This window comes from Ranitomeya variabilis, chromosome 4, assembly GCF_051348905.1.
Source record: "Ranitomeya variabilis isolate aRanVar5 chromosome 4, aRanVar5.hap1, whole genome shotgun sequence".
Lineage (NCBI taxonomy): Eukaryota > Metazoa > Chordata > Amphibia > Anura > Dendrobatidae > Ranitomeya > Ranitomeya variabilis.
In genome coordinates this window covers 716,901,607-716,973,695 of record NC_135235.1, presented here as the reverse complement: position 1 = coordinate 716,973,695, position 72,089 = coordinate 716,901,607, and the positions used below count along the sequence as shown (strand labels likewise).

The 72,089-nt window shown below is 45.6% G+C and overlaps 2 protein-coding genes across 2 annotated transcripts in view; both read left to right on the top strand.

Moving 5' to 3' along the window:
- LOC143766592 (uncharacterized) overlaps positions 1–502 on the top strand; it is a 22,467-nt gene extending 21,965 nt beyond the window's left edge. The window contains exon 8 of the mRNA XM_077254384.1: positions 45–502. The gene's annotated coding sequence lies outside the window, so the exon portion shown is untranslated. The remainder of the gene's footprint in view (positions 1–44) is intronic.
- Positions 503–14,360: 13,858 nt separating this feature from the next.
- LOC143766591 (uncharacterized) lies at positions 14,361–70,547 on the top strand. The gene is made up of 7 exons (XM_077254383.1): positions 14,361–14,402; positions 55,833–55,982; positions 56,112–56,291; positions 56,374–56,497; positions 56,581–56,678; positions 57,479–57,569; positions 65,415–70,547. Exons 1-7 carry the CDS (start codon positions 14,376–14,378, stop codon positions 66,851–66,853), a joined length of 2,109 nt encoding a protein of 702 aa, XP_077110498.1. The 5' UTR covers positions 14,361–14,375; the 3' UTR covers positions 66,854–70,547.
- The last annotated feature ends 1,542 nt before the right edge of the window (positions 70,548–72,089 follow it).

The following is a 72,089-nucleotide window of genomic DNA, read 5'->3' as shown; positions in this document are numbered from 1 at the left end:
AACCAGGGTAAACATCGGGTTACTAAGCGCGGCCCTGCGCTTAGTTACCCAATGTTTACCCTGGTTACAAGTGAACACATCGCTGGATCGCTGTCACACACAACGATCCAGCGATGTCAGCGGGTGATCAAGCGACGAAAGAAAGTTCCAAACGATCTGCTACGACGTACGATTCTCAGCAGGGTCCCTGATCGCTGCTGCGTGTCAGACACTGCGATATCGTAACGATATCGCTAGAACGTCACGAATCGTACCGTCGTAGCGATGAAAATGGCACTGTGTGACGGTACCCTTACTCTTATTGTTTGATGTGTCCAAAGAGTGAAGATAGTGAACCAAGTTTAAGAATGCACTTGCTTTCAAAAAGCATTTGGAATTCTACTAGTCTTTTCCCTATGTTTTCTATGATCTTTAAATACATTTTCCCTGCATGTTTCAACCAAGAAAGAAAAAAAGAATATATATTTTAACTTTGAAAAAATAAAGATTTCATAACTTTAAACATGTCTTGGAATTGTAGAGTAGAAGCTGGATAAATCTTTTCCATTCCAGTGAGAAGGGTTTTTCCAAGTAGTGGATATCCCCTTTAAACATCAAAAATCTCACACAGAGAGAAACCATTATCATACCTACAGTAGAGTGTGAAAAATAAATTACTAGAAAATCATATTTTGTTGACCATCAAAAATAACTCAGATGGGGCGTGGCTAAGACACTGAAGAGAGCAGACGTGCAGCACTGAGCTCTCCCCGTCGTTTTCACAAACATCGGGTTCCTGCCTAGTAAACGGCAGGTTATTGTCTCAGTTTGGCTGGAGGAGACACCAGGGAGCCGACAGGAAGGATTTGAGTTAGCACTAATGTTGAGCGATACCGTCCGATACTTGAAAGTATCGGTATCGGAAAGTATCGGCCGATACCGGCAAAGTATCGGATCTAATCCGATACCGATACCCGATACCAATACAAGTCAATGGGACTCAAGTATCGGACGGTATCCCTGATGGTTCCCAGGGTCTGAAGGACAGGAAACTCTCCTTCAGGCCCTGGGAACCATATTAATGTGTAAAATAAAGAGTTAAAATAAAAAATATTGCTATACTCACCTCTCCGACGCAGCCTGGACCTCACCGAGGGAACCGGCAGCGTTCTTTGCTTAAAATGCGCGCTTTTCCTTCCTTCCGTGACATCACGGCTTCTGATTGGTCGCGTGCCGCCCATGTGGCCGCGACGCGACCAATCACAGCAAGCCGTGACGTAATTTTCAGGTCCTTCTAGGCATTCAGTATTTTAAAATTACGTTCCGGCTTTGTGATTGGTCACGTCGCGGTCACATGGGCGACGCGACCAATCACAAGCGCCGTGACGTCACGGGAGGCAGGAAACGCGCACATTTTTAAAATTACGTCACGGCTTGTGATTGGTTGCGTGCCGCCCATGTGACCGCGACGCGACCAATCACAGCAAGCCGTGACGTAATTTCAGGTCCTGAATGCCTATTTCTGTATTCAGGACCTGAAATTACGTCACGGTTTGCTGTGATTGGTCGCGTCGCGGTCACATGGGCGGCACGCAACCAATCACAAGCCGTGACGTAATTTTAAAAATGCGCGCGTTTCCTGCCTCCCGTGACGTCACGGCTTGTGACTGGTCGCGTCGCCCATGTGACCGCGACGCGACCAATCACAAAGCCGGAACGTAATTTTAAAATACTGAATGCCTAGAAGGACCTGAAAATTACGTCACGGCTTGCTGTGATTGGTCACGGAAGGAAGGAAAAGCGCGCATCTTAAGCAAAGAACGCTGCCGGTTCCCTCGGTGAGGTCCAGGCTGCGTCGGAGAGGTGAGTATAGCAATATTTTTTATTATAATTCTTTATTTTACACATTAATGTTGTTTCGATACCGATACCCGATACCACAAAAGTATCGGATCTCGGTATCAGAATTCCGATACCCGCAAGTATCGGCCGATACCCGATACTTGCGGTATCGGAATGCTCAACACTAGTTAGCACTTGTCCCGCAAAACGGCACACATGCAGAGCTGAGGCAGCGGCTCGCTGTATGCGCTCGGAGTCGACAGACATCTGCTATGCACGGTCAGTGACTCACCTGCAGGTCGATTCCCGGGTGAGTTGAAGGCATCGAGGGGGCTGAGGAGAGCGCCTGTGGGCTGGGTGCTGAGGCCTTGGTCCCCTGGAGACGCGGGACCGCTGGTGGCAGGAACTGACCTGAGGTGCGGGGGCCATCTTGGGATTTCTCTGGTACGTGGAGAAGACATTGGAGTTGGAGGAGAGACACGACGACGAGGCAGGCAGGAGATCCTGAGACAGCTGTGGAAGATAGCTGGCTAGCTGCAGCAGAAGTACGGGGGTTTACAGACTAAGGTAAACAACTTCCCCTCTTCCCCCTTCCCTCATTGTTTGGAGTGATTTCCTGGGGCAAGCTGGAGACACTTGGCCAGTGTGATAAAACTCTATGCACTTGCAGGCTGCAGGGCGCTGATGCCATCTAGTGCTCTGTTTGAGAATTGCACCCATTGCACATAATTATGCTGCTAAATTGAGTAGGAACATGACTTTGTAACCCTCTTACTATTAATATCCGAACCTCTAACGCTATCCTATCAATTCATACTGAATAACCAGTCATAAGACTTATTGTCATAGTGCATACATAATTTGGGGAAAGCATTATGAGTCCTAATAAATCACAATCTGCAGCTGTCAAGCTGAGGAGCTACGCCAGGGAAAAGAATTTGATGACAATTCAGAAACCTTTAAATAAATTGTCTCAAGGAGAGACATCAATGTCACAAGAACCAGAGGATATGGATTCAGAGCCCACTCTGAAACAGGAATCCGCACAACTGCTAACTGCCATTCAGAGCAGCACAGCTTCCCTGACTGGGAAAATTGAAGAAGTTAAAACTGATTTGGGACTCCTTCGCAATGACATGTCAAATCTGGGAAAGAAAGTTCAACAGGTGGAGGACAGAATCTCGAGTCTAGAGGACCAAATGGTGCTTTGGCCAGAGCGTATCCGAGTGACAGAACATAAAATGGAAATGTGCTTACAAAGAAATTATGACTTTGTGGAAAAATGGATACGTGATCTATTTCTGGGAGCCACCTTCTCTGCTGCATATGGGGTGGAGAGGACACACCGGGTGGTTTCCGGATTTTTCAGCTGATTTGCAGAAACGGAGAGCTTCATTTATATCAACTAAGAGACGCCTAAAAAGTTCCAATGTGATTTATTCACTGGCGTACCCAGCCAGGCTAATGGTGGTAGATGGCGAGAGGGTAATTTTCTTTCGGAATCCAGCGGAAGCAGAGTTAATTTCCGGGAGAGAAAGGCGCCAGAGATAGTAATGAAAATCCATATTAATCTGAAGAGTTTATTGTATTAACACTGAATTTTAAGTTTCAGATGGAGACTTTTAACCTGATCCCAGCAAGTTCCTGTTTAAAAATTATTTGATGATAGTTATATCTGCATCTGTGTGCGGATATTAGAGTGACCAATTGAAATATCTCTCTGATTATTGGAATAGAGTCTATTCTTACATCAACTTGTTGAAATGTTAATAAACTGGTTAACTAAAAGATGTTTTACCTCCCCTGAATATATTAGCCAACAGTGTATAGGGAAGGGGTGGGATTCATGTTCTGATTTGATACCTCCCCATGTTAATACTTTTAGGAAAGGCGGATGGAGATTATTAAGAATCCCAAATGGGATGGCGGCAAGATACCCATTTCTGCTGGTGCTAGCGTCTTGATCCCTGGCCCAAAAACTCGGTTGCCCTCTAGGTTCACCAAAAACTGGGTTGGTCGGACCAACAATTCTGTAGAAACCTTTTAAAAAATTTTTTTAAGAGGTATGCATTGAGTATAATTGTTATTAGTGGTTCAGATAGTTAGAAAATAATATAAGCATTTTCTTATGCCTATACTTACGTTTTGGAAAGTTTATAGGCATCCCCAGTTGTATTTCTATGGCCAATATTGGTCAATGGTTGACTGTAAGCATTGTACCTATACTTCATCGTCCAAGGGCGGTCTGCAAATAAAAATGTAAACACTCTGGAAGGGAATAGTATCCTATATCAAAACTCAATATGGAGTCTTTATGGCATCACTTAAATTCCTTTCATGGAACATTAGGTGGCTGGGAAATGCCAGAAAATGGAATATGGTATTCCCCAGGTACGTAAATCGCAGGCACAGATAATATGCCTTCAGAAAACCCACTTAACACCAGACTCTATATCCAAAATGAATAAACCTTGGATACAATGGCAAAAACACGCCACACACACTTCCTATTCTAGAGGGGTAGTCACTATTGTGCATAAGTAACTGATATGGTTGTTTCAATTGGTAAAAAAAGACCTGGAGGGTTGATTTATTTTTATATACTGTAAGGAGCAAAAGGCCGTGTAATCAATGGGAGGTATGTGTCACAGGGATGGCTGCTCCCTGTGATCTAACCTGGAGTCATTTTCTTTAGTGCACGTGAGCACTAAGATGTTGTTTAGTGCTCCTGGGACTGGGTGGCGGGTAGCTGTGAGAGATAGGTGGGTCTGACTACCTACATACCTCACCTGTGGGTATGGTTACAGCCTACATAATGAAGGCTGTTGTTTGCACATGGTCTGTGTCTTGGGAGATAGAAGGCCTCCTGTGTGTGTGGCTCCAGACCGAGTCTGCCTGCTGGACATTATACCAGCCTGTGTGCCCACAGGCCTGAGGGATCAGAGAGCCTGGCTAAGTGCATTTTGTGTTGTTTTGCCTGCTCTGAAGGCCGTTTACCTTTTGTTGTGCTTAGGGGTTCATGGAGCAAATAAACCCACACGGATTTTCTTTTAAAGAAACGTACCTCCTGTCTTCCTCCTGCTGCATCTGAGTAGCTACAATCCCTACAATTGCTGCTACACTGCGGGCATCGGTCCAGGAGGTAACTGGGAGCATTTCAGCAGGTGCTTGCTGTGGATCGGTGGGTCCACAAACTCCAGGTGGCTTGTTGTGGATCGGCGGGTTCATGAACTCCGGGCAGCTTGCTATGGATTGGCTGGTCCATGAAATCTGCAGAGCAGAACCTGGCAAAGCTGTGCAGACTAAGACAAGGACTTATTCGTGTCAAGTATCCTCAAGAATAACTGTGCTTCATAGACTTTCTGCTTTTCTCCCAAAGAACTGGAGAGAAGGGTCTGCTACATCTTTGTGCTTTCTTTTCCGGTAGACTAACCTCAGCAGAGAAGAATTATGACGTGGGAGACAAGGAATTGCTGGCTATTGCAGCTTTCAAAGAATGGAGGCATCATCTGCAAGGAGCTGCACAACAGATCATAGTGCTAACTGACCATCGCAATTTAGAGTTGCTTAGATCTGCTAAATGTCTTTCTCCTCGTCAGGCTCGTTGGAACTTATTTTTAAATCAATTTAACTTTGTTATCTCGTACCGTCCAGGTTCTTGTAATGGGAAGGCTGATGCTTTATCCCGAATCCATGCTGCGGATTCCGTACCTGGAGCCCCATCCAAGACCATTCTATCTGATGCCAATTTCATCGGCGTTATCCATGATCAGGACTTGTGGAAGGAGTGCAGGGAGGCTTATGACGGTGATGTATTTCTGGCCAACCCACCTGTGGATATTAATCTTGTCTTTATGGGTGGCATGTGGTTCAGAGATCAACATATCTACATCCCTGAAGTCGTCCGTCTGCAGATCCTCAAGTTGGTACATGACTCCCAAGGTGGCTGGTCACAGGGGGGTACAGAAGACACAAGAGTTCCTGAGCCGATTCTTCTGATGGCCATCTTGCCTGAAGGATACCAAGGACTATGTTCTCTCTTGCGAGGTATGTGCTCATTACAAGACTCCTCATGTGGCACCTACGGGTCTTCTACAACCATTACCTGTTCCGTCCCGCCCTTGGGGGTCTATATCAATGGACTTTATTGTGGAGCTGCCGACATCGGGGGGCATGAATACAATCATTGTGGTAGTTGATCGCCTGACTAAAGATGCTCATTTTTTTCCGTGCACCGGCCTCCCCTCAGCTAAAGATACAGTGAACTTGGTTATACAGAATGTCTTTCGGTTGCATTGGGTCCCAGATGAGATTATCTCTGACCGTGGAGTACAGTTCACTTCAAGATTCTGGAGGGGGTTTTGCTCTGCACTCAATATTAATGTCTGTCTCTCTTCCGCTTACCATCCCCAAACAAATGGTCAGACTGAGCGGACCAACCAGACAATATCTAAGATGCTATGTCAGCCATCTCCAGGATGATTGGTTAGAGTTGCTGCCGTTAGCCGAATTTTCGTATAACAATTCTCAGAGCGCCTCCACTAAATTTACACCTTTCTTTGCCAATCTGGGTTATCATCCGTGTATCTTACCTAGGTCTCCAATTAATTCTCTGGTTCCGGCAGTGGAGGAAAGGCTGACTGCGATGAGGCAAAATCTGGAGGTTCTGAAGGAATCCCTGACCACAGCTCAAGAACGTTATAAGAGATTGGCTGATAGATTCCGTAAACCTGAACCCATGTTCAAAGTAGGAGATTCCATGTGGTTAGCAACTAAGAATCTGAAGTTAAACATTCCTTCACAAAAACTTGGACAGAAATTCATTGGCCCTTTCAAGATCAACAGTATTGTGAGCTCTGTGGCCTGCCGGCTGAAGCTGCCTAGGACTATGAAGGTACACCCAGTTTTTCATGTATCTTTACTAAAGCCTGTATCTCCTAATAGCTTCCAGGGATGTGTTGTGCCACCTCTGCAGCCTGTGGTGATTGATGGGCAAGAACAATTTGAGGTGGAGGAAATTATTAATCCCAGGATTCGCAGGAATCGGCTCCAATATCTGATAAGATGGCAGGGGTATCCCCTGAGGAAGACTCTTGGGAGCCTGTGTAAAACATCAATGCCCAACAGAAGATTTCTCGTTTTCATCAGAGATTCCCTGAGAAACCAGGTCCAGGATCGTCCTGAGGCCACTTCTAAGGAGGGAGTAATGTCAGGACTCTGAACATTTTTATTACCTTTTGTGCATTACTGCCCTTTTCCAAGATGGTGTCTTTGGTCTCATGTGCACTTGTCTTCCTGCTATAAAACTCCACCCCAGCCTTCAGTCTGTGCTAGAGTATTCTGCCTTGCATCCAGCTCCTGACCCTGGTGACTCCCTGGCTATATACCTGCTCCTGTGAACCTGTGTGGTGATCCTGCTACTCTGCTCTGAGTTCCTGCTGCATACACCAGTTTCCAGTAATCCTCCTTCAGCTGCTGCTCTTGTTTACTTCCATCTGCGTTTGCTGGACATGTAAGCTGTTGCTGCTCTGCAAAAACCTGAGACTATTAACCAGGCCTCCCTGGTTGAGCTAAGATATTATTTGAACTGCCTTATAAGCATATCTATCTGTGTTTGGACTAAGACAAGGACTTATTCTTGTCAAGTATCCTCAAGAATAACTGTGCTTCATAGACTTTCTGCTTGATTGCATTTTCCTCTGAAGTTTCCTATAGACTGTTTAGCTGCGTTTAATATTTACACCAAGTGTTGTGGACTTGAGTTTCTCTCTGCACCTGTTTGAATCACTGTGTGATAATATAGACTTTGCCACTTATAAAACTGTGTCCTGTAGTTGTCTTGTTCCACGCAAAGAGTCTCCTGAGTTATCCCCTATAATTTTTACTCCAAGGAAGGATGGTTGCCCGAATGGTGGTGGAGTCCCAAAAGGGGTGGTAACCCAAAAAGGGTGGAGTCCCAAAGGGGGTGGAGTCCCAAAAGCAGGTGGTGACACAAAAGGAGGTGGTGGAGTAACAAAAGGGGGTGGTGGCCCAAAAAGGGCAGCGGCATATGCGCCGAGGGACTGTTGGTGGGATCAGTGTTCAATCATGGATTATGTACTGACTTTCCATCTGACAAGATGTCACAGAGCTGTACTGTCGAAGTGAATGTAGAGTGCGTGACTGGATTTCTGGACCCAGGGAGCCCGCTGGCCCTGGTGAGCACCACACTCCCTATCTATCTGGTCCCCGGAAGGAAGATGGATGTCTACTGCATCCATGAGGTCCCTATGGATTATTCCATGTCCAGGGTAGTCATTGAGACACTCACGATTCTTAACAGCCATGACGTCCTTGTAGTCCTGGGCTTGCCGTACCCTATTGGAATCGGTCATGACTTTGAATTGTTATTGGGAGGAAAGGGGAGTGTCTGATTGCTTATAGAGGAGCCGGAATGACCTTAAAGGAGCCCCACCACAGCAGGCAGCTAAAGGGGTTCCTGTTAATGTGATGCATAAAGAGGAGGAGGTAGCACCCCCTAAGGTCTATGTCCCAGAGTTAGGGATGACTGGGGAAAAGTGTGGGTCTGACCAATTTGGGAACTTAGCAGAGGAGACCAAGACTGTGACCGTTAAAAACAGGATAGCTCCAGGAAAGGGGTCTGACACATGTTTAAGTGGGGACTTGTTGTTCCAGGGTTACAGGGTGAGTAGTGGTGACTCCCATTCAGACTGTGACACAAGAGAAAAAAGAATGCGGTAAGGTGGACAAATGGCAGTTCTTCCTTTTGTCGCTGGGGACAAAGCGGTTGCTGAAAGGCAGGAAAGGCTACACCCTGGGAGAAGAGGGATGGAGAAGAGACAGGGTCAGTGGCAAACCAGGTTAGTGTCCTTGATAAGGAGGTTACTTTACCACTGACAACCCACAGCACAGAGGTAGTCGATGACGTGGAGAAAAGAAAACTGACCCAGGGTGGTGGTAGAGATCCAACAGCTAAAATTGAAGTTGGAGAAGAACTCTGAAAAAAAAAACGAGAGCCTGCAGGAGAAGCTGTCTGAATCAACTGCTGACACCCAACAACGAGAGGATCAAATTGACAAAATGACAAAGGAAATGTGCGAGCCGACAGCTTATGCCAGGTGGAAGCGCACCTCCAAAGCTTGGGGAAAGAGCACAATGACATCTGTCAACAACTGGCAAATGAGAGGTTAAAGGTGTCGACTATGGAAGCCGCCAACTCTGTCAGGCTGGATCAGGTGCATCATCTGAAGTCCGAGCTCTTGGCAGCCAAGTCTCAGCTTGGAGAGAAGGAAGCACAGGAGCAAAGCTGCTTCATACCATCCACTCCACTAGGGAGAAGCTGCGCTCTGCTCGGCAGGAGGATGCAGAACACGTGTCTCAGCTGGAAATGACCTGCTGCAACAAAGCGCAGGAGCTGGCCAAAGAGTTTTCTCATGGGAAGCAAAAAGTGGCAGATTTACAGGCTGAACTAAAGCATCTGGAAGAACAGAAATCTGAGAAAATCCCAGCCTTGGAGTCAAAAATAAGTTCCATCTGGGAACTGTCCTCAGACTTGGAGGAGAATGCATGCATCAGAGAGGCCCATGAGAAGCATGAGTAGGAGCTTCTCTGAAGAGAAGACAAGCATTGCTGCCTGGCAGGGGAGGGGATTAAGTTCTCCAAGAGCTCAAGATCGAGAAGGAGGCTAATGCCCAGCTCCAGAAATACATGGATGACCAAAATAAATGAGCTCTTCGCTCTACAGAACAAACTGTCATGCTCGCTCGATCTGATGGCAAAGAAGGAGAGTAAGCTGGAGAGTCTGACCAAAGAAGTAGTCTACAGGGAGGAAGAAATCCAGAATGGGAAGTGCCAAGCAGACGGCCTCACATGAGAGGTCGACGTCTTGAAAAACAGCTCTGACTCATAGGATGAGAAGATAAAACACTGTGTCAAGAAGACGAGCACTTTTCCAGTGTGTGGTAGAGGTACCCGAGGATGTGCGAGAAACTTGTGCCAGTGAGGCTGTGCATGAGGCATTTAGAAAGGCGTTGGAAGCGTGTAGTGTGAACTGGGTGCCAGACTCTTAAGCAGTTAGTTATATTGTCGAACAGGGAAGTCACAGTGAATCGGGTGGCTAACCTGAGTGACATGCACCTACACTGTCTTCGCACAAAACAGATGATCCTGTTGAGGAATAAGGAAGCCGCTTGATGTCTGGAGCATGCAAGGAAAGCTCAAAGTCGGACGGAGTTTGTGGAAGACATCGTTCAAGTGTCTAGGAATCTGATGAGGAAAGTCATTGGGAGACTTGGAAATTGTGAATAAGTCCGGTGTGGCGAGTGTGAGGTTCCCGGCTGATGCCGAAGCCCAGGTAGTTGGTGAAGATGAGATGGTTCCATTCTTTGTGGTCGGAGCAAGGGAGAGCCTTAAAAATATTCAAATACTCCTGGAATATTGCGTGGCGTACCTAAGAGAGGTAGAGGTAAATACTTGAGAGGGTGCAGATCAATAGACAGCTGCAGGAAATGCTAAGTAGATGGCGGCCACTTTCAACCCGAGGTCTGGAGAGACTAACGGTTCAGTAAAGGATAGAAGAGTTATAAGTTGTGACTCCTCTGTTAGCTCAGTGCTGAGTGGCCTTGGCAGGAGACCCTGTAGTGGATGTGGTGACAGAGAGTCAGACCAGACAGAAGGTATGGGGTTAAGGGAATCGCAACATCATACTGACCGCCGGGCATGGGGGTGGTCTGACAAAGGGGAATGTATACCTGTTAATATAATATCCTCTGTTACAAAAGAAGTATTTTCTATTAATCAACATCTAAATTGTGCTACAGATTTTGTAATTTATATGATTGAGTGTAAATGTAAAAAACAGTATGTGGGGAGGACTATACAACCACTACACTTCAGATTAAACTCCCACAGACATAATATACATAACATAAGGGGTTTCTTTTACATGGACTTTCCAGGCATTTTTCTATTATACATAATAAAAATTATAATGACTTAAAAATTAGTCCAACAGATCATATCCCAAAGGATGCTCCTAATAGAGTTCAAAAATTAATTAGAAAGGAAATCTACTGGATCTAAAGGCTCCATACTTTAAAACCCCATGGATTAAATGAGGTTACAGAGGTCTTTTTTATTATATACATTTTTTATATATATATATATATATATATATATATATATATATATATATATATATATATATATATATATATTGCTAATATTTTAATTTTTTAATATTTAAAACTAATGTTTTTAATTTCATATTCCTCATCCTGATATAGTATTTCCTGTGAGAATATGAATACAATATATTAGCAACCTATAATTTATTATCGTATAAATAATTTCAAACAATTAATTTATCTGAATATCTTGTATGTTTTTAATGATTTATCTGGTCTCCGTATATTATTATAGTAACTCTAAATTGCAGTGTAAATTTTGCTATGTATTTGTTATACTTCAATTTAATTGCCTAGTACGGATGGCATTGATGTGAAATGTTGTAATACCGGAGAATCCTGTTTGCGATGACTTTGCGGTCCATGGTTGGTGTTTGATCGTGTCTGCTTTAGGTTTCCTCTTTGTTTCCTAGTGGATTGTGTTTCTCCGCTGTGCTATTCCGGGCTATCCCGCCTGATGATTTGCTGTCACTGACAGGTATCTGATCGTGATTGCATCTGGTTTTTCTTTTTTCTGGGTGGTGGAAAATTGCCTTCCCCGCTGTGCTTACGGCGTGAACCTGCTACTGGATTGTTCAATGGAGGTAATTGACCCTGCTATTCGAATACCCCTCTTCCGTTCCCTGTTTTTCTAAATGTAATAACTACTAGTAATATGAAGATTAACCTTATCATTATCATGCGAAATAATACATACTTTTTTGCATATATTTTTTCGTGAAATAAATAGATATATTTACAATTTTTCTACATACATGAAGTAACCATTTTTATGCATACATGAAATCATGATTTTTATACAAATACCTTTAATACATAATTTTTATTTTAAACTAATAAATAAGTCTTTTAATAGATGTTGGCAATATTATTTTTCCTTGTATAATTCTGATTATACATCATTTTATTTCTTCCTCCTTGTCTTTGATTGAGTTTTCCCTGTCTGGAATAGTGGCATGAGAGGTTAATGAACGGATCAAATCCTGGTTTATACTTTTTGAAGCAAGTTTGTATCCCCAATTTGTTTTTTCTTGTTTATTATTTTTATAAAAACAATGTTTTTTTCTTTTTACTTTCCTGAACGAACCTATAAAAGAAAAAGAAAATATATGAGTATAATAATTACTAATATTTTCATTTGTAATCAAGTTCCTAATGATGATCCACAATTGAATACTCAGGACATGGTTTTCTCCCATCCCGGCTCGCTGCACGACTTTACTAACTCCCCTCTCCCACTTTCGGACCACAACCTTCTTTCCTTCTCTGTCAAGAATTGTCTCCTCACCCAGGACACCCCCACTTACCACACTTATCGGAATACACATACCAGTAATATCCAGCAGCTTATTGACAATCTCCACACATCTTTAGCCTCCATCTCCTCCCTCTCCTGTCCAGACTTAGCATTGTCACACTTCAATAATACACTGAAGAATGCCCTAGATGAAGCAGCACCTTGTACACGCAGAAAGACCTGACCCAGACAACGGCAGCCCTGGCACACAATGCAAACATGCTTTCTTCAGCACTGCTCAAGGTGTGCAGAGCAGCAGTGGAGAAAATCTCTCTTAGCAGAAGTCTTTATCCACTATAAGTTCATGCTCAAAACCTAGAACTCTGCCCTTCATCTGGCCAAACAATCCTACTTCACCACCCTCATCACCTCACTATCCAACAACCCAAAACACCTTTTTGAAACCTTAAACTTCCTCCTGAAACCTAAAGTACAGGCCCCCATCCCCAACCTCAGCGGTGAGGATCTGGCCATTTATTTCCTAGAAAAAATCAACCTCATCCATCAGGATATCTCAGCGCAATCTCCTCAGTGCCTGGATCCCCTTCCCTGTCGCACCTCAAGCTCACTAGACATCTTTGAGCCTGTTTCAGAAGAAGTTTCCAAGCTCCTCGCTTCTTCTCGGCCTACAACCTGCAACAGTGACCCCATTCCTTCATATCTCCTGCAGTGTCTCTCACCAGGGGTCACCACTCACCTGACTAAAATATTTAACCTCTCTCTTTCTTCAGGTATCTTTTCCTCCTCATTTAAACATGCCATCATAACCCCTTTACTTAAAAGCTATCCCTGGACCACAACTGCACTGCTAACTACAGACCTGTCTCTAACCTTTCCTTGATCTCTAAACTCCTGGAATGCTTGGTCCACTCCCGTCTAATCCGCTATCTCTCGGATAACTCTCTTCTTGACCCCTTACAATCTGGTTTCTGCTCTTTCCACTTCACTGAAAGTGCCCTCACTAAAGTCTCTAATGATCTAATAACAGTTAAATCCAAAGGTCATTGCTCCCTGCTGATTCTCCTGGACCTCTCTGCCGCATTTGACACTGTGGATCACCAACTCCTCCTCACTATGCTCCGCTCTATAGGCCTCAAGGACACAGACCTCTCCTGGTTCTCCTCCTACCTCTCTGACCGCTCCTTTACTGTATCTTTTGCCTGCTCCTCTTCCTCTCCTCGTCCCCTTACTATCGGGGTTACTGGGACATGACATTGCAGGAGGCGTCCGTCACTCGCTTTCCACCTCATCTTCTAACCTGCTCCCTATAATAACTACAACCTGTGCACCTTCCAATCCCCGGGCTCTGTGGGACAAATACACAGAATATCCTAGAGGAGATATCCATAGAGCGCACAGGAGAGGTCTTCCGGACTTAGCCATAAATGTCACTGCCGACAGATCCACCACAGTCCTCCTGACTCTAGAGGAAAGGAGCCAATGTGTCAGTAGTGACCCTCTAATAGCATCAGGTTACCGGCACCAGCTCCACCAGCCTTTGTGTTATGGGGAGAGATATTCTGGGAGAGAAAAGCCAGGATTTGGGAAAGATGAGGGGATTTGTCCCAGTAAATAAGTCTCTTCTGGTTGATGACCACAGATCGGGGTATTTGGCAATTATGGCTCAGATTCCAGGTGGGAATAGGAGACTCTTTTCCTTGATGCCCCAGGAGGTTCCGGTAAAACATTCTTATTAATTTGCTGCTCTCAGAAATTCCCTCCATCAATAACATTGCTCCGGCCGCTGCATCGTCTGGGGTTGTGGCCGCTCTGTTAGATGGAGGCGCACGGCTCAGTCAGCACTAGGATTACCCCTGAATCTAGCGCTCTTGGAATCTCCCGTCTGTAATATCACTAAGGTCTATGAAAGATCTGGGGGGATCCAATCACTTAATGGGGGGAATTGTTCTACTTTTAGCAACGTTACCCGTTCTTAAAGAAGCAGCACCAGCAGACGAGCTGCATACTTGTCAGCACAGTCCTGCATACACTGAGCGACCTGATCATGTGACCCCTGACTCCTCCCCTCCTGTGACCTCATCACAGGTCCTGTGCGCCCGGAAAAGCAATATATGTGGAGTGCGGCTCTGCAGGTTGAGGTAGGTGGTGGAGATTCCCCATTACTGGGTGTGGGGGACATTAACCCCTTCAGCACTGAGGCTCTTTTGGGGTCACTGTGTGCTGTGAACAGTAGAGTTGGCGTTAGGATTTTGGTTCAGGGGGGCGAAGCTTCTGAGTGGCCCCTAACCAGGTAACCTTGATTACAACTCGGTGACGCCCCCTAATAGTGGAGGAGAACCTCAGCAGATGACCGCGCTGTTACTGAAGATAATTTCTATTTAACGACCAAAATGGATATTACCGCCATATGGTCAGTGGTAGATACCAGCCCTACAGAACATATATGAGATCACAGCACAGTTACAGATAATGTCTTACCACTGACGTCCTTTCTGATGGAATCGTCACTTATCCCATCTTTTCCATCTGGCCCAGACCGACATGACAACTTCTTCCAGCCACGACTCGTCTGCAGATAATACAACAAAGACAAATTTCACTTCTTATATTCCAGCCCCATCACCATCTATCTCCAACCTGCACAACCTCCCCATCCTGCGGATACCTCAATACTGAGCCGCTGCTGCCGTATGTGTCCCTATTACTGCCCCTGATACCCCAATACTGAGCCGCTGCTGCCGTATGTGTCCCTATTACTGCACCTGATACCCCAATACTGAGCCGCTGCTGCCGTTTGTGTCCCTATTACTGCACCTGCTGTGGGGTTCTCTGCGCCCTCTAAATTATAAAGCACCCCTCTATAATATGGTAATGCTGGGTGCAAGTGCCCTAGAAAACAGTGCCCACATTTTGCCCCCTAGAAAGTAATAATGCCCTGTATGCCCCTTTGACAGTCACAGTAACCTGAGTTCCCCTATAACAGTAAGTGCCCACTTTTCTTTTTAAAATGTCCTGAGTCTCCCCCCTGTACAGCTCCCCTCGTCACAGGGTGAAGCTCTCTTATACAGTCTAATGCCCCCTCATTGCATATATACTGACCCCTTAGTATCCCCCCAAACTGTTTGATAGCTCCAATAGTGTAATTGCCACACTATGATGGCAACCTAGATAGCCTCCATATAGTATAATGCACCAGACAATCCTCAGTATAGTCCTCAATATAGTATAATGCATTCCCCATAGGCAGACTATATAGTATAATGCACTCCCCATAGGCCTCCATGTATCATAATGCACTCCCCATAGGCAACCTCTATATTGTATAATGCACTCCCCCATAGGCAGATTCTATAGTATAATGCAGCCCCACATAGGCAGTCTCTATAGTATACCTTAATAAAATGCACCCCCATATGAAGCCTCCATAGTATAATGCAGCCTGTCACCAGTTTTGGCCTATATAAGTTAAGTAAGGGCTGATATACAGCATTCTGTAGTGCTGTATATCTGCCCCAACCCAACCTGTAAGAGAAGAAAAAGACCTTTTATTATACACATCTACAGGGCAGTCTGGTCCAAGGGGTGTCGCAGGCTTTGGTCCGGCACCTGCCCTCTTCTTGTGATTCCACCCTCCCGCTTGATTCACGTGGCTGACGCATCTCTGCGTCATCTACACAGACTCCTTGACACCGTGAACAAGTGTCGGGAAAGGTCAAAGAGCCCTGGCACCTGCGCACTGCAGTAATTTGCTCTGCCCTCAACAGGGCAGAGAAGTACGCCTACACAGGAGCGTGATGCCGATTAGACTGTGTGGACAACACAGTGATGCATCATCCACATGAAGCAAGCAGGAGGACGGCGATCATAAGAAGATGGGAGATTGTGGACCAAGAAGAGCGACACCCCTCTGACCAGACCGACCCGCAGGTGTGTATAATAAATTATTTTTCTTCTCTTACAGGTCTGGTTAGGGGCAGTTATACAGCATTATAGAATGCTGTATATCAGCCCTGAAAGGTGATGGCCGTATCTATTTTCGGCCAAACCTGGTGACAGGTTCCCTTTAATGTAATGCACCCCATTTCCAGACAGCTGGTGCCAGGTCATGACGTAATCGTGACCCCCTGTCGGCGTCGGTGTTGTCAGACACTGAGAGGGGGATGATGGGAGATGGAGCGTAACGCGGTCAGCTGTATTGGCATCTAGCCGATACAGCTGAACTGATGATGGGGGTGGCAACTGCTGGCACTGGGCCCCCCTGCTCAAGGGCCTCATAGCGGCCGGGCGGCAGAGCTGAGAGATCGATTCTCCCAGCACTGCAGCAGAATGCAACTGTACGGGCGCACTGGGCATGCCGATACAGTTACAGTAGCGTAGCTCCGGGTGGGCTCCCTCAGAGCATGGGGCCTGGGGTGACCACCCCCTCTGCACCCCCCCCCCGGTAGCTACACTACTGAATAACTGCTGTGGACAGAAGACAGAATGCGGCCTAGCTGGTTCCCAAGCCCACATTAGATCCATTCAGACACCTGCAGGATGAGCGGACAGAAGCCCAGAGAAGTTCTCCCACCATGCGATGATTCCTCTCCTAGCTCCAGCACAATAATGTAGATACTAGTGATGAGTGAGCCGCTCTCCACTACTCCATCAGGGGGCTCGGACAAGCTTGTTACTGGGGTATCGCAGGTGATGGAGCGCCGTGCTCGAGTTCCCAGCCAATAAACATGCGGGGAGTACCCGCCATACACGGTAATGTTGTAGCCATGTTGGCTACTGGCATTACTGCGACTGTCCGGCCACATCACGTTATCGGGTTTATAGATGACCCAGTGGCGCTATGCTCAGCCCACCGTCCTCGGGAAGCCGGTCTGTTATAGGAGGGAGCGCTTAGATTGTTGTCAGCCCCCTAAGTATTATAAAGTTGTATCCTTTAGTGTCTTTCATGTGGCGCTATAGGGTGTATTTAACCCCTTCACCCCGAAGCCTGTTTCCACCTTCCTGACCAGGCCAAATTTTTCATTTCTGACCACTGTCACTTTATGAGGTAATAACTACTGTATGGACGCTTCAATAGATCCCACTGATTCTGAGATTGTTTTCTTTATGACATGTTTGTACTTCATGATAGTCCTAAAATTTCTTCAATTTGACGTTTATTTGTAAAAAAAATTGGAAATGTGTCAAAGTTTGAAAACTTTGCAATTTTCAAACTTTGAATTACTGTGCCCTTAAATCATAGCGATATATCACTCAAATTAGATAATAAATAACATCTCTCACATGTCTACTTTACATCAGCACAATGTTGGAAACATAATTTTTTTTTGTTAGGATGTTATAAGGGTTAAAAGTAGACCAGCGATTTCTTATTTTTACAACAAATTTACAAAACTAATAAACAATGGACCGGAGGGCGCTGCACTGGAGCCTGAAAATAATTTGCAGCAAATATAAGGATGAAAACCACTCAATTCATCCAAAAAATAAACAATAACAAAATATTAAAAATATTTGCGCTAAAATTTCAGTAAAACATAAATATAAACATAACACCGTGTTAACCTTTCATAGGTGATGACATAGGTGCAAGGCTAGGGTACCTTAGTCCTGTAGGCTGTATATAAATAGTCGCCCCTGCGTCTTGGAAGGTCCTTCAAGTGGCTTCCGTCCGTTTTAAGTGTTCCAATTGTGCCAAATGCCAGAGGCAATAGATGATAATATTGTTAAGCAAGGACAATTGTCCAAGTACCGCCGTCCCGGCCGGTGACAGGCGTGTTTCCCAGAGATAAAGCAAGTCTGCCGTGCACTGGCAGTGAAGGCTCAGTCCTAAGATCGAGCCGGCAAGGCGCAGCGTGGCTGCAGGACCTTGCGTGACGTCACTATCACGTGATGAATCACGTGACCGGCTACAGAGCGCACACCGAACCACACTTATCCGACGCGTTTCGGAATCTCTGATTCCTTCTTCAGGGATGGTACGGTGTGCATGGTGTGTACCTTTTATAGTGTGCCGGATTTCTTGTTAATTACGTCATTGGATAAAAGCAAACAGTTCAACTTCGTCATTTAAACCATGTGGTGCCAAGGTGATCATTTCAAAAATGCATTTGGTTTCTGCCCGGGACATTTGATGAATAAAATTGCCGCCACGTCCATCTCTTTAACTATTTTGTCCAGTGACTCTGATGTCCTTCAGTGAGCCCCCGTGGTGTTTTGCAAAATGCATAGATAAAGGGTGTCCCATGTACCGTAAATGTTCTCCGATCCTAACGTGCATTGGGCATATGGTCCGGCCTATGTATAATTTTCCACAGGGACAGGTTAGGCCATATATTATACCTTTAGTGGAACAGGTAATAAAATCTTGGATATTCGTTACTGCTGATTTGTTAGAGATTGAGGTTTGCTTTTTAGTACTCAGTTTCCTACATAGTAAACATTTTTCACATGGAAAAAAACCTATTGGACATTTAGATAAACCGGAATTGGACGTCTTCCAAGATCTGCCACTAGTGGGGGCTATGATGTTACCCAAATTGTTGACTTTTTTATAGACAAATCTTGGACGTATAGATAATAATTCTCCAATTACCTTGTCCTCCTTCAAAATATTCCAATGTTTACTGACAATCTTCTTCAGAAATTTGCTATTGGAATTGTATTGTGTTATGATTGGGATTTCACCAATTTCCCATTTCCTACTAATGTTTTTTCCTTCTGAGTCAACAATTTCTCACGTGGATATTTTCCAACCTGCTCTTTAGTTTCCATTAAAAATTGCTTATCATCCTTTAATTTAAAATCTCTCCACTAACATGTCTGCTTCCGTATCATAATCCTCCGGCCTTGAGCAGTTCCTATGGGCTCTTATAAATTGGCTTTTCGGGACATTCAGTAGCCAACTTGGAAGGTGGCAACTATCTAGGGCAATTTACAAAACTATTTTTTTAAGGACCACATCACATTTGAAGTGACTTTGAGGGGCCTATCCGACAGAAAATACCCAAACGTGACACCATTGTAAAAACTGCACCCCTCAAGATGCTCAAAACCACATTCAAGAAGTTAATTAACCCTTCAGGTGCTTCACAGGAACTGAAGTATCGTGGAAACGAACATTTAACTGTAGTCACAAAAATGATCTTTTAGCACCATTTTTTTTTATTTTCACAAGGGTAACAGGAGAAGATATACCACAAAAGTTGTGCAATTTCTCCTGAGTAGGCTGATACCCCATATGTAGGGGAAAACCACTGTTTGGATGCATGGTAGGGCTTGGAAAAAAGGAACACAAAATTGACTTTTAGAACACAAAATTGGATGGAATTGAGAGCGGACGTCATATCACATTTGAAAAGTCCTTGATGTGCCCAAACAGTGAAAAAAAAACATAAGTGACCCCGTTTTGGAAACTTCAGCTGTGGCAAAAATTAAGTGACCACTGCACAGTTTTATAAAAATCAGCTTCTCTACATGTCTGACAGCCATTGCTTTCCAGTGTCAGTTGAATTCCAACCAAAGTACACCTCATTCTACTTAATGTGCTTCTGATTAGGTGATCACCTGAATGAAATCTTATTTAATGAAGGAAAGTATAAAAAACCCTGCTGTGGAGTTCAAAATCCTCTTGCAATAGGACAAGCTGGATGGCAAAACAAGAGTAAAATCCCAAAAGCAATAGGAATGAAAAAATAACTTTTAACCATGCCAAAGGAGTTGAAAAGAAAAGTCCTAGAGTGAGGAAAAGAAGGGCTCAATTCTGGCTTTACTTGCAGAGGGACACAGTGAGCATCATGTTGCCTCCATCCTTAAAATTTCTAAGACAGTCCATTACAACAAGGTCAAGCAGCAAACATTGGGGACAACAAAGCTACAGACCGGCAGAGGGCGAAAACGACTCTCCATTGACCGGAATGACCGCCATCGTATTCGAATGTCACTCAGCAACCGCAGGATGACATCAAGTGACCTACAAAAGGAATGGCAAATGTCAGCTGGGGTGAAGTGCACAGCTAGAACAGTTCGTAATAGGCTCCTAGAGGCAGGCCTCAAGTCATGTCAAGCTAGAAAAAAGCCTTTCATCAATAAGAAGCAAAGGAGAGCCAGGATGAAGTTTGAAAAAAGACCATAAGGATTGGACCATAGAGGACTGGAGTAAGGTAATCATCTCTGATGAGTCTATTTTTCAGCTTTGCCCAATACCTAGTCGTCAAATGGTTAGACGGAGAGGCGTACAAGCCACAGTGTCTGGCACCCACTGTGAAATTTGGTGGAGGATCGGTGATGATCAGGGGAGGCTTCAGCAAGGCTGGAATAGAGCAGGTTAATCTTTGCGAAGGATGCATGAATCAAGCCGCATACAAGGTTATCCTGGAAAAACAGTTGACTCCTTCTGCTGAAGCAATGTTCCCCAACTCTGAGGACTGTTTTTTCCAGCAGGACAATGCGCCATGCCACACTGCTAGGTCAATCAAGGTGTGGATGAAGGACCACCAAATCAAATGCCTGTCATGGCCAGCCCAACCTCCAGACCTGAACCCCATTGAAAACCTCTGGAATGTAATCAAGAGGAAGATGGATAGTCACAAGCCATCAAACAAATAAGATCTGCCTAAATTTTTGTACCAGGAGTGGCATAAGGTCACCCAAAAGCAGTGTGAAAGACTGGTGGAAAGCATGCCAAGACACATGAAAGCTGTGATTAAAAATCATGGTTATTCCACAAAATATTGATTTCTGAACTCTTCCTGAGTTAAAATATTAGTATTGTTGTTTCTAATTGATTATGAACTTGTCTTTTTTGCATTTAAGGTATGCAAGTCCTGCATTTTTTGTTATTTTGGCAATTTCTCATTTTCAGAAAATAAATAGAAAATTTATTGCTTGGAACTTCGGAGACTTTTCAGTAGTTTATAGAATAAAAGAACAATTTAAATTTTACTCAAAAATATACCTATAGAGAGAAAAATCAGATAAACTGAAAATTTTGCAGTGGTCTCTTAATTTTTGCCAGAGCTGTATACTACAAATAAAACCATTATAAGGACAAAACCGCAAGCAATATTAAAATAAATAAATATTTTTTTTTAATTAAAAGTATTTAATAGTATGGAAGGGGGAGGTATCAGAAATACAGAGGATTATTGATTATTTGAATAGTAACTGATTTAATCTGAAATTCACTTACCAACATCATAACGAGACTGTGAACTTACTAGATATTAGTTTCTGGCTATGCAGATGAAATAGTATCTGTAACACCGTATAAATAAAATTCTCGGAGGTAAATAGTATTTTACAAGCTTCCTCATGTCTTGTAATAAATAATCTTCCAATTGGTGAGATGATTCACCCAATGGAAGATCTATTACTTTTCCTTCTACGCTCGCTAGATACACTTTTTTTTTTTGCTTGGATACTCCATAAGTGACCCCATTTTGGAAACTACATCCCTCAAAGAATTTATCTAGAGGCATAGTTTTATAGTAACGATTATAATGTTTTGAGTTTTACTAGTGTATGAATTTATAATGTGGTATTATGTGTAAGATGTATGGAGTACATCAGATTGTAAAAGTGTGTTGTGTCAACAGGATAAAAACTAATTTTATTAATTTATGGATGTGTGGTATGCTTTGAAGCAATCCTTAATTCAAAGACCAGGTTTCTCAGACCAGGTTTCACAATGGTAAATTGTGTCCTTTTGGATTCCCCTCTTGGAGCATACTCTGCACCGTTTTTGTGATCTTCCTTTCTTCACAGTTTGGGGAATCGGTCCTGGAAAATGTTCACCTGGGACAATACGAGCACTATCAGTTTCAGAAGTACCGGAACCCTCACCTTCCTGAGTGCCAAACATTACGGCCTTGATGTCTACCTCCTGAAACTGAAGGAAGGTCCCTGTATTGCCTGCAGATCAGAACAGCACAAAAACATTGTACGGTGCCATCTATACAATGTGCACAACCAATTTTTTGTACCATACTTTGGCTTTGTACATGGCACTGTATGGTTGGAGGAGCTGATCTGAGAGATCTACACACGATGTACCGATTGTAATCCAAGTTACAATCTGGCTTTGGGACTTGTGTTGTGGTACCACGAACAGTTACAAGGGAGCCGTTGTCACGATCTATGGTGGTGAAGATTAGGACATCCCTTTTGTCCTTATACTTGACCACCAGCATGTTGTTTTTGCATTAGGCTCGGCTTTCTCCCTTTCTCAGCATTTGCCCAATTTGTAGCTTAGGCAGGCCTCTCTAATTTTTTCACATGGTGCCGCAGGCAACTGTACTTCTGACAGAGAGGGCCTTGAAGAGGGGGATGCTGGTGTGAAAGTTATCAATGTAGAGGTGATAACCCTTATCCAGCAGTGGGTGCAGCAATTTCCACACAATTTTCACACTCACCCCTAGGCCAGGGTGGCATTCAGGGGGTAATCTGGGTGTCCTTTCCCTTGTAGACCCTAAATCTGTGTGTGTACCCTGAGGTACCCTCGGACAGTTTGTACATGTAACACCCCTTTGGGGCTACCACGGTCCACTGGGTGTTATGGGGGTCTCACCTCTCCAGGGCGCAGTGCCTCCACCCGAATCTTGATTGGAGCTCTCTCTCTGGGACTGCAAAAGGACTATTATCTTCTGCCAGGGGCTGACTCGGGAAGCCCCTGCCACACTCAGTACACACTCACAGGGATCAGGAATTAAACAGTTTAACAGGTTTATTGCTATGCAGCATAAATGTGATGGATTTAAAAGAATAACATGCACTACAAGTAACTGTGCTCTGTCAAAGTCATATACACATCACACTCTAATTCTACTTCAACCCTGCAAGTATAACGTACCAGGTTTTTTTTGTTTCTTCCAGTTTAACTCGGTCCAAACGTTGGGGCCCAGTTGCCGCGGATGTTGGCACGCAAATTAGAACAGTTGGTGCACTTAGATGAATATTAATGGCAATAGTCTGGGCTGTAATGTACTCACTGTAAATAGTGCTGGTAGGACCACAAGTCTCAGAAGGGCACTCACTGCGCGTCTCCAACGGTCGGATGGTTCTCTGGACACCAGCTGGGGGCGGCCGGGTTCAGTCCTTTATACGGTGGGAGTGCTGGCAGAACTCTCCAAGTTCTTGCTGTAACTTGCTTCAGACGGTAAAAGAAAGCCGCGCTCTCTTCAGCAGCGTGGGTATATCCGAGGGGACAACAACACTGCAGCATAGAGGGATGCAAATCCGCCGTGCTCAGTCTCTCACAGCAAGTTGCCACGCTCACCTCTTTCTCTGCACTCTTGCTTTCACTTTCGGCCCAGCTCCTCCCTCCAAGTCCCTCCTCATCCAATCTGGGCTGTGTCATCTGACTGAAACAAGGGTCCCTGGGAATTGTAGTCCACTGCAGCTCAGGGGAAAATCTGCTAATGTCTGTAGATCCCTGTTTAACAGCAGCTGCAACGCTCTTCTTAGTGTCTGTAAGTCCCAGTATACCAGTAGCTGCCCTGACAGTTCCCAGTGCAGGTGTTACATAGTTTAATTCCATACCTGGATCTCTTACTGGGCAGGTATTGTTGGAATATTAGCCTCCCTTCCTAGCCGGAAATAGCAGCGCCGAATATATACTACTCTTTTGGGAGCTCAGCAGTATATATACAGCACATATTGAGAAGGGGTTAACTTTTTAAACCTATTAAATAACTAAAAAAACTGACGTGGGGTCCCCGCAATTTTTGATAACCAGCCAAGGTAAAGCAGACAGCTGGGGCTGATATTAAGGTCGATGGATTTTGGTCCCTACCCAGCATAAAAATACCAGCCCGTAGCAGCCCCAAAATTGGCACATTACATTAGAATATAATATCCCACAATTTTGTATGTTCCCCTGATGAGTCTCACTGATGTGAGAGGAAACGCGTAGGGAAGTCTAATCTTTCTGTGTGGTGGGTACAAATATTTAGCCTGACTTGGGTACTGCCCTTGTCAGGGCAGGAGCAATACAGGGGCACGACTGGGGTAGTACAGTGATTACTTTCTTTCCCCCTCCCCCGTCAAGCATCATAAGGCTCCTGCCAGGAACAAACAACCAATTTGGTGAGACAAAACCATTTTTTTACTGAGCACTGGTATGCACTGTCTGCACTTTATCACGTTTATTGTCCATAAAAATGTTTTTACAATAGCAGTATTAAAGGTTATGTTTTAGTTTACTTTATAAAGGATTCTCTCGGCTATTTATATATATTCTTTACTAGAGATTGCTTTGAAGTGTCTTGACTTGATACATCTTGCTTGTTAGCTTGTTATAATTGTCTATATTTCTCTGTTATGGCCGGGTTCCTATCGGCAGGACCTGACACTAACCTTTGGCTTACTGAGGCCAAAGAGATCTTCTCTGAGAAAATCTTTGCTCAGAAGAAGTATACTCCCACATATGCAGCAGCTTTTAAAGATTTGAATAAATTATATAAGGAACATACGAGCTCGTGGTGGGAAATCCAGAGCTTAGACACATATATTAAAAACAACATAGTACCCAGGGGATTGCGTATTACCCTCTTGCCAGCACCTCGGTGTCGAAATCCAGAGCTATTGAGCCGTTGGGAGAAAGAGGCAACTAATAGCTCTTCGAGATTTATGAATTTGTTAGTTACGGAGGAAAAAAATAATTTTGAAAAATTAAATATCAAACTGAAGGAACAGATTGAGATAGTAACTAAATTTAAAGGAGAAAGTGACTTCAGTATTAAGGAAACCCAATTACAAAACTCAATTGAAAAATTTCAATACAAACTGAAAGAAAGGAAACTCAAACAGTATCTGAGGTGTAAGGTTTCTCTTACTGAGAGTGTTGGGGGACACTCACTTGGCCGCGATATTCAAGCACATGGGTACGGGTTTATAAAACAAAGCAGTCCATGCGGTTTATTAAGCCTCATAAACCGGGGTACGCACAGTTCATAACATGAAACACAACAGGCACCAACTGGTGATATTTACTTGCAGCTTCTAACACTTCAGTGTACGGCTTTGCCTTACGGCCACTAACACGCTGGCCCTCCCTTAACCAGTTCCCAAGGGAGACCACACAGTTCATAGAACTTCACAAGCACTACCGGCCTGTACGATACCTGACGGGAGCTCCGGCTCCACCTGCTGACTCCTCGCCAGTCCACACCTCCGGGTAAGCTTACAGGGATCACCAACTTGCCTGGCCGGCACGCACTAGTCAGTCCAGACCTCACCGAAGGACTCCAGCTTCCCCAGACTCTGTTAACACTCTTCTGGGTAAGCTGCCTAACAGGGATCCCCAACTTGCCTGCCCGGCATACAGTAGTCAGTCCAGACCTCACCGAAGGACTCCAGCTTCCCCAGTTCCACTGTGCACTGCTCCGGGATCCGGTCCTCCTCCTAGGACCTCCAACGCCAGCAGGCGCTTTCCAGGAAGCCTCTTCCCAGGCTTCCAACACAGGAACACACCGAGCCCTCAGGAACTCCCTCAGGGATTTTGCACTTGGACCCTTCAGGTCCAAACACTAGAACCACACAGGAACATGTGACCCACACCCTGGTCACGTTATGTACCTGTAACCACACCCACAGTAATGGATCACATGGGCTGGTCACGTGATCCTGACATCACTGCAGGTCAACTCCGTGCACATCCCGGGGAGACCATGCAGCGCCCCCTACCTGTTACAGGGGTCACTGCATCACATATATCACATATCCCCCCCCCTCTGTTCACACCTGTAGGGTTGAACACCTGTCATACACGTGGGATCACGGGATATGTCATGCACGTTGCCTTGCCCTACCTGTCGAGAGAACCGTCTCAGTCGGTTTTGAGCATCACACAGACCCATCCAGTTGTTGAGTTTACCCCGCCCCCAGCGGTCAACATGTAGGCCTTGAGCTTTGGCCCTTAAGTTACAGTCTGTCCGTGACACCAAACCTTTAGTCAAGTTTGTCTCTTTACTCGACCTTTCTCTCCAGGGTCGCCACCCACGGTTGTTACGGACATTAGTCCCACTTACAGTCGAGACTAGCAACTGATCAGAGTCTGACCCTCCATCACTACGTCTACTACTGTACATGTCCTTTTTGTTTCCTTTTCCTTGGGAAGAAGGCGGCCGCCACCTTATGTTCTGCAGCTGTTTATTGACCTGCCGTCTGTACAGTCTTAGCTGCTCTATTTCTCTCAAGTAGGCCACGCGATACCTCAGGAGCATCCGGATATTCGCTAGACTCTCCTTGGACCCGACAACCAGGAATGACACCATTCCATCTTCACCCACCTGGGCCTCGTCTTCAGCCGGAATCCTCAGTCTCTTCACACCTGACACATCCACCATCTCCTGCATCGCTTTTCCAAACCGGCCAATGAGCTTCGCTACCAGAGCTCTGGGCACTTGGACTGTGTCCTCTACCAAGCCCAGTCGACTTTGAGCTTTCCTGGCTTGCTCCAAACAACGAGTGGCCTCATCATTCTCCCACAGGACCCTCTGCTTCGTGCGGAGGCACCGTAGGTGCATGTCCCTCAGGACAGCCACCCTCTTCACTGTGACTTCCTTAGTAGACAGTACCACCAACTGTTTCGTCTCCAGTGCCCAGTGCACACTAGACGCTTCCACTGCCTTTTTAAAGGCCTCATGCACACCGTCGCGGGTACATGCATCTTGCGCCTCTACGGGTACATCTATCACGCACTTGAAGAGCGGAGTCTCACTTCCTTCAAGAACAGATGGCTCCTGCCTTGCCATGGACCTTTCCATCAAGACACCTGTCACAACCGGGTGACCATCTTGTTCTGCTTTTAGCGCCAACTCACTTCAGCTTTACTCTCATTACCACTCTGGTACTGGCACGAGAAGTCTGCGACCACCACCTCTTTTCCTTGTAGAGGGCCTTTTAGTGCTTCACTAAGCACTACAATGTCTTCCTTTAGGGTCTGATACACACTTTGCCATCCGAACAGGTGGCCTCTGAGCTCAGAGACTTCCCTTTCTAGCTCATCCACTCTGCGCTCAGCCGCTTGTCTCAGGACCCTTTCTCGTTCGACATGGTCATTCACCGTCTCAATAACCAATTCCATCTCGCTTCTCCCATCCTCCGGATTGGTGAAACATCCATCACTTGAGGAGGTATTCACTTCCGGCACCATCTCCTTGGTGGCCTCCTCCACTTCCGCACCCTCCGACTCTGCACTGTCAGGGTCGGCCCTCTCTTGGGTCTCAGCGGTGACGTCATTAGGTTCGTCCCTTTTCCCTGGGACTTCAGAGTTCTTCATACACCCCAGGTCCTCAGCATCTTCCGTCAATTCCCCACATGGAGCAACGGGTTCAGCCCCTTTGGCTCTTTTACGTCTCCGTCGACGGGAGGAAGAATTGCCTGAGTCAACCTTATTACACTCTTTTCCACTGGCGTCACCGTCTGAATGGGAGTCGCCACCAATTGTTACCACAGGTCCTGGACCTCGTCCTCCACCCGTCAGCACAGGTCCTGGACCCCGTCCTCCACCTGTCACCATAGGTCCTGGACCCCGTCCTCCACCCGTCAGCACAGGTCCTGGACCCCGTCCTCCACCTATCACCATAGGTCCTGGACCCCGTCCTCCACCCGTCACCACAGGTCCTGGACCCCGTCCTCCACCCGTTACCACAGGTCCTGGACCCCGTCCTCCACCTGTCACCAGGGCATACGCATTTGTAACTGGCCATGACTTGTCACAGTCACCCCCAGAATCTGTGTCACACCCCACAGTCTGATGACCCTGCAAGTCACTCTCTGTCTGGGTGTCAGCTCCACATGTTTTATCCCGCAGACCACTACCAGTCGTATTGTGGCACACTTCAAGTGACGTCAGGTCAGTTAGTTGGGCAATCGCACCTTTTCCCTTGGTCAGGCCTACCTTAGGACTGCCACCTCTAGGGGGCGCATTCTCAACATTACTACCACCCATCCACATTATATCCACAAACACGTCACCCTTTTCCCAGAATGCTTCCAAATCTTGTCCTATTACAATAGGACACGGCAAGTCCGGGATTACAGCCACCTCATGGTATGTGAAAACCCCAGCTGCGACAACGTAGAGAGTGGCTACCTGAAGACATTTAGTGTCGCCAGGTGACACAGAATTTCCTGGAAGGGTTCTCAGCACAGACGCTTCTCTCCCCGGGTCTATCAACCCTTGCACACACTTTCCATCCAGCCAAAAAGGACACAGTCGTGACACCTCACTGATGGCCGCCCCTTTTTTGGCTCCGCCCCCTTTCTGGGCAAGTGCTCCGCTTTTTGATACCACCCCGGTTCGAGATTCAGCCCCCCTTCGGGATTCCACCCCTTTTTGGGCCATTACCCCTATTCGGGTTACCGCCCCTTTTTGGGTCTCCGCCCCCTTTTGGGCAACCATCCCCGTTTGGGCCACCGCTCACTATTAGGGATAATCCCCTCCCTGGGATACACCCCGTGGACTCCCCCACGGCACTCAGGCCCCAGTTCACACAGTACACCCCAATGTCTCTGGGCTTGTACTGGCCCTTTAAGAGTCTGCACAAAAAGAGAAAAATTTTTTTTTTTTTTTTTCTCTATGTCACTTCACCAGCTCCTGCTGGTACCGCCACAGCTCCCGCTGCAGTCACACACAACCGGCACCTCCAGGTGCTGCCAACCACAAGCCACTACAGCTCCGCCTGCTGTGGAACCTCTCGCTGCAACCACGGCTACTCTCCACACGGCTCTGCACGGCTCCACCGCTGCCGCTTGTCACCTTCGTGACCCCGCCGAGTCACAGCAGACGCTTGTCACCTTCGTAACCCCGCCGAGTCACAGCAGACGCTTGTCACCTTTGTAACCCCGCCGAGTTACCGCTAGACGCTTGTCACCTTCGTGGCTCTGCCACAGCAATTAACTCCACGTGTGCTAGCGGGATTGTTGCCAAAATTCTCCACCAATTGTAAGGTTTCTCTTACTGAGAGTGTTGGGGGACACTCACTTGGCCGCGATATTCAAGCACATGGGTACGGGTTTATAAAACAAAGCAGTCCATGCGGTTTATTAAGCCTCATAAACCGGGGTACGCACAGTTCATAACATGAAACACAACAGGCACCAACTGGTGATATTTACTTGCAGCTTCTAACACTTCAGTGTACGGCTTTGCCTTACGGCCACTAACACACTGGCCCTCCCTTAACCAGTTCCCAAGGGAGACCACACAGTTCATAGAACTTCACAAGCACTACCGGCCTGTACGATACCTGACGGGAGCTCCGGCTCCACCTGCTGACTCCTCGCCAGTCCACACCTCCGGGTAAGCTTACAGGGATCACCAACTTGCCTGGCCGGCACGCACTAGTCAGTCCAGACCTCACCGAAGGACTCCAGCTTCCCCAGACTCTGTTAACACTCTTCTGGGTAAGCTGCCTAACAGGGATCCCCAACTTGCCTGCCCGGCATACAGTAGTCAGTCCAGACCTCACCGAAGGACTCCAGCTTCCCCAGTTCCACTGTGCACTGCTCCGGGATCCGGTCCTCCTCCTAGGACCTCCAACGCCAGCAGGTGCTTTCCAGGAAGCCTCTTCCCAGGCTTCCAACACAGGAACACACCGAGCCCTCAGGAACTCCCTCAGGGATTTTGCACTTGGACCCTTCAGGTCCAAACACTAGAACCACACAGGAACATGTGACCCACACCCTGGTCACGTTATGTACCTGTAACCACACCCACAGTAATGGATCACATGGGCTGGTCACGTGATCCTGACATCACTGCAGGTCAACTCCGTGCACATCCCGGGGAGACCATGCAGCGCCCCCTACCTGTTACAGGGGTCACTGCATCACATATATCACAGAGGGATCTCCAGGACTTTAAGGAGAATAAAATCTATCAAGTCCTGGGAGATCGCTTGGAAAGGGGGGAAAGAGAAACAGACCTTTCCTCTACAGACACAGATTTTTCAGACACAGAAACAAGGCAGAGGCAAATACGCGGTCGCCAAAGGGGTAGAAATAGAGGCTACTCTAGGGGAGGCAATTCTCACTCTTATACCAGGCCCGGTTTTTTAGACAACACATACTCCCTGAGGAGCAGAAACCCTTTCAACAAGGATTAGAATTACAAGTGGTTAATCTCTCTGACAGAGTAGTCAGTGAGCCAGAGATGACTGTATTGAGTAAGGGGCTATCGTTTATCCCCACCACCGACTTTTCCTCTTTTGACTGCATCAAGGATATCAATTTATTTGTCAGAAAATTAAGATGGCATAAGCACTTTAAACAACAGAACAGGAAGACATGTGCGGGCCTTGATATTCCAGTTGACATGCTCCATGAAGTACAGCTTCTGGCTGATTTGGACCAATCTCCATCATTTGTAACTGTTCAGGGTCCATTTACATCTCTGAAAAAAACTAGTACTAAGATGCCACCGCCTGGGGGTGATATTTCCGCGATAGATGTGTTCCTTAATTTGACAACCAATGAGATCAAACAAAAAGAGGAAGTGCGCACCAGATACAACTTAACAAAGGAACAAATGGAAGCACTCCATACTCTGGAAAGGGACACATCTATAGTGGTTAAACCCTCCGATAAGGGGGGTAATATAGTTATAATGAATACTGATGGGTACAAAGAGATGTGCTTGTCCTTGTTAAGTGACCCAACAACATATGCCAGAGTTTCAAACAATCCAATGGAGAGAACTAGGAATGAATTGAAAAATATCCTTGATGAGGCCAAGACTAATCAATTGATCAGTCAGGCAGAATATGATTTCCTTCTCCCTAAACATCCGGTGGCGGCCACTTTTTATGCACTTCCAAAGTTGCATAAGGGGGTTTGCCCCCTTAAGGGTAGACCTATTGTGTCAGTTATAGGGAGTATAAGCCACAATGTAGGTACATACCTTGATGAGATACTTAGACCCTTTGTGAGCTCCCTACCGTCATACGTGAGAGATACGGCTGACCTATTAAGTAAACTCGATAACATCAATGTGGAACCAGGCGTGTTCCTGGCCAGTATTGATATTGAGGCACTTTATTCCTCTATTCCACACAAATTTGGCATGAGAGGTGTTGAACATTTTCTGGTCACAAGAGGTCTTCAGTGTATCCCTCACAATAGGCTGGTCATTTCCCTTCTTGATTTTGTCTTGCACCAAAATTATTTTTGCTTTGATGGTAAAGTCCTCCACCAGCTCAGGGGCACTGCCATGGGCAATCCATGTGCGCCAAGTTACGCTAATCTGTTCCTGGGCTGGTGGGAGGACACCATCGTTTTCTCTGAGAAGTCTATGAATCTGACTAGTAATGTGGACCTTTGGGTCAGGTTCATAGATGATGTTTTTATTTTATGGCGGGGTACTGTGGCTGAATTTGAGGAGCTCATTGACCTCTTGAACCACAATGAGATGGGCCTTAGGTTCATGTACGAAATTGATTAAAAAAAATTGGCCTTTTTGGACGTCCTAATTACGAAATCAGAAAGTGGGGATGCTTTGGAGACTACCATTTTTCGTAAACCGACCTCCACAAATTCTTTATTAAAGTGGGACAGTCACCACCCTTACTCCTTGAAAAAAGGTATACCTAAGGGCCAGTACCTTAGGCTAAAAAGGAATTGTTCAAATGAAAAAGATTTTAAAATCAAGGCGGATGACTTGCGTCAAAGGTTCCGTATTAAAGGCTACCCCGACTGTGTACTCAGAGAGGCGTTTAGACATGCTAATAATCAAGACAGGAGAGGACTTTTGGTCCCCAAAAAAAGAATTGAGAACTCGGCAGGGAAGGCTCGACTCATTTGTACCTTTGATAATGGTGCTCATATGGTCAGAGAGGTAATCCAGAAATACTGGGGTATCCTCCAGATGGATGAGGACATTAAAGACTTTGTAGGCGAGAGACCACAGATTACCTACAAAAAGAGCCGGACGATAGGAAATCGATTGGTACATAGCCACTTTGTCACACCTACGGCTAGGGGAACATGGTTGCCGGGTAGAACTAAGGGATGCTACCGCTGTGGGGAATGCATTGCCTGTGAGCACATTTTGGTGGGTAAGAACTTTGAAAGCGCTGGTGAGTCTTTTGAGATCAGAGACTTCATCAATTGTAAAACTAAGGGCATAATTTATCGTATTATTTGCAGATGTGGCAATGCCTATGTGGGTAAAACCATAAGAGAGTTCAGGAGGAGGATAGGAGAACATCCGGGCGACATCCGCAATAAAAGAGATACATCTGTGGCAAGACACGTCAATGGATTACATGCTGGGGATGTGAGGGCCATACAGTTTATGGGCATTGAGAAAGTGACGCCACCAAGAAGGGGTGGAGACTACGACAGGATTCTGCTCCAAAGAGAATCAAGGTGGATATTTCGCCTCAATACGTGTCATCCACATGGCTTAAACGAGCAATTGAGCTATAGCTGTTTCCTTTGAATATGAACAACATACCTCAAGATTTATGTAAAAATTCTGTTTTTACTGCTGCATATTTATAGGTTGGTGTTTTGGATTTTGTCCTTTAGGAATGTTGAGCCAATGAAACAGATTCTATATCGTCTATTAGGACGGAACCAGTAAGATATTAGCCACTGCTGTATTTTACATATCCGTATCTCTGGCCCTGACGCATGTGGCATAAATTGAGAGTTGTGTGTCTTTTATGGACAGTTTTATCAGGATTGTCTTCCTCCCTTCTCCTTATATGGTTTTCCTCGTGTATATGGAATATCTGCCTTGTGTCCCTTGAAGAGAAATTGCTTTACAAATCCTGATCCCATACAGTTGGACTCAAGGATCAGAGTGTAAGACAAACCCAGAAGTCTAGATTTGGCCCGTGGGGTTGAGGTAGCTGTTTAATATAGGACTATCGTGTCTCTACCCTTCATGGTTTAAATTTTTATTGTGTGTAATAATTCATTTTTAGCCTAAAATGGCATTCATATGGACATTGGGATGCTGCTATATTGAGAGCATTGTTTATGAGTAATATTGAGGCCATAGGGTTATTTACCACACCACTTTACTATGAAGTATAAGAACATGTTATCTGGATACAATAATAATAAGCACCAGTGTAACAATATTTGGATATGATTATTATGCAAACATATGGGCCTCCACATTTACACCAGGTATCTTTCCTATAATGTCCATATGTGCAGTGTAATAACAGCAGAAGCTCACTTGCTTTTTTCTGATAAAGCACACATGTATTATATACAGGAAAAATAATCTATGAATAACAGGGACATCTCTAGAGGTGATGAATGCTCACACGATATGTTTTCATATATTGCCGATAACCAGTTCATTTGTAAATGCGGGCGCAATGGTTTTAACCGCTATAACACGCGCATTACCAGGGAGACGGGGACTCCGTCATATAGGAAGTCACTTTTCTTCTCCTTTCTCTTCACTTGAATGGCGCATGCGCATTAAGCAGAGGTCCGGGGAGCGCAAACCGGAAGTGACGGCGGATCGATTTCCTGAATGCACGCACTGCGTTGGAGAACGCAGGCATGATTGGTACAGCAGCTCCGGCACCGGAAGTGTGTACTCATAGTAATGGCGATACAACGCCATGGAATACCACGCTTGTTCTTTTAAAAAACACGTGGCCCTATGGAAATAAAGGTAGTACGCCATATAACCATCTTTTCAAGAAGAGGAAACTATTTAAGGGGGAACACTTCCGTCCTGTGTCTCACCCTGTTGTGTAGTGTAGTTATCAAAAATTGGAAGGGCCCCCACGTCATTTTTTATTTAGTACCTTGGAGTCTGATATGTGTCCAGGTGTCTTCACCATGCTGTTCACCTTCCATTTGAGCACTGATACCATCCATGTCAGTGATTTTCCTGCCCCCCCCCCCCCCAGCTCTCCTGTTAGGGTTTTCTGTTAAAATGCTTTTTCATTTACTTCCATTATAGTCAGTACTTGAGTCTGAGCGTCCGACCTGCTTGAATTAAATAACGCACACTCAAGCATTTTAGTGCTCGCTCATCACTAGTGGATACAATTGATAACACCAGGGAATTTGCAGGAATATGTGGCGAATACTCTCTGGATATTCTGCTTTCCTGACTGGTTCCTCCTGTAAGTCCTATTAAACAATCCAGGAGAAGATCTTGTCAGAACCATGACGTGAGATCCATCTGCTGTCAGCACAAGCAGTGTTTCATGGGGACATCATGGAAAGGGAGATAAAGTGTGAAAATGCAGTTTTTGTGATTATTCCGGGTCGGATGCCTTTTTTAAGCATGCGTCATATCCCTTGGGTGTTCCTTATACAGTGATTGTCAAATGACGAGAAGATACCAAATGTCAGAACCAATACACATACAGTGGGTCAATTTTTCACTCTTTGTTTCATTGCAGCCATTTGGTAAATTAAAAAAAGTTCATTTTTTCTCAATTAATGTACACTCTGCACCCCATCTTGACTGAAAAAAAAACAGAAATGTAGAAATGTTTGCAAATGTATTAAAAAATAAAAACTGAAATATCACATGGTCATAAGTATTCAGACTCTTTGCTCAGTATTGAGTAGAAGCACCCTTTTGAGCTAGCACAGCCATGAGTCTTCTTGGGAATGATGTGATTCGCCCCCAGGGCAGTGGGATACTCAGTACGGGTCTGATCGCAAAGGGGATGTCATGGTGGCTGCAACCCGGTCCATGGCCCTGGGCCTCAACTTTAAAGGGGAAAATGTTTTAAGGGATAAATGTTCAAAGTTTGTCGTAACGCCACCTGTGGGGTTCAGGCAGTAGTGGGACTGACGCGGCATTAAAGGAGCCCCCTGAGGGATGTTGCAGCAGCACAGATGTTACACTTCCCACAGGTGAAGCGGGATCCCCAGGGGTCCTATGGTGTAGGGCGAGGATGGTATAGCTGGTGAATAAATGAAGGAGACAAGTTGTTAGTCTTTACCTGGTTTACCCTGGATGACTGTCCACAGTCCAGGGCACCAGCAACAGGTGAATTAGGAGTCCAGGCAGTCCAGAGACAAGCGGAATCTCCTTGGCAGGTCAGGTAGGAGCCCTCCACTCTGCGCTTGCTGTATCTGAGGTCCCTGCTGCCACTAAGTGTTCCCACAAAGTCCTAATTCTTTCCCCTATCCTGGGACAAGTATCTGTATGGTAGGCAGCTTGAGCCATGCCTAATGGGGTCTTTTAATGGTGACTCCAGGCTCCAAGGTGCTGCTGCACCAAAGGTAAAAATAGGCAAAGTCCATGTAATTGTATGCCCTCCGGTTCTGCTCTGTGTCTTATAGCTCCACAAAAGCCTCGGGCTCCCGATACCCAGTTTCTGTGCACTGACTCCATGGAGGCCTTCTCGCAGCCTCCTGGAGTCCTGTATCTCCACTGTGTTCTGTCCCTGTCTATCCTTGCACACAGACTTTCTGTACAGACTAATCGAACTCCTCCTCCAAACCAGGATCTTTATACAGGGAAATTGCCCTAAAACTGGGTTTTGAGCTCCCCCTCCTGGCCTGGATTTGGAAGGTGTTGTATGAGTGATAACCTGCTAAAGGGGATCTCACTTGTCTCCAGGCATAGCACTCCCCTCCCCGAGAGGAAGGCAGCACTACTGTGGTACCAGAACTCCTGGGGTGCAACATCCCCCCCCCAGTTAAATCCAGTACTCCTGGACTGGGAAAAGGAAACATAAACAACAGATTATAAGACATTTTTGCAAAACATTTAAAATAGATCAAAATAGGTTAAACTTTTCATCCCTTACGGGAGGTACGGTTCTTGATTGTTGTAAACTTATCAGTTTATAAAAGTACATCTGGCCTTATACCAGGTTGTCCATATTCATAAGTTAAACAGCACTGAAGCGAGGGACCCATCATAAACCCCCAACGTAGTACTTGGGCGGGCTTCAAGGCATATCCTGACCAGGTGTTCGCCACACCAGATGGTTTTATCTTTGGTTTGCTGAAACAAAGAAGGTCCTCCCGATGCCTGCAAGTGGGCAGAACCAGGGTGCACCTTGAGGGTGCCAAACTATTTACAATAAAAGTTTTTGGGTAATCACTATCCATTACTGCAATGTTCATTTTTAACCTGTAACAGAATACATGCAGACATTTTCAAACAAGTAACACCAATTATTGACAGACCATATAACGGGCTGGGATTTGACCCTTGGTGCTACGAGTAGACCTACGTACTTCCTGGTCTACCATGTCTGCTGTAGTGTACCTACTAGCGTATGTCCTATGTGTAGAACTGCATTGTGTAGGTATACTAGGTAATTGTCTGCGACTTCTCAGATTCACCATAGGTCTGACAGTTTCACCAATAGCAGAGCCACCCTCTCCATTCTCTGGTTTCACTGCTGGGGTGACATTTGCTGCTTGAATCTGCTGGTGTAGAGTCTCTTCTGGTTCAGGATGGTTCTGAGTCACTTCTTCTTGTATTTCCGGCTGGGGAAAAGTCAAGACAGGTATCACTATGGCCTGATGTATTTGAGTTCAAGACTGGGGTAAACCTCCAAGTACGGTGTGAATTTTCTTTTCTTCTTCTTCCATGGGTGGAGATGTTCCTGGGTCTGTTTCTCTGTTCCTCAATTTATCAGGGCATACTTTGAGATGGTCCCTGGATATTGCAGTTGAAGTTTCTCCTCCATCTTTACTGATAAGGCAGACTTTCGTGTTGTAGAAGTTTGAGGGTAGGATAGTATACGGTTCTGCTTCCCACTGATCGTCAAGTTTGTGCATTCTCCTGTTACATTTGAGCACTTGTTCACCTGGTGACAAGGGAATTGCAGGAGCACGTTGGTTATAGTCTCTCTCTTGCTTTTGTCTGGCTTGTGATAGACTTCTCTACGCATTCTTGTACTTGGCGGTACTTTTGTTGTCTCTCATCCCAATCTGTATCTGGTGAGGTCTTTTCTGGGGTTAGGACTCCCATGTCTAGATCAACAGGTAGTTTACTGGATCTTCCTCTCATCAGGTATGCTGGAGTACAGTTGGTGGAATTCACAGGAATGTGGTTATACAAGTCTACCAAGTCTGGTAACTTTTCTGGCCATAAGTTCCTTTCATGTAAAGGCAAGGTCTTCAGTAGGTCAATCACTACTTGGTTCATCTTTTCGCACATTCCGTTAGTTTGCGGGTGATACGGAGTTGTTCTGATCTTTTTTCATCCGTACAGGTTGCAGAATTCTTGAAACACTTCCACTTCAAAGGCTGGTCCTTGATCAGTAAGTACTTTTTCCGGATTTCCATGTGGTCTACAGAAGTGCTGCTGGAAGGCTTTGGCTGATGTCTTTGCTCTGTGATCCTTGACAGGTACAACTACCAGGAATCTGGAGTAATGATCCATAATAGTCAAAGTGTAGACATAACCTGGCCGGCTTGGAGTTAGCTTCACATGGTCTAAGGCCACCACTTAAAGCGGCTGTTTGGTGACTATGGGCTGTAGGGGAGCCCTCTGGCTGTCACGGTCCTTTCTGCGCAGGTTACATGGGCCACACTCTTGGCACCACTTTTCGATGGCTTTCCTCATGCCAATCCAGTAGAATCTTCCACGTAACAGGATCTCCAACTTCTTCTATCCAAAGTGTCCTTCTCCATCGTGGTATGCTTCCAAAACCATTGGCGTATCTTGTCTTGGAACCACTATCTGCCAGACTAACTCGTGAGTGCGTGGATCGACGTTTCTCCAGCACAGCTTACCATCGTAGATGAATAGTTTGCCTTTCTCCTTCCACAGTTGTTGCGTCTCCTGTGGATCATCTGGACCAGGGTGCGATTCTGCCTGCATCAGCAGCTTTTTCACCAGATGGATTGTGGGGTCACTATCCAGTGTCTGCCCATCCATGGTGGGGCAACGGGTTCAGCGTGGCTTCTTGTTTGTTTTTGTGCCTGTTCCTCACATAATGAGAGTACTGAGTTGCTCCAGGGCGATGGAAAGCTGGCAGCTCTACCTCTTCAAGTTCCTCTGAATCTTCTTCAACATCTGGTAGGTTGGGCATTCTGGATAACGCATCGGCGTTGGCATGCTTGTGCCCTGCACGGTACTTGATAGTGAAGTCGTAATTAGATAACCGGGCCATCCATCGCTGCTCCAAGGCACCTAGTTTTGCCATCTCCAGGTGAGTCAGCGGATTGTTGTCTGTGTAGACTGTGAATCTTGCTGAGGCCAGGTAGTGCTTGAACCTCTGTCACTGCCCAGATGATGGTGAGGAACTCCAGCTTAAAGGAATTATAATTTTCGGGGTTCCTTTCTGTGGGATGAAGCTTCCTGCTGGAATATGCAATTACCCTTTCCTTGCCTTTCTGTTCCTGGGACAGTACTGCTCCCAATCCAGCGTTGCTGGCATCCGTGTACAGCACAAACAGTTGGTCGTATTCTGGGTAGGCCAGTACCTCATCTCCCGTGAGAGCCAACTTCAACTGGGTGAAGGATCCTTCCAGCCTGTCGTTCCAGTCAAACGGGGTATTCTTACCTTTGGTTTCCTTAGATTGGCCCACTAACAGGTCTTGCAGTGGTGTGGCTATCTTGGTGAAGTCTTTAATAAATCTTCTGTAATAGCCTACCAACCCGAGGAACTTCATGGATGTTACTGGGTTTTGGCCAGTTCTTGATCACGGAGACCTTGTCAGGGTCTGGGGCCACTTCTTCAGAGCTCACCACATGGCCCAGGTACTGTACTTTGGATTTCAACAGGTGACATTTAGATGGTTTTACCTTCAAGCCACAGTTGGACAGGGCTTCAAACACTTCATCCAGGTGCTTCAGGTGATCTTCATACATCTCGGAGAAGACAATGACGTCGTCCAGGTAGAACAAGACAGTTTTGAAGTTCTTGTGCCTGAGACAGCACTCCATCATTCTCTGAAATGTTCCTGGGGCGTTGCACAGTCCAAACTGCATTTAATTGAATTCTGAGAGACCCATTGGTGTTGTGAAGGCTGCCTTCTCCTTGTCCACCTCTGCTATGGGAACCTGCCAGTACCCACTGGTGAGATCCAAGGTAGAAAAGTAATTAGCAGATTTTAATGCAGCCAATAACTCTTCTATTCTTGGCAACGGGTATGCATCCTTGTGTGTAATGCGGTTTATCTGCCTATAATCTACACACATTTTCCTTGTGCCATCTTTCTTCCTGACTAGGACTAACGGAGCTGCCCAGGGGCTACAACTATGTCTGATTACCCCAGCCTCCTTCATCTCTCGCACCATACTTTTGGCACACTGGTAATTAGCTGGAGGTACAGGCCGGTACCTCTCCTTAATGGGTGGATGACTTCCCTTGGGGATATGATGTTGTACCCCTTTTACCTGCCCAAAATCTAGTGGGTGTTTACTGAAGACCCTTTCATACTCTTGGACCACCCGGAAGGCCCCTTGTTTCTGGTGTAATGGGGTAGAGTCAGTGCCCATGTGTAATTTCTGACATCAATCTTCCATTTGACCTGCAGAGCCATTGTCCTCCGCCTGGTTGGATGGAACCAAGGGTTCTGTCGCCTGTATCACATTGTTATCAACAGTAAACAGTTTGGCAATCGTGGCATATCTGGTTAGGTCAACCTCTTTCTCTCCACAGTTGAGAACACGTACTTATACCCTCCCCTTGTGGACTTCAACCACCCCTCTGGCTGTCAGGATTGTAGGCCCACTGTCTGAATACATAGGTTCTACCAGGGCCTGGTAGTCTTTACCTCTGATGCCTATTGCTGGCCGACACCTTATCAACATTTCTGTTGTGAACTCTGTTTTTGGGCTCCCTCTTGTGGTCACAAGTGGTACTGTGTGAGTGCTGTCTTTGGGCTCCCTCTGGTGGCTCTTTGTGTCATTCTGCAGGTCTGAGGCTGGTTCAGCTGTCTCGTTATCTGTTAGCTGGTTTCTTATTTAGCTCACCTGGACTTTCAGTGGTTGCCTGCTGTCGATGTATTCAGTGCTATTTTGATCTCTCCTGAATCCCTTCGTTATCAGTCTCGCCAAGAGAAGCTAATTTTCTGTTTGGTTATTTTTTGCTCATCAGTGTTCAATATGTTTCTTGGTTATTTATTTGTCCTTGTCCAGCTTGCTAATATGTGATTTCCTTGCTTGCTGGTAGCTCTAGGGGGCTGAGTTTCTCCCCTCACACCGTTAGTTGGTGTGGGGGTTCTTGAATTCTCAGCGTGGATATTTTGTATAGGGTTTTTTACTGACCGCACAGTTCCCTGTCTGTCTTCTGCTATCTAGTATTAGTGGGCCTCATTTGCTGAATCTGTTTTCATTTCTACGTTTGTATTTTCCCCTTACCTCACCGTTATTATTTGTTGGGGGCTTCCTATATCTTTGGGGTTTTTCTCTGAGGCAAGTGAGGTCTTACTTTCTCTATAGGGGTAGCAAGTTTCTCAGGCTGCGTCGAGACGTCCAGGAATTTAGGCACGTGCACTGGCTACCTTTAGTGTGTTTTGTTAGGATCAGGTTGCGGTCAGTCCAGTTACCACCTCCCTAGAGCTTGTTCTATGTTCAGTAACTTAGCTAGTCTATTCTGTGATCCTCAGCCACTAAGGATCATAACAGTACAGCAGGCCAAAAAGTGTTTAATGCATCGCAGAAGTGGGATAAGAGAAGTCCTGAGTACAATTTTTTTTTTCTTCCTCTCCCTTTCCTGCAGTCTGTCCAGCTTCTCTTATCCCCTTAATCTCTGGGTGGCTTTGAGTTCAGCTGCAGACATGGATATTCAGAGTCTGACTTCTAGTGTGGATCATCTTGCTGCAAGGGTGCAAAGCATTCAGGATTTTGTTGTTCACAGTCCTATGTCTGAGCCAAAAGTACCTATTCCTGAGTTGTTTTCTGGAGATAGATCTAGGTTTCTGAATTTTAAGAATAATTGTAAATTATTTCTTTCTTTGAGACCTCGTTCCTCTGGTGATTCCGCTCAGCAAGTTAGAATTGTTATCTCCCTGTTACGTGGCGACCCTCAAGATTGGGCTTTCTCCCTGGCGCCAGGAGATCCTGCATTGCTGAATGTGGATGCGTTTTTCTGGCGCTTGGATTGCTTTATGAGGAACCTAATCTTGAGAACCAGGCAGAAAAGGCCTTGCTGGCTCTCTCTCAGGGCCAGGATGAAGCTGAGGTGTATTGTCAAAAATTTCGGAAATGGTCGGTGCTTATGTAGCGCCCCCACTGCCGCAGGGCAGAGGGGTACCCGGTACCGGGCCTCTGAGTCTCTGCTCTGGGGTTGTCACGGTGGCTAGACCCGGTCCGTGACCCTGCTGAGGGGCGCACAATGAAAGATGGTGGTATGGTGCTGTGTAGTGCCGGTCGCGGTCAATAACGAGGACACCAGGTTGCAGTCTCTTTACCTCTTTACTGAAGGCTTCTGAGTCCTCAGTCCGGAATACGGTTAACTGGGCTGCGCAAGTCCGGCCGGTCCGATGGCACCTCCAGAGTTCCCTTTGCAGGTGGAAATCTGTGCCTACCTTCCTGCGCTTGTGTGTTGTGGTCCTCCCCTGCTGTGCTTACGGGATAGTCCCCACAACTGTTGTGTCTGTTTCTCGTGTTCCCTCACAACTCGATTCTGATGTTCTTCTTCTACGTCCCCCTGATCTTACGGTTAGGACGCACCCGTATGACGGGGAGGCTCGGAGCTCTTCCGGGACTCTAGCATCGCCCCACTCCTGTTGTTACCCCCCTGTGTCTTCCTGGGTCAAGTGCGTGAGACAGCCCGCCTATAACTGACTGTCCTGCCATAGGTTTGAAGTTTGGCCTGGAGCTCTATACTTCCTCGGCGTTCCGGCCACCGGTTATGCGCCTCAATAGGATGTTGCCTCGTCTTACAGCACGACTCCTACTGGTATTCTCCTTGTTGTGTTGATCTCGTTTCTCACTCAGCACAATAAACCTCGCTTCTTGTCCTTCCTTGGGGTACCGCCGCTATATCGTGCAGGTGCGGTCCCGTAACGTTCTCTTTAGTTGCTAGGCCTCTGTCAGGATCCCACCCCTGACAGGGACCCCTCTGAATCTTCCCCCACAACACCCTCTGCCACAAGGTGTTGCTTGTTTCCAACTCTGTCAGCTTTCTCTCTAACTTCCTGCCTAACCCACCCCCAGTTTTACCAGATTGTGAGGAGTGGCCTAATAAATAGAACCCTTAGCTCCCCCTGGAGGCCAGACTGTGAAATGTATTGGTGTCTGTGATACCTGGTCAGATGAACTCCTTCAGTGCCATCAGACGTACCATAGCCCCCCCTTAGCGGCAGAGCAACAGTACTGCAACGACCAGGACTCTGGGGCGCTGCACTTACTCAATGGAATGAGTGTGCCCTGGCTGCAAATTTCAGAGAAGGTCTTTCTGAAGCCATTAAAAATGTTATGGTGGGGTTCCCCACGCCTGCAAGTCTGAATGACTCAATGGCTTTGGCCATTCAGATTGATCGGCGTTTGCGGGAGCGCAAATCTGCGCACCATCTGGCGGTGTTTTCTGAACAGAGACCTGAGTCTATGCAATGTGACCGAATTCTGACCAGAATTGAGCGGCAAAATCATAGACGTCAAAATGGGTTGTGCTTTTACTGTGGTGATTCAACTCATGTTATCTCAGCATGCTCTAAGCGCGTAAAAAAAATTGCTAAATCTGTCACCGTTGGTACTATACAGCCTAAATTCATTTTGTCTGTTACTTTAATTTGTTCTTTGTCTTCCTATTCGGTTATGGCTTTTGTGGATTCAGGTGCTGCCCTGAACCTGATGGATTTGTCGTTTGCCAGGCGCTGTGGTTTGGTCCTGGAGCCTTAGGTATTCCCTATTCCACTGAGGGGAATTGATGCTACACCATTGGCTGAGAATAAGCCTCAGTATTGGACTCAAGTGACCATGTGCATGACTCCTGTACATCAGGAGGTGATTCGCTTTCTTGTGCTGCATAATTTGCATGATGTTGTCGTTTTGGGTCTGCCATAGCTGCAGGCTCATAATCCAGTTCTGGATTGGAAAGCTATGTCTGTTTCAAGTTGAGGTTGCCAGGGGATTCATGGCGATGCTCCTTTGGTGTCAATTGCTTCTTCCACTCCTTCTGAGGTCCCTGAGTTTTTGTCGGACTACCAGGATGTATTTGATGAGCCCAGATCCGGTGCCCTGCCTCCTCACAGGGATTGTGATTGTGCTATTAATTTGTTTCCTGGTAGTAAGTTCCCTAAGGGACGACTTTTTAATTTGTCTGTACCAGAACATGCCGCGATGCGGAGTTATATAAAGGAGTCTTTAGAGAAGGGACATATTCGCCCGTCCTCCTCCCCTCTTGGTGCAGGATTCTTTTTTGTGGCCAAGAAGGATGGTTCTCTGAGACCTTGTATAGATTATCGTCTTCTAAATAAAATCACGGTCAAATTTCAGTATCCTTTGCCATTATTATCTGATCTGTTTGCTCGGATTAAGGGGTCCAGTTGGTTCACCAAGATAGATCTTCGTGGTGCGTATAACCTTGTGCGAATTAAGCAGGGGGATGAATGGAAAACAGCATTTAATACGCCCGAAGGCCATTTTGAGTACTTGGTGATGCCTTTTGGACTCTCTAATGCTCCTTCTGTGTTCCAGTCCTTCATGCATGACATCTTCCGAGAATATCTGGATAAATTTATGATTGTGTATCTGGATGACATTTTGGTCTTTTCTGAGGACTGGGAGTCCCATGTGAAGCAGGTCAGGATGGTATTTCAGGTCCTGCGTGCTAATGCCTTATTTGTGAAGGGCTCAAAATGTCTCTTCGGAGTACAGAAGGTTTCCTTTTTGGGTTTTATTTTTTCTCCTTCTACTATTGAGATGGACCCAGTCAAGGTCCAGGCTATTCATGACTGGACTCAGCCTACATCTGTTAAGAGAATTTTTACTGTCGCTTCATTGCTAATTTTTCTGGCGTGGTTAAACCCTTGACGGATTTGACCAAGAAGGGTTCTGATGTGACTAATTGGTCTCCTGCGGCCGTGGAAGCCTTTCGGGAGCTGAAGTGCCGGTTTTCTTCGGCTCCAGTTTTGTGTCAGCCTGATGTCTCTCTTCCTTTTCAGGTCGAGGTTGATGCTTCTGAGATTGGAGCAGGGGCTGTTTTGTCGCAGAGAAGCTCTGATTGCTCTGTGATGAAGCCTTGTGCTTTCTTTTCAAGAAAGTTTTCGCCTGCCGAGCGGAATTATGATGTTGGTAATCGGGAGTTGTTGGCTATGAAGTGGGCATTTGAGGAGTGGCGACATTGGCTCGAGGGAGCTAAGCATCGTGTGGTGGTCTTGACTGATCACAAAAATCTGATTTATCTCGAGTCTGCCAAGCAGCTGAATCCTAGACAGGCTCGTTGGTCATTGTTTTTCTCCCGTTTCGATTTCGTGGTCTCGTACCTGCCTGGTTCGAAGAACGTGAAGGCTGATGCTCTTTCTAGGAGTTTTGTGCCTGACTCTCCGGGAGTTTCAGAGCCGGCTGGTATCCTCAGAGAGGGAGTGATTTTGTCTGCCATTTCCCCAGATTTGCGACGAGTGCTGCAGAAATTTCAGGCGGATAGACCTGACCGTTGCCCACCAGAGAGACTGTTTGTCCCAGATAGATGGACCAGCAGAGTTATTTCCGAGGTTCATTCTTCGGTGTTGGCAGGCCATCCTGGGATTTTTGGTACCAGAGATTTGGTGGCTAGGTCCTTCTGGTGGCCTTCCTTGTCGTGGGATGTGCGTTCCTTTGTGCAGTCCTGTGGGATTTGTGCTCGGGCTAAGCCTTGCTGTTCTCGTGCCAGCGGTTTGCTTTTGCCTTTGCCTGTCCCGAAGAGGCCTTGGATGCACATTTCCATGGATTTTATTTCGGATCTTCCAGTCTCTCAGAGAATGTCTGTCATCTGGGTGGTGTGTGATCGTTTTTCCAAAATGGTCCATTTGGTGCCCTTGCCTAAGCTGCCTTCCTCCTCCGATTTGGTTCCTCTATTTTTTCAGAATGTGGTTCGCTTGCATGGCATCCCTGAAAATATTGTGTCTGACAGAGGATCCCAGTTTGTGTCCAGATTTTGGCGGATCTTTTGTGCTAAGATGGGCATTGATTTGTCTTTTTCGTCGGCCTTCCATCCTCAGACGAATGGCCAAACCGAGCGAACTAATCAGACCTTGGAAACTTATTTAAGATGTTTTGTTTCTGCTGATCAGGATGATTGGGTGACTTTTTTGCCATTGGCCGAGTTTGCCCTTAATAATCGTGCTAGTTCTGCTACTTTGGTTTCGCCTTTTTTCTGCAATTCTGGTTTTCATCCTCGTTTTTCCTTGGGTCAGGTCAAGCCTTCTGACTGTCCTGGGGTGGATTCTGTGGTGGATAGGTTGCAGCAGATTTGGAACCATGTGGTGGACAATTTGAAGTTGTCACAGGAGAAGGCTCAGCGCTTTGCCAACCGCCGTCGCGGTGTGGGTCCCCGACTTCATGTTGGGGATTTGGTATGGCTGTCTTCTCGGTATGTTCCTATGAAGGTCTCCTCTCCTAAATTCAAGCCTCGCTTCATCGGTCCTTATAAGATTTTGGAAATCCTTAACCCGGTGTCATTTTGTTTGGACTTCCCAGCGTCGTTTGCCATTCATAACGTGTTCCATAGGTCTTTGTTGCAGAGGTATGTGGTGCCTGTGGTTTCTTCTGTTGAGCCCCCTGCCCCGGTGCTGGTTGAGGGCGAATTGGAGTACATGGTGGAGAAGATCTTGGATTCTCGTATTTCTAGACGGAGGCTTCAGTATTTGGTTAAGTGGAAGGGCTATGGTCAGGAGGATAATTCCTGGGTTGTCGCCTCTGATGTTCATGCGGCCGATTTGGTTCATGCCTTCCATGTTGCTCATCCTGATCGCCCTGGGGGTTTTGATGAGGGTTCGGTGACCCCTCCTCAAGGGGGGGGTACTGTTGTGAACTCTGTTTTTGGGCTCCCTCTTGTGGTCACAAGTGGTACTGTGTGAGTGCTGTCTTTGGGCTCCCTCTGGTGGCTCTTTGTGTCATTCTGCAGGTCTGAGGCTGGTTCAGCTGTCTCGTTATCTGTTAGCTGGTTTCTTATTTAGCTCACCTGGACTTTCAGTGGTTGCCTGCTGTCGATGTATTCAGTGCTATTTTGATCTCTCCTGAATCCCTCTCTCGCCAAGAGAAGCTAATTTTTTGTTTGGTTATTTTTTGCTCATCAGTGTTCAATATGTTTCTTGGTTATTTATTTGTCCTTGTCCAGCTTGCTAATATGTGATTTCCTTGCTTGCTGGTAGCTCTAGGGGGCTGAGTTTCTCCCCTCACACCGTTAGTTGGTGTGGGGGTTCTTGAATTCTCAGCGTGGATATTTTGTATAGGGTTTTTTACTGACCGCACAGTTCCCTGTCTGTCTTCTGCTATCTAGTATTAGTGGGCCTCATTTGCTGAATCTGTTTTCATTTCTACGTTTGTATTTTCCCCTTACCTCACCGTTATTATTTGTTGGGGGCTTCCTATATCTTTGGGGTTTTTCTCTGAGGCAAGTGAGGTCTTACTTTCTCTATAGGGGTAGCAAGTTTCTCAGGCTGCGTCGAGACGTCCAGGAATTTAGGCACGTTCACCGGCTACCTTTAGTGTGTTTTGTTAGGATCAGGTTGCGGTCAGTCCAGTTACCACCTCCCTAGAGCTTGTTCTATGTTCAGTAACTTAGCTAGTCTATTCTGTGATCCTCAGCCACTAAGGATCATAACACATTTCACTCCTGGGAGGTATTGCAATGGGGATTGGATCACTCACTGTGACTCTGCCAACTTCTCCACCAGACAGTTCTAACTGTTGTCTTTGTACCAGGGCTCTGATTTCCTTTTGAAGGACTCTCTGTTCACTGCAACCAGCAGTTTCTGCCACCTGTTGTGATAATAACCTCGGCCAGACAATTTTCAATAACTTCAGTACAAATGGTCTTCATAGGGTTACAGTCACGTCGATCAATATCAACAATCACCATCCCTTGGGCTTTTAATTCTACCCGCCCCACTTTAATGGTGACCTCCTTGTATCCCACCTGCAGCAAAGGCTGACCATTGCTGGCTACTATCGTTAAGTCACTATCTGGACCACGGGTAATGTCTGTATCGGCTCAATAACGCTTATAAAGGATGTAAGGCATAGTTGTAACCTGTGAATCTGTGTCCAACAAAGTGTTCATTGGGATGCTGTCTGTTGTGGATTCTGTTTGTGGGCTCCCTCTGGTGGTTACTGCTGGTACTGGGTGACTTTGGTGGGTTGCGGCCTTTGGTTTCCACCTGTCCATCAGAGGCTGGGTGTTTCCTATTTTACCTGGCCTTTCTGTCATTCCCTTGCCGGCTATCAATGTATTCAGATGTGCTCTGTTTGGTTCCTGCCTACCTGCTCCCAGATCTTTCAGGATAAGCTAAGTGCTGATTTTCAGTTGTTGTTTTTTTTGTCCAGCTTGCTTATTATGTCTCTATGCTAGCTGGTAGCTCTAGTGGACTGAGGTTCTCCCCATGTGCCATGAGTTGGCACATGGGTTCTTGTAATCTCAGGATGGTTTTTTTGATTAGGGTTTTTTGCTGACCGCTCAGACCCCTTTTGTATCGTTCTGCTTTCTAGTTTACAGCGGGCCTCAATTTGCTGAACCTATATATATCATCTCTATGTGTGTGCCTTCCTCTCATTTCACCGTCAATACATGTGGGGGGCAACTATACCTTTTGGGGTTCATTCCTCTGGAGGCAAGTGAGGTCTTTATTTTCTCTGCAGTACTAGTTAGCTCTTAGGCTGGTGCGTGGCGTCTAGAACCAACGTAGGCACACTCCCTGGCTATCTCTAGTTGCGTTTGTCAGGCGTAGGGCAGCGGTCAGCCCAGGTTCCATCACCCTAGAGCTCGTCCGATATTTTGTATTACTTTGCTTGTCCCTTGCTATCCCTAGCCATTGGGATTCATGACAGTATAGCTGGCCCACAAAGTGTTAATTGTTTGGGCTGAAGCAGGAGAAAGAGAAGTGTTTAAGGGAAATTTTTTTTTTTTTTTTTTCCTTCAGAGTTTTGCTGCCTAGCCCTTAATTGCTGTCTAGCTGCTTCTTACCTACTCTTAACCCTTGAATGGCTCTGATATTAGCTGTTTAACATGGATGTCCAGAGTTTGGCTTCCAGCCTGAGTAATCTCGCGGCAAAAGTTCAAAACATACAGGATTTTGTTGTTCACACTCCCATGTCTGAACCTAGAATTCCTATTCCAGAGTTCTTTTCTGGAGATAGATCTACCTTCCTGAATTTCAGGAACAATTGTAAATTGTTTCTTTCTTTAAAATCTCGCTCCTCTGGAGTCCCTGCTCAACAGGTCAAGATTGTAATATCTTTCCTGCGAGGCGACCCTCAGAATTGGGCATTTGCATTGGCACCAGGGGATCCTGCATTGTTCAATGTGGATGCGTTTTTTCTGGCATTGGGATTGCTCTATGAGGAACCCAACCTGGAGATTCAGGCTGAAAAGGCTTTATTAGCCCTCTCTCAGGGGTATGATGAAGCGGAAATATATTGTCAAAAATTTCGGAAATGGTCGGTGCTTACTCAGTGGAATGAGTGCGCCCTGGCTGCAAACTTCAGAAATGGTCTTTCCGAGGCCATTAAGGATATTATGGTGGGGTTCCCTACGCCTACAGGTCTGAATGAGTCGATGGCTATGGCCATTCAGATTGATCGGCGTTTACGGGAGCGCAAACCCGTGCACCAGTTGGCGGTGTCTTTTGAACAGGCACCTGAGACTATGCAATGTGATAGAATTCAGTCCAGAAGTGAACGGCAAAATTATAGGCGGAAAAATGGATTGTGTTTTTATTGTGGTGATTCAGCTCATATTATATCAGCATGCTCTAAACGCACAAAAAGGGTTGATAAATCTTTTGCCATTGGTACTCTGCAGCCTAAGTTCATTTTGTCTGTGACTCTGATTTTTTCACTGTCTTCCATTTCCGTCGATGCCTATGTGGATTCGGGCGCTGCCCTGAGTCTTATGGATTGGTCATTTGCTAAACGCTGCGGTTTTAGTCTGGAGCCTCTGGAAGTTCCTATTCCTCCGAAGGGAATTGACTCTACACCATTGGCTATGAATAAACCGCAGTATTGGACACAAGTGACCATGCGCATGACTCCCGTTCATCAGGAGGTGATTCGCTTCCTTGTACTGTATAATTTACATGATGTACTAGTGCTTGGTCTGCCATGGTTACAAACTCATAATCCTGTCCTGGACTGGAAAACAATGTCTGTGTTAAGCTGGGGATGTCAGGGGGTTCATGATTATGCACATCCGATTTCAATCGCTTCATCTACTCCTTCTGAGATCCCTGCGTTTTTGTCTGACTATAGGGATGTTTTTGAGGAGCCTAAGCTCAATTCGCTCCCTCCGCATAGAGATTGTGACTGTGCTATAGAATTGATTCCTGGCAGTAAGTTCCCTAAGGGTCGTTTATTTAATCTGTCACTGCCAGAGCATACTGCTATGCGGAATTATATTAAGGAGTCCTTGGAAAAGGGACATATTCGTCCATCTTCGTCCCCTCTGGGAGCAGGTTTTTTTTTCGTGGCAAAAAAAGATGGTTCCCTGAGGCCTTGTATAGATTATCGCCTTCTGAATAAGATTACAGTCAAGTATCAGTATCCACTGCCATTATTGACTGATTTGTTTGCTCGCATTAAGGGGGCTAGGTGGTTCACTAAGATAGATCTTCGCGGTGCGTATAATCTGGTGCGGATGAAACAGGGTGATGAGTGGAAAACCGCATTTAATACGCCTGAGGGCCATTTTGAGTATTTGGTAATGCCTTTTGGACTCTCCAATGCTCCGTCAGTCTTTCAGTCCTTTATGCACAATATTTTCCGTCAATATCTGGATAAGTTTATGATTGTGTATTTGGATGATATTTTGGTGTTTTCTGATGACTGGGAGTCTCATGTTCTACAGGTCAGGAAGGTGTTTCAGGTTCTGCGGGCCAATTCTCTGTTTGTGAAGGGCTCAAAGTGTCTCTTCGGAGTCCAGAAGATTTCTTTTTTGGGGTACATTTTTTCTCCTTCTACTATTGAGATGGATCCCGTCAAGGTTCAGGCGATTTGTGACTGGACACAACCTACATCTGTTAAGAGCCTTCAGAAGTTCTTGGGGTTTGCTAATTTTTATCGTCGGTTCATTGCTAATTTTTCCAGTATTGTTAAACCTTTGACTGATTTGACTAAAAAGGGTGCTGATGTTGCTGATTGGTCTCCTGCGGCCGTGGAGGCCTTTCAGGAACTTAAGCGCCGGTTTTCTTCTGCTCCTGTGTTGTGTCAACCAGATGTTTCACTTCCTTTTCAGGTTGAGGTTGATGCTTCCGAGATTGGAGCGGGGGCGGTTTTGTCACAGAGAAGTTCTAATGGCTCGGTGATGAAGCCATGTGCATTCTTCTCTAGAAAATTCTCGCCCGCCGAGCGCAATTATGATGTGGGTAATCGGGAGCTTTTGGCCATGAAGTGGGCATTTGAGGAGTGGCGTCATTGGCTTGAGGGTGCTAGACATCGTGTGGTGGTCTTGACTGATCACAAGAATCTCATTTACCTTGAGTCTGCCAGGCGTTTGAATCCTAGACAGGCTCGTTGGTCGTTGTTTTTTTCTCGTTTCAATTTCGTGGTTTCATACCTGCCAGGTTCAAAGAATGTGAAGGCAGATGCTCTTTCCAGGAGTTTTGTGCCTGACTCTCCTGGAGACTCTGGGCCTACTGGTATCCTTAGGGATGGGGTAATATTGTCCGCCGTATCCCCAGACTTGCGACGTGCATTGCAGGAGTTTCAGGTGGATAAACCGGATCGTTGTCCACCAGAAAGACTGTTTGTTCCGGATGATTGGACCAGTAGAGTCATCTCCGAGGTCCATTTTTCTGTGTTGGCTGGTCATCCTGGAATATTTGGTACTAGAGACTTGGTGGCCAGGTCTTTTTGGTGGCCTTCCTTGTCTAGGGATGTGCGTACCTTTGTGCAGTCTTGTGAAGTGTGTGCTCGAGCTAAGCCTTGCTGTTCTCGGGCCAGTGGGTTGTTGTTATCCTTGCCCATCCCGAAGAGGCCTTGGACGCACATTTCCATGGATTTTATTTCTGATCTCCCGGTTTCACAGAAAATGTCCGTTATCTGGGTTGTGTGTGACCGCTTTTCTAAGATGGTTCATTTGGTGCCCTTGCCTAAGTTGCCTTCCTCCTCTGAGTTGGTCCCTTTATTTTTTCAGAACGTGGTTCGTTTGCATGGGATTCCGGAGAATATCGTTTCTGACAGGGGATCCCAGTTTGTGTCTAGATTTTGGCGGACGTTTTGTGCCAAGATGGGCATTGATTTGTCTTTCTCGTCTGCATTCCATCCTCAGACGAATGGCCAGACGGAGCGAACTAATCAGACCTTGGAAACTTATTTGAGGTGTTTTGTTTCTGCTGATCAAGATGACTGGGTTGCTTTTTTGCCACTGGCCGAATTTGCTCTTAAAAATCGGGCTAGTTCTGCCACGTTGGTCTCTCCTTTTTTTTGTAATTCGGGGTTTCATCCTCGTTTTTCCTCTGGTCAGGTGGAGTCTTCGGATTGTCCTGGAGTGGACGTGGTGGTGGACAGGCTGCATCAGATTTGGAACCAGGTGGTGGACAATTTGAAGTTATCTCAGGAGAAGACTCAGCAGTTTGCTAATCGCCGTCGCCGCGTGGGTCCCCGACTTCTTGTTGGGGATTTGGTGTGGTTGTCTTCTCGTTTTGTCCCTATGAAGGTCTCTTCTCCTAAGTTCAAGCCTCGGTTCATCGGTCCTTATAGGATCTCGGAGATTCTTAACCCTGTATCTTTTCGTTTGGATCTCCCAGCATCGTTTGCTATTCATAATGTGTTCCATCGGTCGTTGTTGCGGAGGTATGAGGTGCCCGTTGTTCCTTCGGTTGAGCCTCCTGCTCCGGTGCTGGTGGAGGGAGAATTGGAGTATGTTGTTGAGAAGATCTTGGATTCTCGTGTTTCCAGACGCAAACTCCAGTATTTGGTTAAGTGGAAGGGTTATGGTCAGGAGGATAATTCCTGGGTGGTCGCCTCCGATGTTCATGCGACTGATTTGGTCCGCGCCTTCCATTGAGCTCACCCTGATCGCCCTGGGGGTTCTCGTGAGGGTTCGGTGACCCCTCCTCAAGGGGGGGGTACTGTTGTGGATTCTGTTTGTGGGCTCCCTCTGGTGGTTACTGCTGGTACTGGGTGACTTTGGTGGGTTGCGGCCTTTGGTTTCCACCTGTCCATCAGAGGCTGGGTGTTTCCTATTTTACCTGGCCTTTCTGTCATTCCCTTGCCGGCTATCAATGTATTCAGATGTGCTCTGTTTGGTTCCTGCCTACCTGCTCCCAGATCTTTCAGGATAAGCTAAGTGCTGATTTTCAGTTGTTGTTTTTTTTGTCCAGCTTGCTTATTATGTCTCTATGCTAGCTGGTAGCTCTAGTGGACTGAGGTTCTCCCCATGTGCCATGAGTTGGCACATGGGTTCTTGTAATCTCAGGATGGTTTTTTTGATTAGGGTTTTTTGCTGACCGCTCAGACCCCTTTTGTATCGTTCTGCTTTCTAGTTTACAGCGGGCCTCAATTTGCTGAACCTATATATATCATCTCTATGTGTGTGCCTTCCTCTCATTTCACCGTCAATACATGTGGGGGGCAACTATACCTTTTGGGGTTCATTCCTCTGGAGGCAAGTGAGGTCTTTATTTTCTCTGCAGTACTAGTTAGCTCTTAGGCTGGTGCGTGGCGTCTAGAACCAACGTAGGCACGCTCCCTGGCTATCTCTAGTTGCGTTTGTCAGGCGTAGGGCAGCGGTCAGCCCAGGTTCCATCACCCTAGAGCTCGTCCGATATTTTGTATTACTTTGCTTGTCCCTTGCTATCCCTAGCCATTGGGATTCATGACAGCTGTCGATCACAATGGGGAGAACAGGTCGTCCTCTGACGTATTTGTCTCGCCAGTTGTGTGGGCCTGGTCGTCCTATTCCTGAGGGTTGGCCCTCTGCCCCAGGGGTCGCTCATTTAAATGACAGTACCTTGCAATATGTCCTGCCTGGTTGCAGCAGCGGCAGATGGGTCGCCCGTCCGGGTGATAGCGATCGTTGTCTCTTCCTCTGATCCTCTTCGGTCATCGCCAGGGGATGTCCTCCGGTCTGGAAGGCAGCTTGATCTTCTCCTTGGGGGCTTCTTGTAGAGACTGCACCATGCGGGCTAATGCAGCAACACTTTTGGTCAGCTCCTGCACCTGGAGGCGTAGTCCTGTAGAAGAATCCTCATCTAGGACCTGTGCATCGGCCTCAACGGGGACCTGAGGATATGATGCCACCTTCTGATGGTACGTGATGGCTGGACGCTTAAGAGGCACTGCACTGCTGGGTGGAGGTTCGTGCAGCACCTGGATGGTTCTGTCCTTAAATTGCGCAAAGTCCAGGTCAGGGTTTTGCAAGGCCAGGATGCGTAACTGGGTCCTGTGGGTGCCAGACAGGAGCCCCTCAATGAACTGCTCTTTCAAAAGTTTATCTCCATCCTGTGTGCTGTTGGGATCTACCTGGTTAACAGCCTGGAGCGCCTCCTGCAAATTAAGAGCATAGTCCCATATACTGTCCTGTGCTTTTTGTTACACCCGAAGAACTTCATTTTTATATCTGCAGCGGTGCGGGTATCAAAGGTGATCTTGAGTTTAGCAAAGATCTGGTGCACAGTCCTTTTACCAACATCCGGCCAGGATTTTACCTCCCTAAGGGCCGCACCTATCAGTTAGCCAGTTAGAATGTAAATTTTCTGATGCTCTATCAAAGGATAAACTTCAAATAGGCTGCAGAGCCTTTCTTTAAAGTAATTTAACGTATGTATCTTTCCGGAATACTGTGGGAGCCATGCTACTCCAGGTATATACGGTATGGGCAGGGGCATGATGGGCGCTGTAGCTGTGGCGGTGTCCGGCCTGCTTGTTGGAGCTGTGGGCTCTGCGGGGCCTGGAAGTTGTCCGGGTCCTGCGGCTGTGTCCACAGCGGGTCCTGGGGATGCTATCCTCCCGGGTGGTTAGTCGTGGCTCTTCCCCCTTGCTAACCAGGTAGAAGCCGGGTCTCCTTTCCAGAGTCTGCAGCGGTTCCTCCGGTGCTCCGCTCGGCACTTTGCAGCGTCTTTATTTCTGGCTGTACGCTGTACGGCTTCCTCACGTCCGGCGTTCCTCTCAGCAGCGTGGCACCCGTTTCTCCTCTTCGTGTTCTTTTCGGTTGGCTCCGCCCACGAAGGTATGTCTCCTCCTTCCCCTCGTGCTGCACGGCAATGGCGGTAAACTGTCACAATCACTGGCACACAGTACCTGGCGATGCCAGGGCCCGAAATCCTGTTCATGATGCCAAAGTTGAGTCGCCCCCAGGGCAGTGGGGTACTCGGTAGCTGGGTCCGGTCGTAAAGGGGGATGTCACGGTGGCTGCAACTCGGTCCGTGGCCCTGGGCCTCAATGTTAAAACGGGAAAATGTTTTAAGGGATAAATGTTCAAAGTTTGTCGTGACGCCACCTGTGGGGTTCGGTCAGTAGTGGGACCAACGCTGCATTAAAGGAGCCCCTTGGGGGATGTTGTGGCAGCACAGATGTTACACTTCCCACAGGTGAAGTGATGTTACACTTCCCCAGGGGTCCTATGGTGTAGGGCGTGGATGGTATAGCAGGCTGGTGAATAAATGGAGGAGACAAGTTGTAAGTCTTTACCTGGTTTACTCTGGATGACTGTCCACAGTCCAGGGCAATGGCAGCAGGTGAATTAGGAGTCCAGGCTGTCCAGAGACAAGCGGAATCCCCTTGGCAGGTCATGTAGGAGCCATCCACTCTGCGCTTGCTGTATCTGAGGTCCCTGCTGCCTCTAAGTGTTCCCAGCAAAATCCTAATTCTTTCCCCTGTCCTGGGACAGGTACCTGTATGGTAGGCAGCTTAAGCCGTGCCTACTGGGGTCTTTTCATGGTGACTCCAGGCTCCAAGGTGCTGCTGTACCACAGGTGAAATTGGGCAAAGTCCATGTAATTCTATGCCCTCCAGTTCTGCTCTGTGTCTTATAGCTCCACAAAAGCCTCGGGCTCCCGGTACCCGGTTTCTGACTCTGTGGAGGCTTTCTCGTAGCCTCCTAGATTCCTGTATCTCCACTGTGCTCTGTCCCTGTCTGTCATCGCACACAGACTTTCTGTGCAGACTAATCTAACACCTCCTCCAAACCAGGATCTTTATACAGGGAAGCTGCCCTAAAACTGGGTTTTGAGCTCCCTCTCCTGGCCTGGATTTGGAAGGTGTTGTATGAGTGATAACCTGCCAAACAGGATCTCACTTATCTCCAGGCATAGCACTACCCTCCCCATTTCCTAGTCATTTCCAATGAACTTTGTGATTCCTACAGCCAATCACTTGCTGAAGCAATGAGTAGCATAGCCAGTGATTGGGAGCATGGAGGAGATGTCTTAGTCAACAATTAACTTATGTTTGAGTCCATAAAAGACTAGGGAATACAACATCTACACGTTCTGTCTCCTCATATGTTTCCCTTATTATTTCCAGTAATTGTATTATTACACAGGATTTTTATGATGTTACATCGGCTCATCTTCTCATTCAGGTCTCTACAATATCGGATCCTCTCAGTGAAGATCTTCTACATAAGAGAATTTTCCTGATTTACCCCTCAAGGATTGATATGGACAGAGACAAGATGGCGGAGAGGATATTACACCTCACCCTAGAGATCCTCTTTCGGCTTACTGGAGAGGTGAGAGATTCTGATGACGTCACATTACATCATTCTTATCTATGGGAATAACAGATGGACAGAACTGGAGAGGTGAGGAATCTGGAAATGTGTGCAGTGAGATTTATTAATGTGTCTCTCCATAACCAGGATTACACAGTAGTGAAGAAGACCTCTAGTGAGCGCTGTCAGGAACCTGTGTCTGAGGGATGGGGAAGACCCCTGAGCCCAATCACGGGGCCTCCACCTCACCCCCTGATACATGAGGACATCAATGACCAGAAGATCCTAGAACTCACCTACAAGATGATTGAGCTGCTGACTGGAGAGGTGACACTGCTAGAAATATTGGGACATAATACAGTAATGCTATGAAGGGATCGGGGGATGATGGTATCATTGTATGTGTCAGGTTCCTATAAGGTGTCAGGATGTCGCTGTCTATTTCTCCATGGAAGAGTGGGAGTATTTAGAAGGAGACAAAGATGTGTACAAGGACTTCATGATGGAGATTCCCCAGCCCCTCACATCACCAGGTAATGGACAAGACTAAATACACACTGCCTATAATTATCTGTATGTAGAGAATGAATTCAGTTCCTGTATATGTTTCTTCGAGGTCTATCCAGTAAGAGGACAACACCAGAGAGATGCCCCCATCCTCTTCTTCCACAGGACTGTAAACAAGAAGATCCCAATGTTCCTCAGGATCATCAGGTAGATGGAGAGAAGGTGTCAGGAGACCTCCCCTATGATGTTTAAACAGCTGTGAAGGTCTTGTGCTCAGTCCTGTTTATCCACCAGTATTACAGTATTTTTTGATTTATAAGACGCTCCGGATTATAAGACGCACCCCAAATTTTGAGGAGAAAAATAGGAAAACATTTTTTTAATATAATGGTGGTGCTTCTTATAATCCATGCGTCTTATTGCTTACTGGCGGTGGTCTCTGCGGTGCTGCCGGGGCTCTTCCGACATTTTGTGAAAGGCCAGAGCCATGACAGTCCCATGATTTCAGATGGCACCGAGATCTCGGGATTTGAGATTTCAGCGCTTGAAATCTCATCTCCCGAGATCTCAGTGCCGAGATCTCCATCTGCTCATGCATCGCCCTGCCCAGTGGTCATTTTACCGGAGTCCGCTGCACAGGAAACCATGGGACTGCCGGCAGCACAGGAGACAGCCACAGCAGCATCGGGCACCGCCGGACGCTCACCCGCAGCATGAGAGACACCCGCAGAGCACTGGTAGCAGCGGTGGACACTCGCAGCACCGCCAGACACCCCTTCATCCCAGCCTGTGGCCTGCAGTAACGGTACCGGTAAGGTACATTTGCATTATAAGACGCACCCCCATTTTCCCCCCAAATTTTGGGGAAAAAAGGTGCGTCTTATAATCTGAAAAATACGGTATATGTTTTATACTTGTGTAATGAGAACGGTGGAGATGGTAGGATTAGAGCTGATCATAGATGTGACTTCTCCATCTGCCTGTGACTCTTACAATATTTGTTTCAGGGTGAAGATCTGACCCATATTAATACTACAGAGACATATGTGACGGGTGATGAGTGGTGTATAGAGGAGATTCCTACATATGACTACCCAGGTGAGTAGTAACAACTAAATGCAGAGAAGTCACCGATTCTTCTCAGTCACTGGTTGTGAATGATCTATCGGTGGTGGTGTAGTCCGGCCGTATCATAATTGTGTGATCACCATTTTGCCTCTAGACCACAACATTCAGCTCCATTTGGAAATGTTGAAATTACTTTGTGAAATTATTAAATCCTTTTCTATAGAACTTACAACCTGGAGTATCCACCTACCCCCTGGGATTAGAAGACACTGACCGTTACGTGCCCAGTTCTGTAAATTACAAATACAAATGACGTAAAATGTGCTGACAAGTTAGAAAATCACTTGAAGAAATCTGTTATAATGGGCCTGTAAGAGAAAGGGTAATGATGCTGTTGGCTTCCTAGAACCCTGACATCTTATTGGATGAATCTACCTTCTCCCCTTCTGTGCTGCTAAATGTGCTCATATGGTCCCTATAAGACCAGGTCCAGTCTTTCTGGTCAAATTTTAAGGCTGTGTGCACACGTTCAGGATTTTTCGCATTTTATTTGCATTTTTTTGCTATAAAAACGCATAAAAAATGCATACATATGTATTCCATCAATTATAATGCATTCTGCAATATTTGTGCACATGATGCGTTTTTTTCCGCAAAAAAACACATTGCGGTAAAAAACGCATCATGTTCATTAATTTTGCGGATTTTTCACGTTTTTCTCGCTATTTAATGCAAAATAGCTCACTGATCTGGCATCGGTCAAACATTCCTTCGGCGGATATTAACTACTAACAAATGGCACCCTTACAAAATCCAGCTGCTGCAGCATCTCAACGAGGATGAGCCAGATCGGCGCACTGAATTTGCAGAATGGGCAAAACAAAAATTAGAACAGGACCCTCAGTTTACACAGAACGTTATGTTCAGTGATGAGGCAAACTTTTTTGGGTGGGCCATTTATATGGATACACCTAATTAACATGGGAATGGTGGCAGTTTTCTTTCGTAGGGTGTCTTGCATTGAAATCTGCTGCAATGACCCAGGTACTGCGTTCACCAGACATCAACACAATTTCTATCCGCTCCTCACGTGTTAACCTCTGCAACATGTCAATGGCTGTAAACAAAGAGAAACTTGGAAATAACTCATGAAAGAATAAAGTTACGTTAAAACCAAGCAAACAATTGTTTTTCTTGTGAAATTCTCAATAAGTTTGATGTCACATGACCCTCTTCCCATTGGAAAAAATAAAGTTGGATCCAAAATGGCCTACCTCAAAATGGCCACCATAGTCATCATCCATCTTGAAAAGTTTTTCCCCTCTCATATACTAATGTGCCACAAACAGGAAGTTGATATCACCAACTGTTCCCATTTCATTTAGGTGTATCCATATACATGGCCCACCCTGTATATCCAATGTTGGCAATGATAAGAGGTCAAATATTTTCTGTAAGTCTTCAAAAGGTTGGCACACACTGTTGGTGGTATGTTGGCCCATTCCTCCATGCAGATCTCCTCTAGAGCAGTGATGTTTTAGTTCTGTCGCTGGGCAACACGGACTTTCAACTCCCTCAAAAGGTTTTCTATGGGGTTGAGATCTTGTGACTTGCTAGGCCACTCCAGGACCTTCATATGCTTCTTACGAAGCCACTCCTTCGTTGCCTTGGCTGTTTGCTTGGGATCATTATCATGCTGAAAGACCCATCCATGTTTCATCTTCAATGCACTTGATGATGGAAGGAGGTTAGCACTCAAAATCTCACGATTCATGGCTCCATTCATTCTTTCATTTACACGGATCAGTCGTCCTGTTCCATTTGCAGAGAAACAGCCCCAAAGAATGATGTTGCCACCCCCATGCTTCACAGTAGGTATGGTGTTCTTTGGATGCAACTCAACATTTTGTCTCTTCCAAACATGACGAGTTTTGTTTCTACCAAACAGTTCTACTTTGGTTTCATCAAACCATATGACATTGTCCTAATACCCTTCTGGATAATCCAAATGCTCTCTAGCAAACTTCAGATGGCCTGGACATGTACTGGCTTAAGCAGGGGGACACGTCTGACAATGTAGGATCTGAGTCCGTGGCGGCGTAGTGTGTTACTGATGATGGCCTTTGTTGTGGTGGTCCCAGCTCTATGCAGGTCATTCCCAAGGTACCCCTTTGTGGTTCTTGGATTTTTGCTTACTGTTCTTGTGATCAATTTGATCCCACGGGGTGTGATCTTGCGTGGAGCCCCAGAACGAGGGAGATTATCAGTGGTCTTGAGTATGTCTTCCATTTTCTTATTATTGCTCCCACAGTTGATTTCATCCCACCAAGCTGCTTGCCTATTGCAGATCCAGTTTTCCCAGTCTGGTGCCGGGCTACAATTTTGTTTCTGGTGTCCTGCGACATCTCTTTTGGTCTTCACCATAGTGGAGTTTGGAGTGTGACTGTTTGAGGTTGTGGACAGGTGTCTTTTATACTGATAACAAGTTCAAACAGGTGCTATTACTACAGGTAATGAGTGGAGCCTCTTAAAGAAGACATTATAGGTCTGTGAGAGCCAGAAACCTTGCATGTTTTTAGGTGACTAAATACTTATTTTGCCCCATATTTTGCAAAATAAATCTTTAAAAATCAGACATAGTCTACCTATGATGTCAGTTACAGGCCACTCTAATCTTTTTAAGTGGGAGACCTTGCAAAATTGGTCGCTGACTAAATAAATACTTTTTCCCCAAAAAAATGTTTTATTTTCACAAAGGGTTATAGCAAACAGACCTCACAAGTTATTTTACGACTTTTCTTGTTTCCGACAATACCCTATATACGGTTGTACATTACTGTCTGGGCACATTACAGGGTTGAGAAGGGAAAGAGAGCCATTTAGCTCTTTGAATCCAGATCTTACTGGAATAGTTTGAAGACACAATGTATTATTACACCTGTCAGCTCAGAAGATGGCCACCATGAACAGGCTTGGTGCTATCTACTCCATTTTCCTGATCCCAGGGATTATCTTGCTCATCACCCTTTAACACCCCTACATGGATCTGGACTTGCATAGAGACCCCCCCTGGCTTGGGCCACAGTGTTGCCTGCTGTACGGTGGTGTGAAACAGGAAGCACAATAGTCAGGTTAGGTAGCTGGGTCAGAACCAGTAAGGCAGAGAAAATACTAAATCAGAAGATGTAAGAGTAGTCAGCAAACAGGCCGGGATCACAACAGGAAACAAACACACAATCCATGAGCTGAGTATAGAGAACTGAACTAGGGAACAATGCTGTATCTGTCAGCTTCGCTGAATATGCTTTGATTTTACGTAGAATATGGTCTTCCCCCGGTTAGCTGAATCAGGGAGTAGATTACCGTATTTTCCGGCGTATAAGACGACTGGGCGTATAAGACGACCCCCCAACTTTACCAGTTAAAAAATAAAATCTTCTTAAAAGTCGGGGGTCTTCTTATACACCCTATGTCGTCTTATAGGGCCGGTGAATATGTGCCTTTTGGGGGGGGGGGAGTGATCCTGATGAGGACGAGGGGGCGTCTCACAGGAAAGTGAGTATCCCCCATTACCTTATCATAGCGCTGCAGCGTGGGGTCTCTGTGCTGGGAGCGGCGGCTGCTGTGCTGTGCTGTGCTGTGCTGTGGCGGCTCCTCTTCTGCAGTGTGGGGCCTCTGGTGCTGTGGGGCGGTGGCGGCGGCGTATCTTCATACAGTCGGGGCTCCTCCGGCATCTCAAAGACTGGAAGCCCCGCCGGCAACTCCATGGGTACAATGCGGTCAGGTGGCCTCCGGGAAAATGGCCGCTGCTCAGATTCAGATCTCGTCCCGAGATCTCGGGAGACGAGATCTGAATCTGAGCAGTGGCCATTTTCCCGGAGGCAGCTCAATAGGTGCGATGCGGTGGCCCGGCCGCTGGGGGCTGCGCATGCTCAGATTCAGATCTCAACGAGATCTGAATCTAAGCAGCGGCCATTTTCCCGGAGGCCAGCGCATTGTACCGATGGAGTTGCCGGCGGGGCTTCCAGGCTGAGATGCCGGAGGAGCCCCGACTGCATGAAGATACGCCGCCGCCGCCACCGCCCCACAGGCCCCACACTGCAGAAGAGGAGCCGCCACAGCACAGCAGCCGCCGCCGCTCCCAGCACAGAGACCCCACGCTGCAGCGCTATGATAAGGTAATGGGGGATACTCACTTTTCTGTGAGACGCCCCCTCGTCGTCATCAGGATCACTCCCCCCCCCACCCACCATATACACCCGGCGTACAAGGCGATTCCCGGCGTACAAGACGACCCCCGACTTTTAAGAAGATTTTCAGGGGTTAAAAAGTCGTCTTGTACGCCGGAAAATACGGTACTTCAGCTGGACAGCACATACACCCATACTGTCAGACTGGATGGTACTACTTGTCCCAGGCACCCTAATCTTAGTGGCTGAATCGAGCCTATGTCGTCCAGAGCTTCTGGTTCCAATGTCTACTCCTTTACCAACCTTGCCTGCCATATGAATAAGGACACACCTCATGACATCATAGGAGCAGATCCCAGAAGAGATTTGACACACCATCTGCAGAAGCCCTAATATGACAAAATTTCAGAAAATCAGATCTGTAGAAATCCCCATAAAATGACTCCATTTTGGAAATTATAACCCTCAGAAAACTAATCTATTGGAGTAATGACTCCAATAATGACTAAGTTTATTCCACAGGCACTTTCTCGAAATTAGCACACAGTGGATGTGGGAGAAAAAAATTGCAAATATGCTATTTTAATACCCAACACATAGTGCTCTGATTGTGCTCCAGGAGGCACACACACCGTAAATTAAGTGAGTTCTTCTCACTATAGTAATTCTAAATACATGAATGCTAAATGCAGTTTGGGCACACTGAAAGGCTCATAAGCGAGGGTAAAAATTGATTTTGGGACAGTGGTTATTGCTGGATTGGTTAATGGAAGTCATGTTACTTTTCAAGAGCCTTTGAGCCACTAATAATGTGGAAAGCTTGGTTTTTCCACTGACAGATGATGGACCTGAGTGGGGACTTGCTTTTTTATTACATGAATAGAAGTTTTTATTGGTATTATGAAAATATAAAAACGCACAAGCGCTACCTGACCATGGAGCAGAAAACAACCACTAGAATCCCCTCAGCTGCTAAGGTCAATAAGGTATCGGTGTCACCCTTATAGAAAAATAGACAAGTATTAAATAGACTGACCGCACTTCAGGGGAGAATATCACAGAGCAAACTAACTGAGTCCAATGAACAAAGAATATATAGAGACTGGAAGCCATCCAATAAGACAAATACTAGCTACAGATAGCACTTCAAGAGAGAAAGGAAAAAAAAAAAAAGCTACCGTATATACTTGAGTATAAGCCGACCCGAGTATAAGCCGACTCCCCTAATTTTGCCACAAAAAACTGGGAAAACTTAATGACTCGAGTATAAGCCTAGGGTGGGAAATGCAGCAGCTACCAGTAAATGTCAAAAGTAAAAATAGATACCAATAAAAGTAAAATTAATTGAGACATCAGTAGGTTAAGTGTTTTTGAACATCCATATTGAATCAGGAGCCCCATATAATGCTCCATAAAGTTTATGATGGCCCCATAAGATGCTCAATGTCAAAATATGCCCCATATAATCCTGCATAAAGGTTAATAATGGCCCCATAAGATGCTCCATAGACACATTTGCCCAATATAATTCTGCACAAATGTTGATTATGGCCCCATAAGATGCTCCCTAAAGATATTTGCCCCATATAGTGCTGCGCAAACCTTGATTATGGCCCCATAAGATGCTCCATACAGACACTTGCCCCATATACTGTAATGCTCCACAAACGTTAATTATGGCCCCATAAGATGCTCCATAAAGATATTTGCCCCATATAGTGCTGCACAAACGTTGATTATTTCCCCATAAAGACTCTTGCCCCATATAGTGCTGCACAAACGTTGATTATGGCCCCATACAGACACTTGCCCCATATAATGCTGCACAAATGTTATGGCCCCATAGTTGCTCCATACAGACACTTGCCCCCTATAGTGCTGCACAAACGTTGATTATGGCCCCATAGATGCTCCATACAGACACTTGCCCCATATAGTGCTGAACAAACATTGATTATGGCCCCATAGATGCTCCATACAGACACTTGCCCCATATAGTGCTGCACAAACGTTATGGCCCCATAGATGCTCCATACAGACACTTGCCCCATATAGTGCTGCACAAACGTTATGGCCCCATAAGATGCTCCATACAGACACTTGCCCCATTTGTTGTTGCTGCGATAAAAAAAAAAAAAAATCACATACTCACCTCTCCGTTGCTCAGGCCCCTGGCATCTGCAATATTCACCTGACTTCGTTCCGGTGCCGCTTCATCTTCAGCGTCTTCTGCACTGACGTTCAGGCAGAGGGTGCGCACTAATCACGTCACCGCACCCTCTGACCTGAGCGTCACTGCAGAAGACGCTGAAGACGGAGTGGCGCCCGGAAAGAGGAGCAGGTGAATATCGCGCAGCGCTGCGCTCCCCTCGCCGTTATACTCACCTGCTCCTGGCGCTGTGTAGTTCCTGCTTCCCCGGCGCTGCTGCTTCTTTCTGTACTGAGCAGTCACCGTTACCGCTCATAACAGTAATGAATATGCGGCTCCACCCCTATGGGAGGTGGAGCCGCATATTCATTACTGTAATGAGCGGTACCATGTGACCGCTCAGTACAGGAAGAAGCTGGGAAGCCAGGGACCTGCAGGGACCGCGCCAGGAGTAGGTGAGTATTATTAGACAGCCCCCGCTCCCCCTCCCCTGCCAACCACTGGGTATGACTCGAGTATAAGCCGAGAGGAGGACTTTCAGCCCAAAAAAATGGGCTGAAAATCTCGGCTTATACTCGAATATATACGGTAAGTAGATTCGATAAACAAAAAATGTATATAGTAATCTAGCAACCGTCCAGTAAATAAATAAATAAATTACTAGCCCTAGATGGTGGCAACACTACAAGCGCACAGATCCCTTTATAATAAGACAAGCATTGAAGCCCTTACCATTCAGTGGAGAGTGTCCTGTGTGAGCTGGCAGATAGGCAGATATATTGCTGTGAATTGCAGGTGCAGATAGCAGTAGAGCAGGACAGCAAATTAATCAGACAGAGCCAGGTTAAGCTCCGGCCGGCATCTTTTCCCTGGATGTCTGTGAAAGTGAAAGTAAAAGCAGCAAGCTCCCTGAGCATGTGTCCTCACACTAACTAGGGGGCAGCACAAGATCCAGGAAACTGGCCAACATGTTTCAAAGTCAGAGCTGCCTTCTTCCTCAGGGAAAAGCTGCCGGTAAGGGCTTCACTGCCTGTCTTATTATAAAGGGGATCTGTGCACTAGTAGTGTTGCCACCATCTGGGGCTAGTAATTTATTTATTTACTGGATGGCTGCTAGATTACTATATACATTTTTTGTTTATGGAATCTACTTAGCTTTTTTTTTTTTTTCTTTCTCTCTTGGAGTGCCATCTGGGGATAGTATTTGTCTTATTGGACGACTACCAGTCTCTATATATTCTTTGTTCATTGGACCCACTTAGTTTGCTCTGAGATATTCTCCCCTGAAGCGAGGTCAGTCTATTTAACACTTGTATTTTATTGGTATTATGTTTGTGAACATAACTTTGTATTGTGGCCGTGTTGCACTGGTTCTTCCTATGAGAGTTTCTATTAGACTGTGAACAGTTATTGTCTTGGTGAAGAATTAAATGTTTTTACATAACTTACCATTTTTACAGACAAGTTAAGTAGAAATGTTAAATGACATTCAAAGATATTTTATTCAAAAACAATAATTGGTTTATATCTTGACAGATGACTGTACCAGGAGATCAGAGAAACAGTTGACATCTTCAATTTTTAAATCGGATGATTTTGAGATCCCACTGGATACATTTGAAGTTAATGCTATTACTCCAGATATACCGTCATCCCTTCAGAGCAACGATCTCTCATCTGATCCTTTGAAACAGGTCCTGTCTTCTGATTCATTAGCAACTACTAAGGAAAATAAGAGTCACAAAATAAGCAATAAAAAACTAAATACTACTAAATCAGAGAAGCCATTTTCATGTTCAGAATATGGAAACAGTTTTCCCATCAAAAAATCTTTTCTTAAACATCCAAAAATTCATACAGTGGAGAAAAAATGTTCTTGTTCCAAGTGTGGAAAATGTTTTAAACACAAATCACATCTTGTTATACACCAGGGAACCCACACAGGGGAGAAGACTTTTTCATGTTCAGAATGTGGGAAATGTTTTAACTTAAAAGGGAATCTTGTTATACACCAAAGAACCCACACAGGGGAGAAGCCTTTTTCATGTTTGGAATGTGGGAAATATTTTAGCCAGAAATCAAATCTTGTTACTCACCAAAGAACGCACACAGAGGAAAAGGCTTTTTCCTGTTCAGAATGTGGGAAATGTTTTAAGGAGAAATCAGCTTTGGTTAAGCACCAGAGAACTCACACAGGGGAGAAGCCTTTTTCATGTTTGGAATGTGGGAAATGTTTTAGCCACAAATCAAATCTTGTTACTCACCAAAGAACCCACACAGAGGAGAAGGCTTTTTCCTGTTCGGAATGTGGGAAATGTTTTAACGAGAAATCAGATTTGCTTAGGCACCAGAGAACTCACACAGGGGAGAAGCCTTTCTCATGTTCAGAATGTGGGGAATGTTTTAACATAAAAACGAGACTTGTTATACACCAAAGAACCCACACAGGGGAGAAGCCTTTTTCATGTTCAGAATGTGGGAAATGTTTTAACTGGAAATCATCTCTTAATACCCACCAGAGAACGCACACAAGGGAGAAGACTTTTTCCTTTTCCTGTTCAGAATGTGGGAAATGTTTTAACTTTAAATGGAATCTTGTTTTACACCAAAGAACCCACACAGGGGAGAAGCCTTTTTCCTGTTCAGAATGTGGGAAATGTTTTAACCAGAAATCGAGTCTTGTTAACCATCAGAGAACCCACACAGGGGAGAAACCTTTCTTATGTTCAGAATGTGGGAAATGTTTTAACGAGAAATCTGCTGTGGTTAAGCACCAGAGAACTCACACAGGGGAGAAGCCTTTTTCATGTTCAGAATGTGGGAAATGTTTTACACAGAAATCAACTTTGGTTAACCACCAGAGAACTCACACACGGGAAAAGCTGTTTGCATGTTCAGAATGTGGGAAATCTTTTAACCGGAAAGCGAATCTTGATTGCCACCTGAGAAGCCTTTTCCATGTTCAGAATGTATGAAATGTTTAAATCAGAAATCAGATTTGGATAGGCACCAGAGAACCCACTCAGGGGAGAAACCTTTTTCCTGCCAGAATGTTGGAAATATTTTAACCAGAAATCAGATCTTGTTATATACCAGAGAACCCACACAGGGGAGAAGCCTTTTTCATGTTCATAATATAGGAAATGTTTTACACTAAAATCAACTCTTCAGCATCAGAAAAGTTACAAAGGGGTGAAGCCATTTCCATGTTAAGAATTTTGGAAGTGTTTTAACCAAAAAATGTATTTCTTAAAGGGGTTGTCCATTTCTAGTACAACCCCTTGTCATTCCTCATGTTTTTGGGATATTTGAAATAAAATTATTCATAGTAACTTTCCATGTCAGTGTCATTTCAATTGTCTTGGCACTCACGTTCCCGGGGCTCATGTGAGGTTGTTACAAAATCAGCACTGGCTTCACTGTTCCTGCCTTCGGATGTATTGAACATCAACAGGAAGCCAGGGCTGCAGCTGCTCTTTGACTTAGGTCAGAGACAGACTGCCTTATTTCTCTTGCGAGAATCGCATCGTAAAACTAGTATTGGCTGTCGGCTCTCTGAATTGAGCTTGACAGCTGCATAGAAATACATCATACTGTCTTGCTCAGGTCAGGAGAGGTGCCAGGCCAGTCCGTGCAGTGCGATGCTATTATCACACGAGTTTTACGGCCGTCTGGCTCAGCCCTTACTCTTATTGTTTGATATGTCTAAAAGTGGAGACCGTAATCCATGTTTAAGAACGCACTTGCTTTCGAAACACATTTGGTATTCTATTAACCTTTTCACTATGATTTTTAAATACATTTTTCCTACATGTTTCAACCAAGAAAGAAAAAAAGACTTTTTGATACGACTATATTTTAACTTTGAAAAACTAAACAATTCATAATTTTAAACATGTCTTGGATTTCTAGAGTAGAAGTTGGATAAACCTTTCCTTTTTCAGTGAGAAGGGTTTGTCCAAGTAGTGGACATCCCCTTTAACCCCTGGAGCTTTTTTCAGTTTTGCGTTTTCGTTCCCCTCCTTCCCAGAGCGATAACTTTTTTATTTTTCCATCAATATGGACATGTGAGGGCTTACTTTTTACGGGACGAGTTGTACTTTTGAACAACACCATTGGTTTTACCATGTCGTGTACTCGAAATTGCAAAAAAAAGTGCAATCCCACACTAGTTTTTTGTTTGGCTTTTTAGCTAGGTTTACTAAATGGTAAAACTGACCTGCCATTGTGATTCTCCAGGTCATTACGAGTTCATAGACACCAAACATGTCTAGGATATTTTTTATCTAAGTGGTAAAAAAAATCCAAATTTGCTTAAAAAAAAAAAAATTTGCACAATTTTCCATTGCTGTAGCATCTCCATTTTTCGTGATCTCGGATTGGGTGAGGGCATATTTTGCATGCCGAGCTGACGTTTTTAATGATACCATTTCGGTGCAGATATGTTCTTTTGATCGCCCATCATTGCAATTTAATGCAATGTCACGGCAACCAAAAAAAGTAATTTTTTCTCACTACGCCATTTAGCGATCAGGTTAATTTCTTTTTTTTATTGAAAAGGCGATTCTGAATGCAGCGATACCAAATATGTTAGGTTTGAGTGTTCTTTTTTTAATTATTGTTTTATTTTGAATGGGGCGAAAGGGGGGTGATTTGAACTTTTATATTTTTTTTATTTTTTTCATATTTTTTAAAACAATTTTTTTTTTCTTTTGCCATGCTTCAATAGCCTCCATGGGAGGCTAGAAGCTGACCTTGCCTGATCGGCTCTGCTACATAGCGGCGATGATGCTCAGATAGCCCCTATGTACTAGAATGACAGCATTGCTATGAGGGCCGACCAGAGGGTGGCATTCACAGCAATCCGGCATCAACAAACATAGAGGTCTCAAGGAGACCTCTGGTTGTCATGCTTACGCACCTCTGACCCCGATCACGTGCATTTCTGGCCTGATGGCTGGAAGCGCTTGTTAAATACCGTAGTCAGAGTTTGACAGCGGCATTTAACTACTTAATAGGTGCCGGGCGGATCGCTATCATCAAAACTTCAAAAATCCCACTCAGAGAGAAACCATTATCATACCTACAGTAGAGTGTGAAAAATAAATTACTAGAAAGTCATATTTTGTTGACCATCAAAAATAACTCTGACTGGGAGACACTACATATGTTATTGACAAATTGCACAAAAACATAAGTCATATAATTAAATGAGAAAGGATATTTACTATGGATGAGCGATCGTGCTCGGTGATACTCGGATATCACTTGAGTATCGGGGTGGTTGGAAATACCCAGTGAGCATTACTCACATTCGAACACCCACTCCTGCATTTTTTATGTCTGTTACACAGCCAGTAAACATGCAGGGATTGCCTGCCAGTCACTGTAATGCAGTAGCCATCTCGGTAGTGGCATCACTGTGATTGGCTGGCCGTATCATATGATCAGAGGTTATAAAAGGACAGGTGCCGCCACGCTCGGCACGCTGACGCCAGTGCACATCTCAGAGACAGTTCTTATTGGAGGAAGAGAGTGGTTATACAGTGGATAGCACTGCAGCCTTGCAGCGCTGGAGTCCTGGGTTCAAATCCCACCAAGTACAACATCTGCAAGGAGTTTGTATGTTCTCCCCGTGTTTGCGTGGGTTTCCTCCGGGTACTCCAGTTTCCGCCCACATTCTAAATACATACTGATAGGGATTCTAGTTTGTGAGCCCCATCGGGGACAGCAATGACAATGTGTGCAGACTGTAAAGCGCTGCGGAATATGTTAGCGCTATATAAAAGTAAAGATTATTATTATTGTACAGGCCCGTGTGTGCACGGTATAATGAATCAGAGTCCTGTAGTGTTAATGCTGATGCTGAACCATCATATTAACAGTCCTTGTAAGGGCTAATCTTGTGCTTTGTTGTTTGTATCAGATACATTCTGCATTTAGCCTAGTGAAGGACAGTTGCATGAGCAGGGGGATTGACTGGATGCAGTCTCTAGGCAGGGCTTAGTGCTTTGCAGTCCGTTGCTAAATATATAGCAGCTGCAGCTGTCCACATTCTTTTTTGGGAGTGAAAAAATAAACTATACTGTTATCCATAGAGTATTATGTGCTTTGTGGTATATTTTTATTGTATATAACACTCCAAATAAGGGTTGATACATTTTTCTGGATTGAATTTGTCATCGATACACTTTTACGTGCTTTGTGTTACATAATGGTGATATTAAACTAAAAAAATAGTTGACTGCTGCAGGTGACCATTTTTTTTTTTTTTTTAAATAAAAAATAAACTTGGTTTCCAGAAACCTAGCAATTAGAAAACTCGTAACACGTGAGGTAAGGGACAGGGAAGTGGAGGTGCTAACAATGATGCATGTAGATGCCAAGGACATGAGACAGATGTGACTACGCCTGTTGCTGAAGCACAAGAACCGTGCCCATCCACATCATATAGGTTCATGTCCAACTTTGCAGGTAGGTAAGGTACACCACTCCTGAAGCCAGAACAGTGCGAACAGGTGTTCAGTTGGATAGCAGATAATGCTTCTAGCATGCTGCTCCTCCTTCCAATTTGAGTCCCAGGAGATTAGTGATCCCACACTAGGACACTCTGAGAAACTCTTTACAACATAATTTCTTGCATTAGTGGATATAGAAAAACACGCCTGAGCACTCACCGGTCCTGGAGTCAAAGATTCCTTTATTAAATGTCCATATAAATCTTCATGGCACGGGGGAACAAGGCAGTGTAAGGAGTGTGCAGGAGGAGACGACGGCCGTTTCACGCTTCACACAGCGCTTCTACGGGTGACCCCTTTCAGGCGCAGACTGATTCCCCGACGCGCGTTTCACGTGCAGCTTTATCGGGTTGTAGTTGGGTATGTGTCATGTGCTAGGAGCTTATATCATGCATGTTTAGGACATTAGTGGCGACGGCTGTGTAGCAGCCCTGCGGCCGGGAGGATCCGGCCTCGGCGTCATGTACCAGAGCTCCTCCCCACTCGACGCGTCAGAGCGGGGAGGCAGGACCAGACCATTGTAGACGCGTCGCCCTGGCAACATCAATGCAGGAAGCCCGAACGGAGCGCACACCGCTGAAAGTGTTATGGGACTGGTGAGAATAAGTGCTGGGTATAGGATAAGATCAATGGAGAATGCATGGTGCTCTGGGAATGTTACGTAAAGAAGCTGTGGGTTGTGAACAAACAATCAATACAAGGGGAACTAAATGTGGATGTGTATTAAAATTAGTGGGGGGGCATGTGAAAATGCAAATATAAAAAAGGGGAATTAATGAAAAAGGAATAATGAGTGAATAAAAAGTATGTAAACCTTTATACCTTTCAATAATGGGTAAAAAGAGTGAAGGTAATTAGAGTATCAAAATATTAAAACATGTGCAAAGAATAAATTTTTACACTGTGAAATATGTAGTTCCATTAGGCAGAGAGATATGATAAAAATATAAAAAACATAAAAATATAAATATATAAATAACAGCATAGGTGCGTACAACACAAAGTCAATCAAGGGTCCAAAGAAAGAAAACAGCGGATTATCATAGGTGGTCCATGCTGAAGATGCCAGAAACGTCCACAACAAGTGATGGTAAGGAAAGGGATGCAGCTTAAATGGATAAACATATCATTATGATAATCTATTGATTAAAAAGAAGAGAAAAAGTGTTAAAACATGATAAAACAGCTAAAAACTATATTTACACATTAGAGAAATGGAGCAAAGCTAAGGATTTCAATTAGGCCAACTGGTTGAACTGATCCTATCCTGTAGATCAATCGGGCTTCTAGTTGAGCAAGTGATTTTCTCCAATTCCCTCCCCTTGTGTCTATATGTATTTTGTCTATGCCTATAGCTTTCAGGAGGGAGGCATTGCAATCATGGGTAAGCTTAAAATGTTTGGGTACTGATTTAAGAATTGCGGGATCATCTATTTTGCGTGCATTCATGATATTGCGATAGTGCTCCCTGATCCTGGTTTTAAGAGGTCTATAGGTGAGCCCTACATAGACTTTGGGACAAGGGCAAAAGATGTAATAAATCACACCAATGGTATTGCATGTGATATGTTGAGTGATGGAAAAAGTAGTTTTTCCATCACATGAATCAAAGGTGGTAGCACGCAGCATGTTGGGGCAAGCGATGCAGTCGCTGCATGGATAGAAGCCCCATGTAGGTCCTCTAGAGGACAAT

Excerpts from the sequence above, each read along its gene's own strand:
- LOC143766591 (XM_077254383.1), top strand. The coding sequence starts at position 14,376 with ATGTGGAGTGCGGCTCTGCAGGTTGAG. Across the intron at positions 55,983-56,111 it reads TCTTTCGGCTTACTGGAGAG|GATTACACAGTAGTGAAGAA; the intron begins GTGAGAGATTCT and ends CTCCATAACCAG. Across the intron at positions 56,498-56,580 it reads CCAGCCCCTCACATCACCAG|GTCTATCCAGTAAGAGGACA; the intron begins GTAATGGACAAG and ends TGTTTCTTCGAG.